Source organism: Nicotiana sylvestris, chromosome 2, assembly GCF_000393655.2.
Source record: "Nicotiana sylvestris chromosome 2, ASM39365v2, whole genome shotgun sequence".
NCBI classification, from domain to species: domain Eukaryota; kingdom Viridiplantae; phylum Streptophyta; class Magnoliopsida; order Solanales; family Solanaceae; genus Nicotiana; species Nicotiana sylvestris.
The window spans coordinates 118,506,141-118,578,229 of NC_091058.1; the positions used below are offsets into that span (position 1 = coordinate 118,506,141).

General features: G+C 36.4%; 3 protein-coding genes across 6 annotated transcripts; 2 read left to right on the forward strand and 1 right to left on the reverse strand.

Annotated features, from left to right (window-relative positions):
• Positions 1 to 20,646: 20,646 nt before the first annotated feature.
• LOC104216664 (uncharacterized) lies at positions 20,647 to 25,888 on the forward strand. Of its 2 annotated transcripts, XM_009766777.2 has the most exons (11): positions 20,647 to 20,835; positions 21,006 to 21,115; positions 21,281 to 21,337; positions 21,409 to 21,471; positions 21,582 to 21,650; positions 21,722 to 21,814; positions 23,187 to 23,291; positions 23,369 to 23,446; positions 23,775 to 23,903; positions 24,559 to 24,664; positions 25,077 to 25,888. In XM_009766777.2, exons 2-11 carry the CDS (start codon positions 21,008 to 21,010, stop codon positions 25,265 to 25,267), a joined length of 999 nt encoding a protein of 332 aa, XP_009765079.1. In that variant the 5' UTR covers positions 20,647 to 20,835; positions 21,006 to 21,007; the 3' UTR covers positions 25,268 to 25,888. The 2 variants fall into 2 exon arrangements, with proteins under 2 accessions (XP_009765079.1, XP_009765080.1); XM_009766778.2 differs by lacking the exon at positions 20,647 to 20,835 and having other exon boundaries at positions 21,025 to 21,115; positions 21,234 to 21,337; positions 25,077 to 25,363.
• A 2,312-nt stretch (positions 25,889 to 28,200) lies between these two features.
• On the forward strand, positions 28,201 to 30,279 carry LOC104216662 (cationic amino acid transporter 5). The gene has a single exon (XM_009766774.2). It carries the CDS (start codon positions 28,343 to 28,345, stop codon positions 30,110 to 30,112), a length of 1,770 nt encoding a protein of 589 aa, XP_009765076.1. The 5' UTR covers positions 28,201 to 28,342; the 3' UTR covers positions 30,113 to 30,279.
• LOC104216663 (pentatricopeptide repeat-containing protein At4g20090) lies at positions 30,063 to 35,076 on the reverse strand. Of its 3 annotated transcripts, XR_011405472.1 has the most exons (3): positions 32,627 to 35,076; positions 30,437 to 30,584; positions 30,063 to 30,166 (listed from the first exon to the last, which is right to left on the reverse strand). XR_011405472.1 is itself a non-coding variant. In XM_070168172.1 (2 exons), the coding sequence occupies exon 1, from the start codon at positions 34,858 to 34,860 to the stop codon at positions 32,635 to 32,637; it is 2,226 nt and encodes a 741-aa protein (XP_070024273.1). In that variant the 5' UTR covers positions 34,861 to 35,076; the 3' UTR covers positions 30,080 to 30,166; positions 32,627 to 32,634. The 3 variants fall into 3 exon arrangements, 2 of the variants coding, with proteins under 2 accessions (XP_070024273.1, XP_070024272.1); XM_070168172.1 differs by lacking the exon at positions 30,437 to 30,584 and having other exon boundaries at positions 30,080 to 30,166; XM_070168171.1 differs by lacking the exons at positions 30,063 to 30,166; positions 30,437 to 30,584 and adding an exon at positions 32,453 to 32,563.
• Positions 35,077 to 72,089: the final 37,013 nt, after the last annotated feature.

The window sequence follows — 72,089 nt, forward strand, 5'->3', positions numbered from 1 at the left end:
GCACGAAAAATTACCATTTGCGTTGTTGGGATATCGCACTACTGTCCGTACTTCGGTAGGTGCAACTCCTTATTTGTTGGTATATGGCACTAAAGCAGTAATACCTGCAGAAGTTGAGACCCTTCGGATTGTCGCTGAGACTGAGATTGATGATGATGAGTGGGTCAAAACCCGTTTGGAGCAGTTGAACTTGACTGATGAAAAAAGATTGGTAGCAGTATGTCATGGCCAGTTATATCAAAAGAGAATAGAAAGAGCATACAACAAAAGGGTGCGTCCCCGAAAGTTTGAAGTGGGTCAGCAAGTGCTGAAACATATCCTTCCACATCAGGCTGAAGAAAAAGGCAAGTTCGCCCCGAATTGGCAAGGGCCATTTATTGTAACTAGAGTATTATCCAATAGTGCTTTATGTTTAACAGATATCAAAGGAAAATGCATAGACATGGCTATAAATTCTGATATAGTCAAGAGATATTATGTATGATTTCTTTGGTATAATTGTTGATTGTTTGTATTTGGCATTATTTCGAAGATTGAAATGACGAAGGCAATTTATTCTTCTATCTAAACACTTTACCCTTTATTCCCCCTTTTGAGCCTTATTTATTTCTTTCATACCCCTCTTTTAGAATCAATAACGAAAAAGAGAGAAAAGAAAGAAGAGGAAAAAGAGAAAAGAAAAGAAGTGAAAAGAGAGAGTATAACAACAAGGAAATTCAGGTGTGAACTACGTTTGACCTGATTCCTGTTAAGGATACGTAGGCAGCCTCACGGCTCGGTCATAGTAAAATAAAATATCAAAAGACCCCCAAGCAAGAAACTGGGGCATAAGTTGTGATTGTAATAAGAAATGTGATTCCAAAAGTTGTAATTCTTACCCGTTTGAAGTTATTTTGAGCCCATTTTATACCTTTTTTTTTCAAACATATCCAAGAACCCACATTGTTGTCCAAAGAAAGACTTCCCAATCAGTCTTCGAAAGATGCCAAGTCAAGCAATGTAAAGAGAATTCATATCAGGGGCAACACTCTGGTTTAAGCAAGAGAAATCAAAAAATGAGAGAGTCTTCTTGGTGAAAACCCTCATGGGCACCATGAGGCGACGAAAGCCAAGAGAAAATAAAAATGAGAGAGTCTTATTGGTGAAAACCTTCATGGGCACCATGAGGCGACAAGGAATTGAGGAATGAACAAATGAGAGAAGTTTGTCGGTGAAAACCCTTCAGGGCACTGCAAGTCAAACAAGGTCTATAAGTTGGCGGAAAGTAAATTGGGTTGTGGAGATATTGGAGCACAAAGTAAAATAATTGAAAAGGAGATTGGTTAAATAGACTGGGCTGATTAATCCAAAATGCATACCATGATCATTGGTGCCAGTGACTCCACTCAGATAAGTTCTTTTTCCAATCTCCAACAGTCATCCAGATTTGGATTTTCTTCTTTATTCTTAATTCTCAAAATCGTTGCATTTCATTGCTGTTAATTCTTACTCCTCTAAATCTCTCCCAAGGTTAGCTTTGTTTTAACAAATAAGAAGGAATGTCAAAGTGTACTACCAAATTCAAAATTGCACAAAGCAACGGCTAGGACACGCTGGAGATAGTATGATGAAAAGTGGGACATAGGGTGTAAGCAAAGGTTAAATCGGTGGAATGGTTCAGTAATGTCATGGGATATATATGGTTACGAATAAAAGGGTCAGAAGTGAAAAACAACAGTTGGGGATCATGCAGTTAAGTATTAGTCGGGAGGTCAAAACAATTCTTGACCAGTTCAAGGCAGTCGGTCGAAGCAAAGCATGGCAAATAGAAAACCATCCCCAGCAAGAAAGCCACAACTAACCACCACATTTTAAACTGACAAGATTTTTCTTTGATTTGAAACAGGGGCAAAGATGACATTTGTTTCAGGAAGCACTCGGCACCCATATGGAGGAACGAGGGAGAACAAGCCAAAGGAAGGTAGATGTTAAAGATAAGAGCGTGACCAAGTACTAGCAATCAGGCATCCACGTGGAGAACAAGGAGTAGCAGTTAAAGATTCAGCAGTCAGGCATCCACCTGGAGAACAAGTAAACGCAGTTAAAGAATCAGCAATCAGGCGTCCACCTGGAGAACAAGGAAGAATAGTTGAAGTATCAGCAGTCAGGCATCCACCTGGAGAACAAGGAAACACAGTTAAAGAATCAGCAATCGGGCGTCCACCTAGAGAACAAGGAACAACAGTTGAAGTATCAGCAATCAGGCGTCTACCTGGAGAACAAGCAAAAGCAATTGAAGATTCAGTAATCAAGCGTCCACCTGGAGAACAAGGAACAACAGTTCAACAGTTCAAGTTTCAGCAATCAGGCGCCCACCTGGAGAACTAGGGAATACATTTCGAGTTTCAGCAATCAACAGCCCACCTGGAGAACAATGGAATACAATTCAAATTTCAAGTAGTCAGGAACCCGCCTAGAGAACGAAGGGAAGAAGCAATTCATGTTCGAGTAATCAGGAACCCGCCTGTATAACAGAGGATAGGCAACAATGGTCAAAGGAAGACATTTAAAGGTTCAGCAATGAGGTGTCCGCCTGGAGGAAATAGAAAGGATAGAAAGTCAACAAGGCAACAACAGTCACAAGACCAAGTTTGAAAATAAATCTTTGTAAAGGATAGATTATAGCTTAGTCTAGATTTTTCATGTTTGTCATGGTGTAATAAGAAGGTCAGTAAGCAGTAGCAGCATCAACAACAACAGTGAAATCACAGCTTTATGGTAGTCCCACTACCGAATTTTTTCAAACTACATTGACCTGATTTCTTTATAGCCAAGGATATGCAGGAAACCTTTGAATCAGAGGTTCGGTCAAATCTTTCAAAAAATGCTTCCCACGGAGTATTCAAACTGGCAAAAAATTGCTCGTATCCGCTCACTTTATCTTTGCACGAAAACTCTTCGTGTTTCCGGGCAAAGAGGGGCAACTGTGAGCACGTGATTTTTGTCTCATACGAATTACTCTAAAAGAATTCCCAAAATTAGGTCTTTTCTTTAATTATGTGTTATTTTTAGGAATTATTGTGCGATTTTCCTGATTGTTTGCATATGTTTGTGTGCATGTTTAATTTTATTAATGCATTAAAAATACAAAAAATATAGCATCTACATTTAGGATTTGATTTTTACATTTTTTGGAATTAATTAATAATTAGGTATTTTACAAAAATGAAAATTCACAAAAATAACATATTTTTTATTTTTAGTCAAATTGTGTAATTTTCTTTTAATTTAGTATTTAATTATTTATGATAATTATTATTTAGAGTTAATTAATATTTTTATAGCTAATTTGGGTTTTTATAATTTAATTAGGGTTTTAGTTTTAATTATTTGAAAAAAAAAAGGAAAGAAAAGAAAAGAAATTGAATTAAATAAAGGAGGGAAATCCAGTTTGGGCCAATCTGGCCAAAAACATTCTAAGCCCAAAGAATATCAGTCCAAACCCACTCCAAATCCAATTAACCCAACCCAATACAAGCCCCTAACCGGTCCGTCTCAACCTAGACCCAAAACGGCGTCGTTTTGTAATGGCTAACCCTGGTCGTTGCTTTGATGATCAAACGGTCCAGAGCTTCGTCCGTTACCGGACCCTAACCCACCCCTGAACTGGTCTGGCCCCATGAAACCGAAACGACCCCATTTTAATTATTGATTCAATCAGAACCGTTGGATTCCAATCATCCAACGATCCTCATTAAATCAATAATTTTAATATGTCAAAACCTATCAGACCCCCTTACCCCCTCAAAACCCGCCTCCTTCGTCTCTCGTCTTTCTTCAGAGACCAATCAACACACCACCGCCTTTCACCCGCTGGAAATCACCCACGGCGGCAGACGGTGGCCAACCAGCCCCAAATTTACATCGTAGAACCCCCTCACTCCCCTCTTCACAAATTCGTAACCTGTTACCTTCGAACATCCCTGGAGCCCTTCGAATATCGATTCGAAGGGATGAACTCTAGTGGCGCCCTAACTTTCTCCGGTGGCAGCGCCACCTCCAATCGACCCCAAACTAACACCCCATAACCTCCACAACCCCTTCATGCCCAAATTATCATTAGTTTCCCTCGAATGTATCCAGAACTCTTCAAATATCGAATCTGAGTTCGAGCCTTAGAACCCTAAAATTCTGATCAGTGCATGAAATATCAAATTTAGCTGGATTTCTGGGCTTATTCAAGCTTGTTTCATCACAGAATAATGACGCTCGTTTGTTCTGCACCAAACAAACGTTTGGTATTATTTTGGGTTGATTTAGAGTGCCAATTCCAAGTTCGAGCCTGTCCGGTGAGTTCTTTCCTAGTTTTTGTTTATTTTCGTTATTATTATTCTATTGTTCGTCTTTCCCCATCTCTTTTTCTTTTCTCTGGTCAATTTCAATTGAAAACTCGACCAATCTTCTGGTATAAACTATCTTTTGATTCGTTGTTTTATTTTTCAGAATGTTTGGTAAATTTGTTTTTGGTTTCATAAGTTCGTGTGGTCAGTTTGTTTAGAATTTGGAAATCGTATGTCGTTTAATCACTTAGTCAGAATAATTAGGATTAGTTCAATAGTTTGGTTTAACTTCTTGTTTAATTATATTGATAAGAACTGATTAATATAAGTATAATTCAAGTGATTATCTACTTAAGAAGCTTCTAATAGTGGTAGGGTTGGGATTGCAATAGCTGTTTAAATTAAGAAAGCACTAAGCTAGTGGGTAGTTAAAAATGAAAAAGTGAATTGATAATGGAGGATACACTAAAATGAATGCTTATTTAAAGGTTGAACTTTAGAGGTGTTAAGGGAGACAGGGTAAAAAAACACAAGAGAGAACAATAGAGTTAAGAGCTGAAAAATACAGAGATAGAGGCGGTTGGAACTTCAAGAGAGAAAATCTAGAAAAATAAAAAATAGCTGAAAACCAGAAAAAAATATGGGAAATGTACTGTTCCATTGAAAATTCTGCTTGAGTCTTGAGATTTTGATCTTAAAAGTTTGATGTTTTAATTCAAGTTGGGAGTATTGTTTCATTGAGTTTTTTTTTCAAGATTTTCTGATTTCTTTTTCTTCTGAAAACAAGAGTCTTTTATTCTAAGATTTGAAATGGAGTGACAGTGATTTCGAAAGTTTTTCTGATCCAAGCTTTGATAAGAATCACTGTTTCGGTGGAATTCTGAGTTGATTTCATCTGTTTTGGGTACCGAATTTGGTTGAGCTCTGTTGCTGTTACTGTTGATATCTCACTCTCTGTTGGTTTTGTTGTTCAATCTCAGGTATACCTTGACATTTATGGATATTACTTGTATGTAAAATGGAGCATGACTATGGAATATGAAATTGCTACTAACTTGCCCTGAATCCTCTGTTTTTTTTTACTTTCATGTTCTGATTTTTGTGTATTGAAGTTTGTCTAAGCTACCCGGCCTCATAGTGGCACATTGGTTGGTGGTGGGTTTACTTGAGAATTATGTAGCCAATTTATTTTCTGTAATGACTCACTCTTCTATTGCCATTTCTATAGTTGAGTGTTTGGTTTTGTAGTACATAGACTTTCATTATAAGTTCTGAATATGGTCTGCTGCATCTGTGAGTATTAAGGAGGCTGAAGTGAGCCTGAGAATTTTCATTTTGCTGCTTGCTAGGCAGATCCTTTGTGGGATTTGGTAATCAGAAGGTGATAGATTATAGTACCCCGTAACATATTCATTAGGTGCTTAATTTTATCATGGTTCTGATTCTCCGTATTGTTGTACTTTGCATTTCATTTTGTGCCAAAACTACTGGCCTGGAATTTAGAGGGGGAAGCATGCTCTTACATTTCCATTTCAAAAGCATTTTCTTGTTAGGCATAAACTGGAAATGAGTGCCTGTAATTTGCATGGCTTTAAACTCGGGATAGAAATCACAAACATTTGTCTACGAATTGTTCTCATCCATCATATGGCGTGTTAGCTTTGTTTGAGAGAAATAGCATTCTGAATCCACTCACGATTACGAGTATTTAAGTCAAAATTGACTTAGCTTTAGTGAAGACAGCCCCTGATTTCAATCACTAATAATGAAGTATTGGACTTGGGCCTCTAACGTTGGCCCATTTCTTGCGTTCGTATCTCTTGGTGTGTGTAGCAGTATGAATCCTATATTGCTCATGTGGGCTCACCCTTGGGCCCAAATGTCTCGAACAGACACTGGCCCCCCTTTCACTCTGTTGCCCAATTCCCTGGTTAACGGGACTTACCAACCAAGCCCCCTTTTACCGTAAGCTGAGTTCTTAACAATAGCCTGAGGTGAGCTGTTATAAGTAGAATAATTTACGGCCCTCATCAATTTAGATTGAATACCCCCCCTTGATTAGAATAATTCGAGGTGCGCCACGCCAAATAAAATGACAAATGCGTGGCCCTCGTATAATTACTTCTTTTAAAATACTTAGAATTCGAGACGAGTCATTTAGCGAATTTTAAGGGCCCTCGCAAAGTTAATAACACATTAGTTGCTTTAGGCACGTATTTTAATAATTTATCTCCCTAAACTTGGGTGCACATTTATGTGACTCAAATCCAAATCTCAACGATGTTAAAATGTGTCAAAGACCACGGGTGCATTTATGTGACGTGGTTCGAGAAGTGTTTTAATAACGTTGCAATTTTCTCTAAAAAGGAACAAAAGCGGTTAAAGTTAAAATTGCACATAAGTTCAAATTGTTCTAAATCACATAATTAAGCCGGATATAACTGTTGAGCGACCGTGCTAGAACTACGGAACTCGGGAATGCCTAACACCTTCTCCCGGGTTAACAGAATTCCTTACCCGAATTTCTGGTTCGCAGACTGTTAAACAGAGTCATTCTTTTCCTCTATTCGGGATTTGAACCGGTGACTTGGGACACCATAAATCTCCCAAGTGACGACTCTGATTTTTAATTAAATAATCCCGTTTCGATTTTCACTTAAATTGAAAAAAAACTCCCTTTATACCCTCCGGGGGGTAAGAAAAAGGAGGTGTGACATGTCTGAATGAACAAAATCATCTTGAAATTTGCTTATACTTAAAAGCAAATAACGATTACAAATCGAATAATTGTGTCTGGATGAACAGGAGACGTCATTTTTATAAGCACCATAAACATAAGGGCCTCTCTTATAAAGCCATCCAGTCAAATGGCTAAAGGTTGGATGCCTTATTTCACACTCACAAAGTTAACCGGATGCATTAAATTTTCGGACTTTATCAAAACCAGAGGTACATCCCCAGTCTCTAAGGCTGTGATATTATAAAAAATTTCGGGTATAACTAAAAACCCAAGAGTCAAAACTCAAAAAAAAAATCGGATACAACTAAAAGTCCAATAGTCAAAACTTAGAGAAAAGTTTTTTGGCACAACTGAAAAATCCAAAAGTCAAAAGTCAAAAAAAAAAGTTTTTGAGCATAACTAAAAACTCAAGAGTCAAAATTAAAAGATTAAAAGTTTCGTGTGGACACTAAAAATTCGAGATCAAATTTTTGTGATGGTGATACTTCTTCAGCGCCAATTAGTCATCAACAAAAGAATAATAAGTGGTGGAGTTATCATCTAAATCCTTAAGTTTTGCACTCTTTTTTTCCTTTGCCCGATTTTTGTCCTGATTGAGTTTTTCCGGCAAGGTTTTTAATTAGGCAGTAACGAGGATGGAAAGGATAATTTTTTTTACTTTCCGGTCACATCACAGTGAGTAACCGAAAAGTGAGGAAACTATTTGTATATGATAAAAACCGATCTCAAGAGTTATTTGACTTGGAAAACGACATGTGTCAAGGATGGCCCCTCGGTAATGACTCAACCATGATGATACCGGATATGAACCTATGATCGGATAAGAAGCAATTCAAGATATGACCTTTATGAAAATGTTATAGAAGACTCCAAGACTCCTCCGGCCTTTATTAGACTTTACTCCCTTTATTATTCTTTATCATCTTTTAATGACCTTTTATTATAATATTAATATTGATAATTAATGGGGCATGATTTGTAATCAAGCACCTCAGCTCTAGTATAAATAGAGGTTGTCATTCTACTGTAAAGGGAGGAGAAGACACGATCAGGAAATACTAATAGCAAAAGACATTATTTTTTCTCTCATTCTCTTAAGCTTTATACAAGCGTGTTCGAGATTTTTCAATTATTATCGATCCCAGTGGGAATATTCTAAAGATCATGCTTGTTTCTTCTTCAATTATCTTTATTTAATCTGCTTGCCCTTTGTTATTTTACTTTATCGGATCAATTTAATTCACGTATTATAAATTACGTTATAAATTCAATTGTACCGTTTTACGGATAAACACCCAACACAACTTCATTTTCACAATTTCAATTTTTTTATAAATATGTATTTTTTTAGCTTCAACTGGAACGCCTACTTAATTCCCTTAAAAATATTTTTCTGAAATTGAGTCTTTTGTCTTTTCTCCGTTATTGTTTCATTTTACTTAAAGTTAGGCCTTTTAATTGAATGGGTATAGAGAAAAATAAAAAGATGAAGAAATTAAAATTTCGTAGTTTTATCCCAAAACACAAAAAAAAAAATTCGATCAAACAGACATGTCAAGTTCAACACTCTCCATAGTTAGATTTCATTACAAATTCCACTAAGACCTGAATTACGATCCAGGACAAATTTTAAAGTAGAACGATTAAAATTTTCTTTCTTTTCTGTTGTCTTATTTAATCTCCAAGTAAAATGAAAGCACCAAATTCATAGCCACTAAAACAATTCAAAATTTAGTTTTTGAAAGAAATTCCTTAACAAAAATAAAACTCCATGTTCTAGAATGGTACGCTAAAGCCAATGGTAATGTCCAATTTAACATATGCACAACACATTACATGTCATAATACAAGTGGCTCCTCCGTCATAATTCAAAAATGAAGAGAAATTCTATTAAAAAAGATTGGTATTACTATTTGGTAAGCGACATTTATTGGTCCGATTAATTTAGATTTAGTTCGTGTAGATCTCATTAAAGGAGAACAATTCTTATAAGGAATTTTTTCATTTTTGGAGCTCGAACAAGAGACCCCTAGTTAAGAATAGAGGAATCCCATATATCTCACCATATTCACTGTAAATTAAATAGGAAATATGAGTTAATCAGGGGTACTAAAATTTTTTGAAATAGGATTTAGGAATTGAGATGAATTAAAGAGCACCTTCAAACTTTACTTTATAGACTAGTGGTCAACATTTGCTGACAACTATTATTAGAATTGTTATGAAATAAAAGCAATTTAGTAAAACATGAACAAGAAATAAAAGCAATTTAGTAAAACATGAACAAGAAATAGAGATAGAGAGAAGGAAGAGATTTTCTTCTTCAATTGTGTGTATTTTCCTATCTATTACAAGGCCTTTATATAGGCATGAAAAGTGAAGAAAATATGTCATGGAATATGTCATTGAACATAGAAAATATGTCATTGAATATGTCATTAACCATTTGAGAGAAAGATCATGGAGGAAGAGTAGACATCCACCATATTTTGATTTTTATCATAACACTCCCCCTTTGGGAAAAAAAATCCTAATGAAGGAAAAAGAGTACACATATTTAGAAATACGCCTTTTGGTTGCCTCGTTAAAAACCTTGCAAGGAAAACCCAATGGGACAAAACCTTGTAAGGGAAAAAGAGTACAACGCGTATTAACTCCCCCTGATGAGATCATCAGTTCACATCGTTGAGCCTTCGTATCCCAATCTTGTACACTAGTTTCTTGAAGGTTGACGCCGGTAGATATTTGGTGAACAAATCAGCCATATTATCACTTGAACGGATCCGTTGCACATTAATATCACCATTCTTTTGAAGATCATGTGTGAACAATAATTTAGGTGAAATGTGCTTTGTCCTAACTCCTTTATGAATCCTCCCTTTAATTGGGCTATGCATGTTGTATTTTCTTCATACAAAACTTTGGGTAGTTTATCACACTTCAAACCACATTTGTCTCGAATAAGATGTATAGTAGACCTCAACCATACACATTCTCGACTTGCTTCATGAATAGCAATTATCTCAGCATGATTAAAAGAAGTAGCCACGATTGATTGCTTAGTCGATCGCCAAGATATGGCAGTGCCACACATGTAAACACATAACATGTTTGAGATCAAGCCTTATGTGTGTCAGATAAATACCCCACATCGACATAACCAATAAGATCGGTATTGCAATCATTGCCATAAAATAAGCTCACACCGGTAATCCCCCTTAGATAACGCAATATGTGCTTGATTTCATTCCAATTTATCCTTGAGCGGAGCTATATCTTGCTAAGACATTAACTGAAAAAGTTATGTCATGCCTTGTAGTGTTAGCAAGATATATTAGCGCACCAATTGCATTAAGATATGGTACTTTAGGACCAAGAAGTTCTTCATTATTTTCATGAGGTCAGAGTGGATCTTTATTTATATCGAGTAATCTCACAACCATCGGAGTACTTAATGGATGTGTTTTATCCACATAGAAGCTTTTTAAAATCTTTTTAGTGTATGCTGATTGAAGGACAAAAATTCTATCTTTCATATATTCAATTTGTAGACCAAGACAAAATTTTGTCTTTCCAAGATCTTTCATTTCAAATTCTTTCTTTAAACAGTCTACTGCTTTAGGAAGCTCTCCGGGAGTTCTAATGATATTTGAATCATCAACATACATGGCGATTATAACAAATTCAAATCCATATCCTTTTATAAGGACACAAGGACAAATTGAATTATTCTTATACCCTTCTTTCAACAAGTATTCTCTCGGGCGATTATAGCACATGGGCTCTGATTGTTTCAATCCGTATAAGGATTTTGAAGCTTTATTTAATAAATTTCTTGGAAACCTTAATATGCTCCAAGACAATTTAAATCTTTCAATGATATCCACTATACGCATATCAAGTTTTTCATATATTGCCAGATTAAAACCTGAAGTGACTATATCCACTATAAGAGAACATGTCTCCATATAATCAATGTGAGGATATTTACTAATTTTCTTGTGCCACAAGTCGTCTTTATGTCTATCGACTTGAACCTTTCGCACAAGAACACATTTATACCTCAATTGACTTTATACTTTCAGGTGTTGGACTATCCGTCCAACTTCACATTTTTCAAGTGAAGTCAATTTCATTGCGTATTTTTTATTTGGCCAATCTTTTATCCGTCCAAATTTCATGACAGATTTGATCTCAAGATCCTCGTCAATATTAATCATATTGAGCGCTACATTATATTAACAATATCGTCGACAATCATTTTATGTCGGTTCCATTATTACCCAATAAAGACATAACTTATTGAGATCTCTTTATTTCATTATTTTCAGGTACCTGAGCCTCTCCCATGAGGTCTTATGAAGTGTTATGTCGTGGTGCTCTTCTAGGGCACTTGCCTCCTTATTATGACCATTTTGAATATTTGCCCCTCTCCTTCTTCAAGGAGTTTTATCTTTGGAACCGATTGGTCTGTTACACTTCATGCGTGCCATAGACTCTGTCCCTCATGGACTTTATTCTATTTGGAGCATTAGCAGCTGAAATATGACATTTAGCTTTGGGTCAGCAAATGCGTCTGGCAATAATTTGTAAATGAATTATCACTTGAACTTCAAGTTTATATTTTCTTGTACGAGGATCTATATGTATTCATAATAATTCATTTCACGTATCACTTTCTCAGCTGCCCATTTTCTCCCCCTAATGTTGGGATCACCAACACATTTCCCAACCATCTTTGGGAACTCATCTTTGTGCATTTTGGTGGCATAATTAAATCATATAGCACATCCATATTTCTATATAGAAATTATTTGGTTCCTGACCCTGAACCGATTGTGATAGGGAGAAATTTTTATAACTTGGCTAGATGCGTACAAGTGCTGCTGTATATTAAATAATAAATCTCATACCAAATTTTGTTTTTGGAAGTTTTGTTCTCATAACCAATGATTTAGCTATAATTGGAGGCATACAATTTCTGCTAAACCAACTTGGATTTAAACCAGTATTATTAAGATAAATCATCATAATTTATATTCTGGAATTGTGCTCTAATAATTTGAGCAAGCAATCTTGCAAAAACCAAACTGCAAGTTGATAACAAATGCACATGTGACCATAAAATAGATGCATCTATTAAAATCATATAATAGTAAACGGTCCACATGGCAGGTGACTGGGCCCATATATATATCACCTTTTATTCCTTCCAGAAATCAAAAGATTCAATCCCAACCTTTAACTGGTATATCATGAGAATAAGCAGCACAAGAGAATTCTTGAAGAATCTTCTATTCTTCAATATGTGTCAATGTAATTCTTAATTAATTTTTCGCATCATAATTGAACCGATATGGTCAACCGGTCATGCCAATTAATATTTATTTTAGTAAATCTCTAGTTTACTTGTGGCATATGATTCCAGCATCATGCTTATATTTGTGTAGTACAAATAGAAAGAAGATCGGGTAACCTTTCATATTTACCCGGTATGATTATAGAAATATGAAGATATTCAATCTTCCTTTCATTTATAGTCTCAATATGCCAATCACTTTGACTTATATATTTGAAACTCAAAAAGTTTCTTTTGAGACTTTACAATATCAATGTCATGAATAAGTTTATTCATCCGGGTAGTAACAAATTAGTTTTTCCGGAGTTCTTAACAACTTTTGTACTACAAGATCTTTTATCATACCATTCATATGGTAAATGTCTCCTTCACGGAGAAAATTATATCATAATAAATTGTCATGGTCAAAATCATCATAAGCAAAATCATTTCTTGCTTTAATTTTGCCTTTAATAACTTTTATAAGGCATGGCAAAATAATATTTGGCATATCACATGTACACGACCAATGACATATTCATGTAACCACACAATAATATTTATTCTCTTTATTTTACTCAAACCTCCTTTAGAGGTGAGTTGTGTGGTATTCATATAATCATGAATTGCATGTCTTTATTCATTGCTTTTATCACATATTGCCACATTCAACTTTAGGAATGAGTTTGCATTCTCAATGTTTATCGTAAGTCACATTCTCTTCAAGGAATGGATCATAATCAGCGACGTGCTTTATTATTTTCATACCAATTTGATGGTAAGCATTGCCTTCACATTTTGAAGGACTATTTTGAGAACCCTTATTGTTCTCCTTTTATAATCATAGTGATGATTATTATTATTTTGATATTTGGAACGCCCACGTTCATTGTTCAACCAATTGTCTTCATTGAAACTTATTATGCATTGTTATCACATTCACTTCAAGAATGGAACAAATCAAGTGGGACAATTTTCATGCCTTTTCATGAAAAATATATTATTTTTCTTTAGTCATCATTATATCATCAATATGGTATATTGGGACTCAAACCGAATGTCTTACCAATATAAAGGCATGTTAGGCCATAATAAATTGGGACTCAAACCCAACTCTTATCATTATGGAGCATCAGGACTTGATCCCCATGTCTTACCCTCAATCAATGGCATAATAGGCTAAACAATATTGAGATTGATTCTCAAGCCTTAATTTCAATCATATGCCAAGAAAGTTATACACAACTAATTTGCAACTTAGCAAATCAAATTTGCTTTCTTAAATAAGTGTACAAATCTCAAATTAGTGTAAATCTTTATTAATTAATTTGTAGCATCTATATGAAATACAACCGTTTGTAGTCAGAATATTTCTTCTAAATTCTATAAGAGTTTAAAAGGATCATAAAATCATTGTCATAATATTTATTGAGTCTCTCTCAAAAATATTATTGTTTTCGGGGTATACCCTACCTATTGGATTTGATTTAACGCCATGACTTTTCTTCACTCAATTCAACAAGCAATTAGTGAATAAATTTATCAAAAGTACACCATATAGGTAACAACACATATATAGTACTAATACATAAATTCAGCATTTATATTACCTGAAAAGTGACATTATAGGTAACAACTTACCAGTTGTAGCTTGTGCATCATTCATATAAAATACTTAAAAATGGTAAGTCAGTAGCAAGCATCAAGTAGGTCATGGATACTCAAAAATACCTCTTCTAGTAATCATACTAATCATTGTTTGCTTTCAAATGATACGACCATAAATTATGAAGTATACTTTCAAATAGCTGGTTTGTTTTCCAAATATCAAAGAAGTACTAATTAATCAACCTAGATAAAGATGTGAAGTATTTCTTGTTTTCTTCAAGATGATTTATGCTTTTAATCAGTATGACCAATTTTATTTTATTTTTTATTCCTTTTTTTGGTACTATATGCAAGTGTAAAAATCCAAAAGGAAAAAAAATATTCATCCAAGTAAAAGAAAATGTTTAAAGCGGCAGGACAGATTGAAGATAGTTAACACATAAATATGCATAGGACAATTTATATAAAATATCCTTGGTTACCATGACATGCATCATATCAACAATTAACTGCTACTATGATTTTCACATATAGAACTTCGAAAATTTTATTCCATTCATGTGATATAAAAGATGTAATATTAATATGTGCTTATGCAATACAGGTGTAGTACGAAGTTGTGTGCATATGAGATTTTAAAGGAATGACAAGTATAAGATAATCATACCTTCTTACATTTCATTACTTACCATATGTAGTTTCTCTTTACATTTAACCATGTGATGATATGTATGGCTTCTAATTGTAATCTTTCCGGATGTAGAAATTTTTTTGTAGATATATATATATATATACAATTAGTTAGAGACTCGTGCTGATAATGTGTTATGAAATAAAAGCAATTTAGTAAAACATGAACAAGAAATAAAAGCAATTTAGTAAAACATGAACAAGAAATAGAGATAGAGAGAATGAAGAGATTTTCTTCTTCAATTGTGTGTATTTTCCTATCTATTACAAGGCCTTTATATAGGCATGAAAAGTGAAGAAAATATGTCATGGAATATGTCATTGAATATAGAAAATATGTCATTGAATATGTTATTAACCATTTGAGAGAAAGATCATGGAGGAAGAGTAGACATCCACCATATTTTGATTTTTATCATAACAAGAATCATAAAATTCCTATCATGACATTGGAGTTTTCATAACAGTGCATTTCCATCATATGTTAGTTGGTGCTTCAAACCGTAAACAAAAATAGGTATTATCACTTTTAGGCCGCGCCAAAAATTATTTATATTCAAAAGGCGAAAAAGTATATATAAAATTTATACGGAAAAGGTTCTGAAATATTCCTCTACTATTAGAAATTATTTAAAATTATCCTCCGTTATACTATTAGTTCTGAAAAACCCTTACCCTATTTACTATTAAGACACATATATCCCTAACTTGATGGACAGGATACGTGGCACTCATCCAAGGTTGTTAGTCCCTGTGATATTAAATTAGATGTGACCCGCCCAATTACCCGTGCCTGACCCACCCTACTATACCCTTCAATTAAGTAAAAAATAGCACGGTATAGCTAGTTTTCGGACTGGTCATTCAAAAATAGTCAGCGTTTACGAAATCAATGAAAAATAGCCACTATTTTGCTGCAATAGAGACCCATCCAGCATAATATACTGAAGTTCGATGCACCTGTGTATGAACTCCAACATATTATGTTGGACCGGTATACTTTGCTGACTCCAGTATAATATACTGGAGACTGGAGCACCGGTGCTCCAAACTCCAGTATATTATACTGGACAATTATACTTGCTGGAATTCCAGTATATTATGCTGGAGTTCCAGCATTCTTATCCTGAAACTCCAATATAATATGCTGGAGTTCAAGCATGCTTATACTGGAACTCCAGTATAATATACTGGCATATTTTTCGGGTTTTGAATAGTGTTTTCGCTCAGATTTATCTTTACATGAAATATGGCTAAATTTTAATTATTTTTGAAACTGAGCTATTTTTGAACGACCGATTGTAAATGTGACTATTTTTGAATCTCTCCCTTCAATTAAAGAAAGATCATATAGAACAAAATACTCACACCCCACCCTATCGTATCCTTCTTCTCCTCACCCCTTCCCCTCATACTCTTGGCTTCTTTCCCGCTCCCCCCTAAAACCCAATTTCTAAATTTTCTTCACTGCTACACCTTCTCCCCCAGTTCTTTTCTATTTCTCCGTCAATTACTTTTTAAGGAGAAACTTATAGGAGAGAGTTTACAAGTAAAAGAGGAAACCGCCATTGTTAATAAAGCTTGGAGTGTTTTTGGGTTTAAATAATTTTCGAAATCTGAAATTATATATTATTTTGGAATCTGAATTTTATGCCTTTGTACCATAGTTAAAGGATGAAAATCCTGGGATCGAACTTTTAAAATTTGTAAATCCCATTTTGTGGGAACAATAGTTGCTCATATCCTTGAGGTAGATCTGAATGGCGGGAAAGAGTAAGCTCTGGAACCTCTTGTGTTTTCCGACTACTTTTCGTTTATATGAAAATAATATTGTCCTTGTTACCTTTTTTTTATGAGGGCAGAAAGTTCTAATATCTTGAATATTTTGTTTTATTAGTTATTGACTAGAGAGTGATACATGTGGCCTTAGTTTGGTGGTGGTGTTGCCGGAACATCCTTGGATGAGTGCCACGTGTCCGTCAAATTAGGAGTATGTGTTTCAAAAATAAGACGACATGAGCTTTTTTGAGCCAATAGTATAATAGAGAGTTATTTTAAACAATCTATATATCTATATAAAACAGGGACACAAAACAGTTACGTGGAACCTTCTATAGTTCAGGATTAATATTTATCTTTTTTCCTTTTTTTTTGCTATTTTTTAAATTTTTGTGATCTGCCTAAACAAATCTGAAGAGTCACATCTCTTAACCACAGAGCCTTATGTTCCTTTTATTAGTAAAATCAATAATGAAATGTTTCGCGATATTAATAATGAAACGTTACGTTCCTTGATAGTAATAGTGGAAGACACAGGAAAAGCCATTGTTGACAACGTTATTCCATTATCTCCCATTCTCAATCCGTATTTGTTTCTACTATTATTTTTTGCCTCCACCAGATACTTATAGGTAGTATTGTCCGATGACCATATTGAATATCGTTGATTTCTTCAAACTTTCTCTGTATTTAATTCGCCTTTGTTGATATTCTTGGTATTAGTTTATCTGATGAATTTGTGGGTCTGTTTGAGAGAATCAGTGAGAATAAAATGTAAATGAAAGTTTCAGCATCAACAAAAATATTTTGTGCTCCAGTATTTTTGTCGTAATCTATATAAAATAGGGACACAAAATATTTACGTGAAACCTTCCATAGTTCAGGATTTGTATTTATCGTTTTTCCTATTTTTGTTGTTGCTATTTTTCTAATTTCTGTGATCTACCTAAACAAATCTGAAGAGTCACATCTCTTAACCAAAGAGCCTTATATTCCTTTTATTAGTAAAATCAATAATGAAATGTTTCATGATATTAATAATGAAACGTTACGTTCCTTGATAGTATTAGTGGAAGACACAGGAAAAGCCATTGTTGACAACGTTATTCCCTTATCTCCCATTCTCAATACGTGTTTGTTTCTACTATTGTTTTCTGCCTCCACCAGATACTTTTAGGTAGTATTGTCCGATGACCACATTGAATACCGTTGATTTCTTCAAACTTTCTCTGTATTTAATTCGTCTTTGTTGATATTCTTGGTGTTAGTTTGTCTGATGAATTTGTGGGTCTGTTTGAGAGAATCAGTGAGAATAAAATGCCAATGAAAGTTTCAGCATCAATAAAAACATTTTGTGCTCCAGTTTTTTTTATCATAATCTATATAAAACAGGGACACAAAACAGTTACGTGGAACCTTCCATAGTTGAGGATTAGTATTTATCTTTTTTTCCTATTTCTTTTGCTATTTTTCTAATTTTTGTGATCTGCCTAAATAAATCTGAAAAGTCACATCTCTTAACCAAAGAGCCTTATGTTCCTTTTATTAGTAAAATCAATAATGAAATGTTTCACGATATTAATAATGAAACGTTACGTTCCTTGATAGTAATAGTGGAAGACACAGGAAAAGCCATTGTTGACAACGTTATTCCCTTATCTCCCATTCTCCATCTGTGTTTGTTTCTTCTATTGTTTTCTGCCTCCACCAGATACTTATCGGTAGTATTGTCCGATGACCACATTGAATACCGTTGATTTCTTCAAACTTTCTCTGTATTTAATTCGTCTTTGTTGATATTCTTGGTGTTAGTTTGTCTGATGAATTTGTGGGTTTGTTTGAGAGAATCAGTGAGAATAATATGCCAATGAAAGTTTCAGCATCAACAAAAATATTTTGTGCTCCAGTTTTTTTGTCATAATCTATATAAAACAGGGACACAAAACAGTTACGTGGAGCCTTCCATAGTTCAGGATTAATATTTATCTTTTTTCCTATTTTTTGCTATTTTTTTTAATTTCTGTGATCTGCCTAAACAAATCTGAAGAGTCACATCTCTTAACCAAAGAGCCTTATGTTCCTTTTATTAGTAAAACCAATAATGAAATGTTTCGCGGTATTAATAATGAAACATTACATTCCTTTATAATAATAATGGAAGACACATGAAAGCCATTGTTGACAACGTTATTCCCTTATCTCCCATTCTCAATCTGTGTTTGTTTCTACTATTGTTTTCTGCCTCCACCAGATACTTATAGGTAGTATTGTCCGATGACTACATTGAATAACGCTGATTTCTTTAAACTTTCTCTGTGTTTAATTCGTCTTTGTTGATATTCTTGATGTTAGTTTGTCTGATGAATTTGTGGGTCTGTTTGAGAGGATCAGTGAGAATAAAATGCCAATGAAAGTTTCAGCATCAACAAAAATATTTTGTGCTCCAATATTTTTGTCGTTGCTAGCGACATGATTTTTATTAGTAATAATGTTGACATTAGTAATATTTTTTCTTTTAAAGACATATTGTCGTGGCAATCTTAAAGAGTTTGCATCTTATTATAGGACCATTAGAAGGAGCACCAGATTAAGGCATCCAAACAGAAGATTGGTTGATAATATATTGGACCCAGGGTAAATAATTCATGTGTTGTGCGTGTAATAGAGCAGGCTATTGATGTTATTGAAGAATTCTGAAATTCACATCCCCTTTTTATTCTATCTATCACTCACCTCCTTCCTTTAGTTACCAGTACTATTTTTATTGTTATCCTTCTGCAATTGTAATTTGACTTTAGTATATTTAAACAAAGTTCAGTTGAATCCCAATTTTCCTTGTGTCCATAAATTCAAAGTGTTCCCTCTTTTAATTTATTTTTAAGAATTTACCATTTTCTTAATGACTGAGTTTTGAGGATAAACCAGATTATGTTTATCTCAAAAGAATTTTCGGTGACCTTTTCATTCTTGAAAGTATAGTTGTTCTTTCTTTTCATCCCTTTCATTTTGTTGCATAGACTTTAAAAGTAGCATAGTGTAAGGAGGACATTTCGGGTGTGTTTGTATAAAGGAAAATGTTTTTCGTGGAAAATATTTTTCAAGAAAATATTTTCTTGGAAAATAAGTAGTAATCTTATTCATTTTTCAGTGTTTGGTACGCAAATTAAGGAAAATGACTTCTCAAGAGTATTCATAAATAATTTAAATATCATAAACATGAAGCCATAAACTTTCAAATCAATAACCTTCTAAGCCCACAAATTTCATAAACTTTTGAACCGCTAAACTTTCAAAACCGCGGAATTTTGAACCAATAAACTTTATAATTTCTAAACCCGTAAACTTCCAAACACATAAACCTCCGAACTCATAATTTTGGAACTTGTAAAATTTTGAACTTTTAAACTGATAAATAAAAAAATTAAAACTGAAAAATATATTTATGAGTTCAAATAATATATTTAAAAAATATATTTTTTCGGGTGTGGGGGTGTGTGTGTGGGGGGGGGGTGAGTGGTGCAGAAAAACGAAAAAATAAAAATTTAAAATTGTAAAAAATATTTTTTTTTGCGGTGGGGGGTAGGGTGGGGTGGAGAGGTAGTAGGGTGGGTGGTAACAGAAAAACTGAATTTTTTTTTTTAAAAAAAAAAACCTTTTTTGGAGAGGGGTGGAGTGGGTTGGTGAGGGTGGGGAAGGTTGAGAAAGAGTGTTGGAAAATGTTTTCCCTTCTCTTGAATTCTGTGCTAGAATTATCTTTTATATGCATGCATGTACATGAAAATTTTATGTCTTCTATTCTGATCAAATTTATGTATAAAACTATTTCTATATTCGCTAACATCTTTTATGTCGCGCGAAGCGCGGGAAAATTCTCTAATTTTTAATAATAGAGGGGTATTTTAGGACCTTTTCCGAAATTTATATAATTTTTGTATATAACATACAAATTATATATATATATATACAAAAAATAATACATTTTCCTGCTTATTATTTTGAAAGCGGTTATACATTGTCATTTTCACAACAAAAAAAAGCATTTATCTTATTTCAACGGTTTATAAGATCAGAGTTAATATCAGGAAAGTGAAGAGGAGAGAAACTTGGTGGGCTATAGTCCAAGACCAGGATAGAATAAGGAGTGCTTCGGCTGAGCCCAACCAAAGTATCAGATATGGGCTTTGACTCATGTTTGACTTGGAGCTGTTGCTTCTTCTTCAATGGCAGACCCAACAACCCACCTCCTCCTTAAACCCTTGAAAAAACCCAGGAAATTTTATTTAATTTTTTTTTTTGAAGATTTACCCAATGGATAGCAGAGCTTGTTAAGGGATTCGAATTTGTACCTCTGCAGTGATCAGTAAGTGGAAAATAGTAAACGACAAAATTCTGTTGAATACTTTATTCAGTCATGCATGCCTCCCAGATGTTTGATGAAATTCCACTGAAAATATTTCAAGATTTTGCTCCTATTATACTGCATGTAACTTATTACATGGTTTATGTTTTTGTTTTGAAATGTTAATGCAGAAATGGCGGGTGAGGATAAAGCTGAGTTAGGGAGTTTGCTTGAAATTCTACCCCCTGTTGAGTTCTGCTGTTTATATGGTTCCAAACTCCATCCCAACAATAAAGATGAGGTTTTTTTATACTTCTTCTTTCTCTGATATCAAAGATGTGATTTTCTTCTTTAAAGTGTTAACCTGATAATGAATGCATCTTTAGTCACTCCACTTATGGTTTTGTTTGATCAAGAAGTTCTGTAGCATGCTGCAATAGTGCATTACTAACAACTTCATTGCTAGACATCTATGATAGATTACATTATTGGAGTAGCTGATCCTAAGCAATGGCATTCTGAGGTAAATTGCTCAATTTTAAGCAATTCTCGACCATCTTTGATGTCAAAATCTAACGTCTTTCTACTATGCAGAATCTAAAATTGAACAAGGATCACTATGCTTCATGGCTCGTTCACCTTGGTGGAGCAAGGATGGTGCTTTTTTGCTTTCTTGAATTTACTTTAATTTCGCTCATTCTTTCACAACTTCATATATATATATATATATTTTGTACTAAAGAACAAGTCACTATGCACTCGATCAGATAACTGATATTGCAAATGACATTGGTGTTGGCGTACACTTCAACCCATTTGTGTCTTGCAACAACAAGGTATTGACCATTTAACGAAGATGCACTTTTTGTTAACACATCAGAAATTTCACATTGAGATATTTTTTCAGATGTTCAAGTACGGAGTTGTTCGAATGCATGACTTGATTCAAGACATATTGGGATGGGAGAGGTTTTATCTCAGTGGTCGTCTGCAGAAACCCGTATGGCTTGTTCTAAAGTGCTATTTAAATAACATATTTGATGGATTTCAATTTCATTATTAGTTCATTGATGAAAGAACGGGATGGATGAACTTAAGTTGGTCAGAATTTTTTGTAATCCTCTTGTGCCTCTTTATCATTATCGTAGTACTGACAAGTCAAGTGAATCTTATTTACTGTTGTAACTGAATTTGATAAAAATGATGGTATTAGGTTAGGTCTTTATCAATGATTGTCACTCCCTTGACTCGCTATAAATACTTGTATTCTTAAAGTAGCAAGGAATCATCATTTAGGAAATGTCAGCTTGTTCTTAGTATAACAAAAGTTAGAAAACTTCGTAATATGTTTTTACTCCTATTTGGCGGTTAAATAAACTTAAGTTGATCAAGGTAATATCCATTAGTTCTTGTGTGCTCTCTTAGCCTTACGATCTCACCTTCAAGTTGCCTAGAGACCAAAAGAATACAAATTTATCATAATGTATTTGTGTTATAATCCTATGTAGAACTTCATCCAAAAAAAATAAATTATAATCCTATTTTGAACCGATGCTAAATTAGTGGATGCTAGGTATTTGCTAAAAGTATATCATGATATCACCGGTTCTGTACGTGAAACTCAAATATCTCAGCCTGCATTTTCATACAAAACAAATTGGCACGTGCTTTTGATTTTTGATGGCACACCATTGCTAGCTTTTAATCTCTCTCTCTGTCCCTGTCTCTGTCTCACTTGTATTGACCTGAAGATGAAAAAGCCATTCAGTCAGGAGAAGTGAAAAGTACAGTGAGTGTGGTTAACTTGTTATACTCTCAGAGATACACCCAACATGAGCTATTCACTCAGCATTTCTTATGAGTGTCAAAAAGAAGAATTTCTGTTGAAAATATTCGATTGAGATGCTTTGTTTTCTTTTGTGTATGTCTGCTCAAAGATTTTAGACTTGAACAAACTTGACATTTGACCGCCAAAGCTCTATATAGCATCATAGTTTGCAACTCATTGCGGAACCTACATCCCCTACCCTGTATGGTTTCTGTTTCCTCCTTAATGATAGTGGCTTGGGAGCTTAGTATCTATTATTTAACTTTTATAGCATTTCTGTGCATTCTAGTTGGGCAGTCAATGCTTAACTAATGTGTGTCCTGAATAGAGAGTCTTAAGTCTACTGTGGATTGAAAATATAGAAAGGCTTTGTCTGATTTCTTTGAATTATATTCTGTGATGCATTCAACAGATATCCTTCAACCTACCTTAGTTTCATACTCAACCATAACATTCTGGATTTATTTGTTGGTTTCCTTTTTGCTTCTAGTGGTGAGCCGGGTGACTGTCTTTCAGTCATAACTTATGTTTACTTCTAACTCAGGTGAACATTCTTGTGGATAACTTGGATGTAGAAAATGTGAACACTGTGAACCTAAAAGCTGCAACTTCTGCCGCTCTTCTCCTTTTGCCATCAAAATTCACAGAGGTTCGTCTCTTTATTCATTTCTCGTCAATTAGTACAGGCACATAACACATGCCACTTGGAATTTGGTGTTTATGCAGGAAGATTTATATGCCAAAATCTGTAGCCTCTCATATATGGGTGACTTGCGTATGCTTTTTGCGGAGGACAAAAATAAGGTAGAGTTGAGACTTGAGTGGAGCCTAAGTTTTAGATTTTTGTGGCCCTAACTGTACCACAGGAAAGCATCACTTTACGTGTAAGTTCCAGATGTAAATGGGTAGTTTCTCAATTTTATAGTTGATATTACTTCCAGCAGATCAATTAATTTATATTGAAAATGTGTATGTTATCTTATCTACAGGGTACCTGTTTTGGACTAGAATTCCAATCCCAACTTTTAGCATAGTATACCATAGTGCATATGCTATTTTCATGCCACATTAAGTGATTGAACTGATTCTTCCATTCTGTGGACATGAAATTCTTCACTGCATATTGATCCAGGTCAACAAAATTGTTCAAGGACAATATCATTTATTTGAGAAAATGTATAAGCCATCTCTGGAAGAATATGCGGCTAAGAACTTGTTGCGATTTTCATCAGCTGGGGATAAGCAAGTAAACATATTTCAGGTCTCTCTCCTTCTAAATCTTTATCTCTTGTTGCTTCCTTGTCATGGTTAATTCTGCTGAATGATGCTGATAAATCTTTTGTAATCTATATGTGTCTTAATATGTGCACGTATCAATATCCGCGATAAAACACGTTTCTACTGAAGCATAAAAAATCATTATTGTGTCAATGGGTAATCAAGAATATACAGCATGAGTCATGCTGACAGGACCCCTATGTTGTTGCCCATTACTTTCCATTTTTAATACTAATTTTCTGGCCTTGAATGGTAACTTCTGTGATCAGATATGTTAGTCTTTCTATTCTAGACGTTTTTCAAATAGCTGCAAAGTCATTTGGTTGCACGACTTGTCAATTAGAGCTTTGGACGTCACTAGTTTCCTTCCATGAAAATTAGTTTGTACTTACATGATTATAACTTGTGCACTTTTCTGGTTATTGAGTCATTCTCGATCCTTGAGTGTTTTCTTGACTTTTTCGTATTGCTTTTAGTAATACATCTGTATGAGATTCTTTGACTACATTAGCGCGTTTTTTCTTTCTGATGGATCTGAGAAGATTGATTTTGGTTATCCTCTGTCGAGAATATGTGAATTGGAAAATCAAGATCAAGTCAATCTCAAAGATTGACATGTTTTAGTGTATCAAAATCAGGATTGTGGATTATCTGCTGCTTCCACCTTAGTTTCTTCTCTTCCTCCATCAATCAGAAGTGAGATGGGCATGAAACTTGGAGAAAAGAGGATTCTCAACGACTCTGGTACGTACTTCAAATGCAAAAAGAATGGATTTCTGGAAAGGAAATTATCTTAAAATATTGCCTGTTCTTTCAGATTTATTTCTCCTTAGTAGTTCCTGTTGAATTGCATCTACTGCCACGTTAGCGAAGGAACACTTTTGTTTAGTTACTTTCCATTTGTAACTCTCACGTGTCAATCCTTTTCTTGGGTCAAGTACGCAAAAATATTTTTTGTTAGTGGGTGATGGTGAGACTCGAGATATCTTTGTCTATCCTAATTGCACGTTGAATTGTGTGTTTGTCTCATCTAAAAATTTGAACTTCTAAAAAAAAGATACTTTTATGCAATTATTTTAGTTCTTATTATAAGCTTTTATAATGTTCCCTCCTCAGCTAAAGCAGATCATTTCATTTATGCCATATTGTCTTGTAGGTAGAGTTAGGCAACAAGTAGTGATTGGTTCAAAAGAACAGGCTGCTGAGTGCATGAAGAGGCTAGTTAGACGTAAGGTTATGGTTTCTAGCACGAGGCAAGCTATTGCAGGTTTATTGACTGCTGGTGCTGTTCATGGAGTCAGATATGTTGCAAACAAGATGCGCAAGGCTTGGAAATCATGGGTATAATGCGTTAACCTTGCATCCTTTCTTTTGGGTGATATCACTGCATGTTAACTGCTTCAGACATGGGGATATACCCACTGCTATAGTACAGCGGATGCCAGGCGGTTCAACCATAGAGTTCAATGACATGGATAGATTTTGCCAACTTTCCTGCTGCTTTTCAAAACCATCGAATAGAATGGAGAGGCAATAGAACCAAACAACCTATTGAAAATGCATTCAATTGTTGTATCTTTTCTTTTACCATTTTGGAGTTGGGAAGAGTTCTTCAGGGAAGGTCAGGCTGTTCTATGATTTAGAACATCCTAATGTACCAAATAAAGATGTTAATTGGGGGGGGGGGGCAAAATGGTTAAAAGAAAACAGTTAACCACCCATATTATCCATTAAAAAAAGGGTTGGATAATGAACTTTTTAGAAACGGGTCAAATATGGATAAGAACCATATTATCCATTTTCAAATGAGTAATCAATGGATAACCAATGGGTCTAACTTTTACATTTGTAAAGCCTCAAATTGGGGGTTCCTCAAGTTAGGGGGAATAAGAATTCTCCCAAAAGTGATCATATACAAGAAGTCATGGATAATATGGGTAACTCATATTATCCGCCGGTTAATCCGTATTAAATATAGGTTGGGTTGGATAATAGATCCATTTTTTCATTACCCGTTTCCGACCCGAACCATATCCGACCTGACTCGTCCGTTTGCCACTCCTAATGTTAATAAATGGTTCTAAAGAAGGAATTGCTATTGTTACTGTGTGTGTGCATGCGTGCGCACGCGCTATTTTTTCCTTCTTTTCGCAGCACTCGTAGAAGTGTCCTCCTACATTGCGGGGACTGATCCTAACAATCCAGAGAAAAAGAAAAGTTGCTTGGACTGATCTCATGCTTCATTAGCTGTGGTTACATTGCTCTGCTATATTTTTCCTTCTATTTCTCTGCTATATTTTTCCTTGGAATTTTACTCCAACCATGATTTTCTATTTAACTTGATTTTTCAAAAGGTAGTAAGTTGAGCAGAAGCTGGTATCATTCAGATTTTATCGCTGTCCCCAAAGGCTGTCATCTTTGTTTCTCCTCCTGCTTTTGGAGATAACAACTGATGGTGTATGACATGATATGCTAAAAAAGCTACCCATCAAAATCTTCAATCTAATTTTCCCTTAACTTATTCAAAGTTTGGCACATCACAAATGTCTACTAACAAAAGTTCTTTTTTTTTTTCCTTTTCTGAAGTATCAAACTGTGCCTTATTAATTACAGATTAAGATCAGTTATTAAGTTAGGACAAAGATATGAACGCTTCACAAAAGATTAAGCAACTAGGATGCTATTCTTGAAGAGAACAAAATCTGCAGTCCAAAAAAAAAAATAAAAAAAAAATAATAATAATAATACAGTATCCGAGTGAGCTCAATAATGAAAAGTAACACTAGTAAATCCTCAGGAGGAGGAAGCAGAGGCGGATCCAGGATTTAAAGGTGGCGGGTGCCAAAATTTCCTTTAATGTACATCTTATAATAACTACTAATATATAGTTTTTTCGGAACGTTTGTCCGGTTCAATTTTTTAGTTTATTCGTGCAATTTAATAAGCACTTTATTTGCAAATATAAAAATTACATCAATTTTTCAGACCCTACTTATGGAATTTCATTGGGTATATATGTTATTATTGTCGTATAAAAATTACATTTCAGGAATTAAGAAGCAAAAATAATTAACATTTTAAAGAAGGAATCACACTTTTATTATTAATAATACAAGTAAAATCAATATTTTCACCAGGGAACTATGTTTTTTTGTATGCTAAAAATAAATTTGCACAAGTAAAATAAAATCTTTAATAAGGGAACTCCACTGATCAGAATAAGGAAAAAAAAATCTTCAACAGATAAATTATACCCCATAAGTAAATGCAGAATTAGATAAACTACGAGATCTCAAAGCTTAAAATCATAAATATAATGCTTGCGAAATATTTATCATAATTTATTACTAAAGAGATATAAATTGTATTTAACAATCATAAAATAACACAAATTTTCATGTTATAATAAAAAAAAAATTATAAATTAATATTGATCTCAATCTAAATATCAAAACCCAAGTTTTTTTTTTTATTTTGAAAGAAGAAAACTAAAAGATTTGAGAATAAGAGAAATGTTTATATTATGAAATTTTAAATTTTGGAGGCTCTTTTTTGAGTGTTCTTGCTAAATATCACAGATAAAGTAATAGAATAAAGGGGGGAAAAAATAAATAATAAACAACAAATAAGAAATTAGGAGGTAGCCAAAAAGGAAAATGACTGGGATAAAAGAAATAAAAAGCGTAATGAAAAAGGAAAGTCAGACAAGGTTCAAGATAAATTCGAACTTGAATTTTACACACAAGAGAAAAGCTTTCAAAAAGGTCTACCAGTCATGGCACCTATGTCTAGTTTGCGGATGGGGGTGGCAGGATCATATATTTAACCTAATTTAAATTTTTTTATACATAAATAGATAATAATTTTACCAACCGAGCGGGTGTCATACCACCCCACCCAGAAGGGTGGATCCGCCCCTGGGAGGAAGTAGATGTCATTCCAATAATATCAGCGAAATCCTGGAGTACTGCAAGTGATATAGGACAAAAAATCCAGCCTGTTACTCCTTCTAGCTGCAGGCTGATGAATTGATAGATTGGCCCTCTCTTTTTACATAAGACGTATTCCACGTTAGGCCAAGGGAGCTTAAAAAGAATGTGGATGTTTTCAAGGAAGATACAAACTATTTCACTCAACTAGTAACTATCATACATCACATGCCCAATTATCCATTGGCTCCATTTTTATAATTGCCAGGACCATATGGCATAAAACAAAAAATAACAAATTTAGCAGAACTTCTTGTTTAGACAGTAACCACTAGGTTCCAATGTCAACCTTATCAATAACAATAATTGAAGATATGGGACCCCCCATCAAGAAAATGAACCTATAAACAGCAGTTTGATGGATATCCCATATGAGCTAGTAATTACTAGCCTTCTATAGCAGTTTAACAAGTCCTAAAGGAATATAACAGTAATGGACTCCGTTGGTGAAATGGAAGATGAGATTCAACCAAGAAGTTACTGGAGATGGAGCAAACACGATTTCTTCCCAGAAGAGTCTTTCCAGAATTGGAGCACATACCGATCAGCACTATCACAGACATTTACCAGATTCAAGGACCGAGTTGCAAGCCGTTCTGAGGACGCTGATGAGATTGAGGAGCTAAGGAAACAAAGTGAAAACGAGATGAAACATTGCCTTAGTTGGTGGGACCTCACCTGGTTTGGCTTTGGCTCGGTTATTGGAGCAGGCATCTTTGTACTCACTGGCCAAGAAGCTCATGAGCATGCTGGACCAGCTATAATTTTATCCTATGTAGCTTCTGGCATTTCAGCAATGCTCTCTGTATTCTGCTATACAGAATTTGCGGTAGAAATTCCTGTAGCAGGAGGGTCATTTGCGTACATCAGAGTAGAACTAGGAGATTTCGCGGCCTTTATCACAGCAGGAAACATAATTCTTGGATCCATTGCTGGAGGCGCAGCAGTAGCAAGAGCCTGGACTTCTTACTTTACAACACTCCTGAACCTTCATCCAAACTCTTTACGTATACATACAAAACTCGCAGATGGGTTCAACTTATTAGATCCAATAGCTGCTGCAGTTCTAGTAATTACATCAATAATTGCAATAAGCAGCACTAGAAGAACTTCATATTTCAACTGGATAGCATCCGCAGTAAATATGATGGTAATTTTATTTGTCATAGTTGCTGGATTTGCTCATGCCGATAGCTCAAACTTGACACCCTTTATGCCACATGGTGCCAAAGGTATCTTTGTTGCAGCAGCAATTGTGTATTTTGCATATGGGGGTTTTGACAACATTGCAACCATGGCAGAGGAAACAAAAAATCCATCAAAAGATATACCACTAGGATTGCTAGGGTCGATGTCAATTATCACCGTGATATATTGCTTGATGGCACTTTCACTGAGTATGATGCAGAAGTATACCGATATAGACCCTAATGCCGCCTACTCTGTTGCATTTCAAAGCGTGGGAATGAAATGGGCAAAATATCTGGTAGCCCTCGGAGCTCTTAAGGGAATGACCACTGTCCTTTTGGTAGGAGCGATTGGGCAGGCACGCTACGCCACTCATATCGCACGAGTTCACATGATCCCGCCATGGTTTGCTCTTGTTCACCCAAAGACAGGAACTCCCATAAATGCAACTCTATTGATCAGACTTGCAAGTGCCTGTATAGCCTTCTTTTCAAGTTTGGATGCCTTGGCAAGTTTGTTATCTGTAAGCAGCCTTCTTATATCGATGATGATGGCTGTTGCTCTGCTTGTGAGGAGATATTATGTCAGAGGTATCACCCCCCGAACGAATCTTTTGAAGCTAACCTTTTTTTTACTGGTCATAATTCTATCTTCCATAGGGACTTCTGCTTACTGGGGACTGAACCCTAATGGTTGGCTTGGCTACACGATAACTGTTCCCCTTTGGTTCCTGGCAACTTTGGCAATATCAGTTCTTTTGCCACAGGAAAGAACACCAAAAGTCTGGGGAGTCCCACTGGTTCCATGGTTCCCATCCCTCTCAATTGTGATAAACTTGTTTCTCATGGGATCATTAGGAGCTCAGGCATTTATAAGGTTTGGCATATGTACGGTTGTAATGCTGATGTATTATATTCTTTTTGGACTCCATGCAACTTATGACATGGCTCATCAACCAAAGAAGGTAATGTCGTCAATGATCTCGGAAGAAGACGTGGAAAAAGCCAGGTCATAAGTTTTTTTACACCTACCAAGAAATCTTGGACTTGAGTCCCAATCGCACTTATTCCTGAAACCATAAGATTTATGTTAGATGAAGTCATTTGCTAAAGAAATAGCAACTCACACAATTCTACCATTATGAATAATAAGAACTGTCAACTACAGCTCATGTTAGAGGTACATTCTCAAGAATCTGAACTACAGTCAAGTCCACAAATAGAGTAAAAGTATAAACGTTACAGGAGGGAAAATATGTAAAGTAAGAAGATAAACATCAGCACATAGGAAACACATTCTAAATCAAGATTAAAGATAAGTTAAAAATTTGAACACTCACTTCAAGGAACTAGTAGTGTTTGTATCATTTTCATATTTTCTTGAACTTTTCTAAAACCCGAGCAATGCTTCTCAGAAGCTTCGGCACCAACTTCCATGCCACATATCCGAGTGCCACTTGACAAAATGTCCCCCAAAAGTTACAATTTCTGCTTAATGATCATTCATAAAAGCCAAAATAAGTTGGATCCATATCATCCCAATGAAAATCATGTAGCTTCATGTCCATAAAAAAAAGAGTGTATTTGATGGATAAATGAACCTAGAAAATGGTAATAAGCTTAAGAATTCAGAAACTGAGAAACATCTGAATTTTGAGAACTTTCAAATGAATATTACTAGACTAACAGTAATGTCACTAGCTGCAACCACCGAAATTTTGTCATCTTCTACTGCGTTTTCATGCTTCAACCACTTGCACATCATGAAAGCACATGTGATGACCCTGTGGAGTTCTCACTACCATTTTCAACTTGAGTTTCAAGCTTCTCATATGCAACCACCACACTCACAATATCTCTTTCACCCACCATTGTCATCCCAAGTTAGTTGCGAAAAATAATAACTCTAATCGTTGTACCACAAGAAAATTAAAATTACATATGCAAGACGCACCAGCAGATACGTTTAGTTCCTTTACCAATCAAAAGAACAGTAGATATTAGTTTGTGCATTCACCTACTAACTTAAACAACTTAAATAATCAGAAAAATTGCAAATCTGGCTTCTAAAGTTAGGGGGGAGGGGTGCTGCTATTACAGGAACAAATATATAAACAACTAGTAAATGCAAATCACACTGAAGCGCAGCATATAGGAAGAGATATTTACTTCACATGAGTACAGAGAGCACTTTTAGTTTGAAGTGGAATGGTTGAGAGAGCAACGCCAGAGGAAAGTGCACAGAAGAGCGACTTGCAGGCCGGTAGTACTATGTTATAAATTCAACAAATTAATACCTAGTAGCTTCAGCTCAGTAGTAGTCGCACTGTAACAACTATTCTTTGTTTTACGATTTCTATCTGATTGTCTTTTGTCCTTAAGATAAATGTTCTGGTGTTCTTTTGTAGCACCATTTCTAGAGGAAATTTGAACATTTTAAAATTAATAAAATGCTGGTTTTAACATCAAAACTGTTCGTATCTCTTGCAATTCCAAATAAGAACTTGTCTACGATAAGCACCAACCTCTATATAAAAGGAATGCTTTCAGAGAAAGCGCACACGCTCAAATATCCTTTTTTAATATCTTAAAGCAGTGTCCTTCTGCTATCATTATCGGTTAAGTACAAATATTACAGCTTATTTTAAGTCCCAAAAAAAAGTTGTTAAGAAAAGAAACTGCGTCGATTTTTTATGCTGACTTCTTTTCAGGAAAACTCCAAAGATTTGGCATCAGCATGTACACTGGAAATTGATAACCCCTGCTATTGCCGCTGTCTCCGACCACAGGGAATATCATATCAAGAAGAAATAAGCAAACAAAAATTTGAACTTATTTTCATAAGCCATATACAACAACAAACTCTCATAATTTAACATTATAATACACAACTTGAAAATAACTTATATGAATCTGAATTAGGATTTAAACAACCATCTTGATAGAAATTGAAACAAAGAGGAAGCAAAAGGTAAGTAAGAAATGTAAACAACTATAAAAGAATAACCTAAAAATGAACTCGTTTTAGACTCACCAAAATGATCAGGCATGACCAGAGGTATTGAAGTGTCGTAAAAACAGACATGTAACAAATTTATAGATTAGAACTTTTAGATTCAAATCTAGCATATCGTAAGAAAGTGAAGAACAAAATATTCAATGACATTTTGCTTTCTTTTTAGTATCCTAACAACTTATCTATCCTAGATTAAGATAATTGCAACGTTCTGTATCCATTTAAGAGCTTTGCCGAAGTAACCGATAAAATATGTCATTTTTTGTTGCTTACATGTTCAACTGACATGCATTCAAACTAAAAGAAAAGCAGAATGTAAAATTATGGATGCAAGTGTCTGTTTGGAAATAAGCAGTTATCCCCTCATTGTATAATTGCTGAAATATACAGAATGGATCTTGTGAAAGAATCTCACGTCTGTGTCCTCTTTTGTCCCCTAGGAGCAATGTGCCTATGGGAAACAAAGTTTCAGGATATTGCATTTTGCAACCAAAAAAAAAAGAAAATATCTAACCTCTAATATCAGATGAAAAGGTCACTCCAACACTTGTTAATAGCTCCTTGAACCTTCTTTGGTTTGCAGAGTTCTCGAATAATCATTTCCCAAGTAGAGGACTTGGGATAAAGAAAATTTTGAAGCATCACTTCTATAATTCTTGAAGCTCCTACAATTCTCTGTCGCCTGTACAGTTTCAGCACCAGCTTATCCAGGAAGTCTTCCCCATCTCGGGATACATTTTCTTTTTCATTTAAAGTTTTCAAGAAAATATTACATGTAACTGCGTCAGGATCACAACCTTGATCCAACATAGTATTCAAAAGATCAATTGCTAGAGAAACTCTATCCACCTTGCATAAAGCATTAAGAATTATGTTATATGCTATTACATCAGGCTGAGACTCAGATCCTCTACATAGCATCTCATTGAAAAGTCTCAATCCCTGATCCACAGACCCAGCATTGCAAAGGCCGTGAATCATTGAACTATAAGCCACGGCATCAGGGACCAATCCTTTGCCTAACATTTGCTTCCACATCATCATAGCCTCTTTGAGCTTCCCGTCTTGACACAGTCCGTGGATGAGTACACTGTAACAGATTTCATTACATGTGATACCACTGGTCGCCATTTCTTTCCATACAAATATAGCCTTGTTGCTGTCACCGGTTTTAAAGTACCCTTTCATTAGAGAGCAGTGAGTGTAAGCATTGGGAGTGCAACCCATTTTAATCATCTCAGAAAGGATCTCCTTAGCTTCGTCAGGTCTGCCTTCTTGACACAAGCCATCTATAAAAGCAGAATAAACAACTGTATTAGGCTTCACTCCCTTTTCTATCATTTCCGTCCATATTTTTAACGCCTCTTCAGGTTTTCCCTCTTTAAACAGCCCACTAACTAGCGCTGAGTAGACATATTCATTTGCCAGATGTCCTTTCTCCTGCATTGCCAACAAGATCTGCACGCCGTCACTTGCTCTTCCTTGCTTAATGAACCCATTGATAATAGTTCCATAGGTTACATCAGTCGGGACATACTTATTTGACACCATTCTATCCAATAAACTAACAGCTTTCTCCAACTTACCTTTGAGGCACAAACCATGTATAAGCGTGTTATAAGTCACTTCATTGGGGACACACCCTTTAAGAAACATGTTATCCAAAAGCTTTGCAGCTCGAGCCAAGTCACCTTTCTTGCAAAGCCCATTAATCAACACATTAAATGTTACTGGAACAGGAAAACATCCCTCTATCTGCATTTCATCCAAAAGAATAACCGCCTCATCAATCCGGTCATCCTTGCACAAGCCATCCATCAAAGTGCAATACGTATAAACATCCGGCTCGCATTTCCAAGAAGGCATTTCTCTGAACACCTCCATAGCTCTATCAACCATCCGAAGCTTGCACATAGTCTTCATAACTAAATTAAAAGAAAGCCCATTCGGCATAATGTTACTATTATTTATAACACGAGCATAAAAATCTAATGCACGACGATATAAGCCTGCCTGAACTATCACATTAAGAACAGAATTAAACGACTTCACGGTTCGTTTACATTGAAACTCATCCACCATTCTATCAAACAATTCGACAGCTTTTTCGGGCAAACGGGCTTTTCCATAAGCTCTAAACACTAAGATAAAACTCTTCTCAATAGAGACTCTTTTTTCGCGCTTCATTCTATCAAAAACCATCTCCAAAGACCCGAAGTCCCCAGAACTAGCATATTTCTCAACAAGGGAATAGAATGTAGAATCACCCATTTTGAAAGAACCTAACTTTGGGGCCTCTTTGAATAACTTATCTGAAATTGGTATTTCCATTTCAGTTTCACAAGAACCCAACATGGGTTTTGGGGCAAATTTAAATGAATTATCAAAAGGGGGCATTTTCATTTCAGTTTCACAAGAACCCAACTTGGGTGTAGGTGCAACTTTAAATGAACTATCAAAAGGGGGCAAATTTATTTCAGTTTCACAAGAGCCCAACTTGAGTTTTGAGGAAAAATTAGATGAATTATCAAAAGGGGGAATTTTTATGTCAGTTTCAGGAGAACCCAACTTGGGATTTGGGGAAAGTTTAAAAGAACTATCAGAAGGGGCAGCTTCTATTTCATGGTCAGTATGAGAGGGGTTGGAAAGAGCTGAAAAGAAGTGGTAAATGGTGAAGTTAGAGAAAGACTTACATGGGATTAGGTTTGAGCTGATGAACTGTTTGGTAGTGAAAGTGTTAAAGGGCATGCCTTTTTTATAAGGATGTTAAAGGGCATGCCTTAGTCAACTCAGATTCTCACGAAGTGGAGAGAACAAAAAAACTTCTGGAAATGATCATTTTGGGTTTAAATTCGAGAATCTTAGGCTAAGGTTCAAGAAAATGAAGAAGGTCTCTGCACCTAGAGAGGCTGAAGAGGAAGAAGAAAACACGAGAGGGGCAAGCGTAGGTAGGGCAGAAGACCGGGGGTGGGGGTGGGGGTCGGGGTGGGGGTAGAGGGTGGGTGGGGTTTGGGGTATGGGGTTTGAACTTTGAAGTGAACTCGGCCCTAAAACCCCTTTGCGGTTGGCTCTTTTAATTTTCTTTTCATCATTCTAGCGAGAGAATTTCGTTCTCAAAAATAAACAACCAAACGTGTTTTCTCTTTCTCTAAAAGGAAAAAAAAATTGTTTTTCAATTTTTGAGCTTCGAAATATTCTTCAAATTAAAAGCCTGTGTTTAAATTTGTAAGAAATTAACAAAAAAGTTAAATTGTTTAGTATCTGTTGAAAAGACATGTATGGTCACATGCAATTATTTTTTGAATCTTTATAATACAAAATTTTTTAATAGTCTCTCGGAGTCTAGGGCAAAGATACTTTCGGCTCGCGCCCAAACTAATTATATTTGGTAGTTATAAAAATGTATAAAATTTGTATATTTTTGGTATAGAACATATAGAAATAGTATATATATATATACTAGTCTTAAGATACGCGAGTTACGCGTGTACCCTATTCAATAAGTATAATATTTTTTTTTTAAAAAACTCATAATATTATATTAAAATTATAATATAAAAGTTTAAGAAAAAGTATAAGTTTTAGAAGATGATGATTGTCGATCCTATTTAGCTAACTCAATAAAAGAAAAAATTATGCCCCGTAGAAATACTCAATCTTTTCAGTAAATATATTGAAGTTAAAATTATTCCAGTTATATAATTTTATAATTTTAATTTCGTAAGTTATCATATTTCAATTTATAAAGCTTCCTTTTAGTCTTCAGACATGTGTTTTGCGTGTGTAACTTATATCAATGAATACACAATGTATTTGGATACAAAAATAAAAATTAAATTAAAAGTATACATTTCTAAAGATATTGAATATTAATCTCATTTAGCTAGTACGAAGGAAGAAATATTTTTATTGTGATTTTTGACGTTGTCACTTATCGAAGTGATGTGATTCCCGTCTTTCTTCCTGTCTCTCTCTATGTTCATCTCTCTTTCTCTTTTATATTCTTAATTATTTATATATTGGCGAGTGTAGTTTATAGGTAGTATACTAACAATTCGATGAAGAGAAGTGTGTTGTTTGTGTACTAAATTAAAATTGTTAAAATATAATAACAAATGAATTATAGTTATGTTATATTATTCAAATGATAAAATAATCTATATAGGAAAAAATCTTAGCTATTTTTAGAATCCACATAGTTGGAATAAGGATTCTTAAATAGACTTATATATAATTTTGTTTTTGGATATGAAAATAATATTTTCCAAAACCATCTATCTTTCAACTTCTTGATTTTGAAGTCCAAAATATTTCGATTTTTATATAATACATACAAAAAGATTTCATAAGCAACATTTTTGTTAATATTAAGTCTTAAATATGAGAAAATAATTACATGAAATTTTGTTCGACGTGAAATTTATTTTACAAAAACACTATTATTATATAGATATAGATAATCCATAACGATCTAGTAGTTGCAGCATAAACTGCATATACATTCCATTCGTGAGAGTTATTCTTCGCCAAAATAATAATAATTATACAATGGCATATAACGAAGTGTAAGGTCCCGTAAAAAATTTTGCTCAAAACCCGAGATCTCGTAGTGCTAAGTTAGGAATATATGTTAAAAATTTGTAAAATTCTTTACGGCGAGCTTGCGAGCCTCGGTTCGGACCCTTTGGATTGATCTATGCATTAAAGAGTTAAGGAATAATATTTTTTAGAAGAACGCATTTTTGCGGCCCATTATGCGGTCGCATAATAGCTATGCAGACCGCATAGTCGTCGCAGAGTGAGGAAGTTTGATGATTAATTTTAAGGTCACTATGCGGCCAATTATGTGATTGCATAATCAATATGCGGGCCGCATAGTCATCACATAATCTCCTTGGAATTTTGCTAGGGGCAGTTTTGCGGTGCATTATGCGATCACAGATCAGGTGTGCAGACCACATTCTTGTCGCATACCCGGACAGTTTGCTCATGTTTTGGGGGAAATTTTGCGGTCCCTTTTGCGGGCCACATGTTAATTATGCGATCGCAGATTGTGTGAGGGCTCCTATTTTTTAACTTTTAAAACCTGACCCCATCCCATTAAAAGCAACCCATTAGACCCATTTTATGCTATTTTACTGCAAATAGAGTGAGAGAGGGAGTCCTAGAGGGAGAAACTAACTCTCACCAAATCACTACAATCCTTGCCCAAATCTTTGAAGACTTTCAAGTAAAATTTGCTAGGCCTTCATCCTAAGAGGTAAGAACTTGTGCCCTAATTTACGATTTCGAAATTTCTATTAAAATAAGTGATTAACAAGTAGGTTCATGGGTATGAGGATTGATTATCTCACATGCATAAATGATAATAAGGTATGGGGAGATTGTGAGTTAAAAAGATAGCAATTGGGGTATAAGATGATAAAAATCTCTCACAAAAGGGTCCTAAAATCACAATGCACACTTAGTACTTGATAATATACTCAAATGAGCTAGAATCTTAATCATGTCTCTAATTCTTGGTTCAATCTGTAATTCTCATAAAAGAGATTGAAGTTGCTAGGAGTTCCAGAATTATTGTAAGAATTTAAGGAAAGCTCTATTGAGGTATGTATGGCTAAAAACCCCTCTTCTTAGAAATTGAGCTCCCATGGTGTCCATATAAATGTTGTAAGTCTGAAAATTTATAGATGTGGTGCTTGTTATTTCAAGTGAATTGGTGTTGCTAGATTATATGTGGAAGGTGTGTTTCAATGTGCACAATATGCTATCCTTGATAAATTGAGAATGTGTGAAAGATGCGAACTATGTGCTAAAATGCCTCGATTCGAAGTCAAGTTTAAATTGAGATTGTTATGCCACACTATGTGAAATTCTCTCCATGCTTACAACTTGAATTGCTCATGTATGTGCCTATGATCTCAAATGGCAAGGTTAATATTGAAAATAGGAATAATGTGAAACGCGAGTTATGAAGTGTGGCCTAGTGCCAAGTATGATGTGGTAACTGTCCCCCCAAGTGCCAACGAACTAATACGTGTGAAGCAAAAATTGAAATAAGATGATTAATGGACAAGGGTAACGTCTTGGTAAGACGGTCTAGCCGATTGGGCCGTGATCGGATGTCATGCTACACACATGGTGGTATTTGTATTGATATTGAAACCAGAAAGTGGGAATGAAATAGTGATTGAGGTATATGTCTCAAATGAGGCAGCTTAGCCGATCGGGCCGTGATCGGACTCCGCACAAGGAAAGCGGTGGTACTATGAATGATGATGCAACAATATGGAATGCCCCAACCTAAAGTTATGAAAAATATGTGAAAGCTATGTGGACCTTTTATTTGATAACGTGGTGATTGTTTGAAGCTTTGTTAGTCCTTATGATTTCTTTACTCTTGTATGGTTGTTCTTTCTAACAAGATGGTGTTTAGTTATACATACTAGTACTATTCCATGGTACTAACGTCCCTTTTGTCGGTGGCGCTACATTTTTGAATGAATGTAGGTGATTCTATAGCAAACAGTGCCGATCGCAGGTAGCAGAGTAACCTCCTCTCAGAAGTCTTGGTGAGCCCCTTTCCTTCAGGGGTTATGTTGTACACGTTTTGTTATAAAATTTTCACTTTTGAGGTATAGCGGGGGCCTTGTTGCCGGCGTTATCATAACTGTCTTTTGCATCCTTAGAGACACCGTAGACGTTTGTGTGGGTTATGTTCGGGTATTGGATGGGTCACTAGACTACGTTATAATTCTAAACTCTTATTTCCTCTAAACTGTAACTGCATAATATTTTGGAAACATAACTATGGTTTAAGGGTAATAGAAAATGAACTAGCGATGTTGTATGAATGATCTTTCTTACTGTTTAGTTTAAATGAAAGCATGGTTTCTTGATCATATTGAGTTGGGTAGAAGGTGTCAAAAAGGCTTGTTCGGTCGGATTCACTCGATGAGCGCCAGTCGCGTCTCCCGAGGTTGGGGCGTGACATGAAGTCATTGTGATTTGTAATATTGTTTGAGTTAAGTGTAAAATGAACGTGGAGTAGATATTTGTTTTTCTCTCTTTTTAATTCTGATAAAAATCGTTAAAAAATGCTAGCTCTTCTTTCACTTTATTATATTGTATAGTATTTCTGAATGATTGAGTTGATATTATTTTGGACAATAACTTTAATAGTAAAATTACATAAAATTTCTTAGCAGAGATGGTGAGAACTTTTACTTCGAAATATAATTTGGTTAGCATAACTTTGACTTTGAAACTAATAGATACTGATTATTTACGTCCAGTATTAAAAATAGAATCATGTTAAACTTTTATAGAAGTGTGAATATGTATTTGTAAATAGCTTGTTTCTGCAATGAACTAAAATTAAAATATAATTGATTTTAACCTCCTAAATATGAGTGAGACTAACGTGAAATATATTATACTTATTCGCACCCAAAAAAGAAATATATTATACTTATGCTATATTGTTCAAATAAGGAAAAGAGTTTATGTAATGTAGAGTTTAATCGATTTTAAATTCCCAAGTATTATGATTTGTACATACTTCAAATAAGGAAAAATTTAACAACCAAAATTTTAGTTGATTTTAAAATCCTAAATATTAGAAAGTAACTAAATTACAATTTTGTCCTATGTGAATTCTATTTTAAAGGGGTAAAAAAGACAAACAACATTTCTCTAAGGGCCTTCGTCCTTTTAATATTATATAGATATAAATAAATATTTCGATTATTATTTTGAGAGCGGATACACAATGTCATTTTCCTGTATTAATTTTAATGAACCAAAAATGATGGAGTCAATTATTCAAGGAATTTTTACATTCCTATGCCATATAGGAAACTATATTACCCTCAATGTTTAAGGTTTGATATAATTATATTTAGTATACTTAATTATCAATTATATACCATTAGTGGTTTTTATATTCCTTCTAATACCCCCCCTCCACGTTTCTCTCTCCAATTCTCACACATTCACCCACGTTTCCCTCCCACACCCATGATTTTTGTATCAAAATCCCATTATTTCTTCCATAGCCAAGGCACTGTCGGCACCTCTGCAATCTTGTCCCAATGTTTTTGTGCCCGGGGAAGATGAGCACAAGCCTGGTCGATTTGATGGTTATAATTTCGGGTTCCTTCAGTAATATAAGAGGGAAGGAAAATAGAGCAGCAATTCCACCATTGACAGCCATTAAAAAGCTTTGAAGCTTTGAATTCAAATTTGGGTTTTTAAAAATCATTATTTATTTGGATTGGGTGTTGTTGTAAATAATTGGGAATATGGTTTGGAGTTTATATCTCAATTTTGAGGGGTTTTATTGAAGATTAGACTTGGTTTTGGCTGAATTTCAGATTGAAACTCAAAGAAGAAGAAGACGTGATGTGAGCACGTAATTTTTGCCCTATGTGAGAATTACTCCCAAAAATTTAAAATAAAATAATTTTCCTTTGTGCGCAATTTTGAGAATTTTCGTGGCATTTTTGGATAATTATTTGTATTTGTCTGTGCATGTTTATTTATTAGATTAATAAAAAATTCAAAATATGTCGCATTTGCATTTAAGATTTAATTCTACAATTAGGAGCAATTAAGTTTGTTTTACAAGAACAAAAATCATAAAAATAATGTACGTCGTAGTTTTAGCATTTAATGTCCAAATTGTGTGATTTTATCGTTAATTGCTATGTAATTGTGTCTTAATTGTTAAGAGTTAATTAGTACTTTTATAAATTAATTTAGTTCTATAGGTTAATTTAAAAAATTTAGAATTTTAGTTTTATTTTAAGAAGAAAAAAAGGCAATGGAAATAAAAGAAGAAGAAAATCGGATTGGGCATTTTCTTCACCAAAGAACCACACCCCACCGGGTGCTCACACCATCACATGAGTTTGCAAGCTTGGAATCTGCAAATTGTTGATGATCGAGAAGGAAGCATGCTACATGTGGAGTTGGCCAGATTTCGAAGAGTCAAATGAGCATTAAATAAATCCCATACTAGTATTAATTTGCACGACTATGATAAAATATGGGAAGGAGGATTGGAGTCCACTGGAAATCGGCTGAATGGTCTGGACAAACAAGGCCCTATTGGAATTTTAAAAAAGCTAACATTGGGTGGAGGAGTTGGTACAATTTTTAATACATGGATCATCTCTCAATCTTGGTATACACAAGCCTCAAAGCATGATCCTTGGAAGAATCACAGCATGCTCCTTGGAGAAAGAATGGGCACATGCAAGAGGAAGGCATGTGCTTTGGGAAGCAAGCCTGAAGTCTTCAAAAGATAACGTCTGCTACAGTGACATGCTACAGTGCCGTATGCTACAGTACCAAGCTACCAAATTGGTGGAGTCGACGTGAAGTTGCTAAAAAGGGGCTATTCACGCAAATCAAATTTAACTCTACAACTGGGATGCTTTGGACTGTAGATACAACGTCGACATGGACTCACTTGGGCTGTTTTGACAACTACAAAGTTTTAGTAGGCATAATGTGATATCAATTTGAGCATTATGCTCAATTTTGATAGTACGATACATTAGAGTGCAATGTCTATTTCCTTTCATTGAAGGAAGACAATGACAATTTTCTAATTATTGTATTTTCTTTTCTATTTTTAATAAAAACTAGCCTTAGGCGCTTGCCTAGCGGATTGAAAAAAAAAACTCACCGGGTCGACACGATCCGGTCCGCCCCATAACCCAAACGAACCCCAAACCCCCCTTTTCTATTTTTCATTTTTTCATCCCCTAACCAAAAGAAAACCCTAAACCACCCGCCCCTCTCTCCTTTCATCTTCTCCAACCCCCCCTTTTCCCTCACCTCCATGGCTGTCTTTTTCTCCGTCTTCGTCCAAACGACCACCCCCCTATGGCAGCCCTCATCGCCTTCACCCACCAAACCAGCGACGCACCCAACCAGCCTCCCGTCGCCATCCTACAGCCCAACGACCCTCCAGGCGCGAGCTCCAGCCAGTCCGCCATGGTTGCTGCTTCTTCTTCTTCGTCAGTCACTGCTCAACACGCACACACACAGTCCGTCGACCACCTGAAACAGCCCCACCCCTCCATTCCCGTCGACGAACCACCATAACCCAACGTCCAGCCCCACCATGAACATGTCCCTCTCCAAACTACCACGCCTGAGCTTTGTCTTCAACACCCTCACGACCAGCAGCTCCGTCACATGCACACACATAGTCCGTTGGCGAACCACCAAGTCGGCGACGAAACCAACTAGCCTCACCATCGTTACCACCCCAGCTCCCCCACGACCTGAAATAGTCGTCTCCCAAGCCGTCTCCAAATACCATCCATCCGAGGTCATGCTCAGTCATACGTCGAGGTAGTACGTCGAGGTTCCGTTCGAGTCCGTGTCTGTTAGTCAAGCGTCGAAACAGTGTTGCGAACGAAGTTGTGTTTCATCGGAAGTTCAACATTGTTCGATGTCGGATCGTTAGCATAAAGGTCAACCATAGTTCGTTCACGGATTTTTGTTGCTTTTTCTTTGGTTTCGTTTTAATATGTGGTTTCATGTTTGATAAAATTTTCGCATGATATTCCTACTGCATATTCGTTGAAATTGTGTATGTGTGCGTTTTGACGACTTTCCTACTATTTTGAGTTCGATTGATGCTCAAGTTTAGTGATTGAAATCTACTCGCTTGTTCCGTTAAGTTTGTTCTGATATGAATCTGACTCTGTTGTTAATTCATGAACGTTGTTTATTAAGAGTTTGTTTGGCGAGTTTGTTTATTTAGAGTTTGATTATTAATTGGATAATTGATTAGATGAATTGGTTATAGCTGATATGGTTTGTAATACAGATCAAAGGGGATGGGGTAGAATGGTAATTTTAGGGGTAATATGGGAAATGAGTCTTAAAAAATGATTAATTTGAGTGTTTCGTCCACTAGACATTAATAATATTAAAATAATACCTAGTGGGAGACAAAACATATGATGGTGGGAATTAATACATTGGTTAATACATAGTGGGGGGACAAGACATATGGTAGTGGGCAATAATGCATTGTTTAATATAGTGGGGGACAAAACATGTAGTAGTGGGGAATAAGGAAATTAAATAAAGAAAAGACATGTAGTAGTGGGGAACAAGTGAATTAAAAAGAGGACAAAACATATAGTTATGGGGAACCAAGCATGTAAGTGTGGGGAGAACATTTTCGGATTAATTTAAGTGTTTCAAGGCAGATAAAGTTAATGGAGTTTTTGGCTATAAATAAGGGGAGCAAAACACAAGAAGAGGGGTGGAAAGGATTGAAGGTTTTGGGATAAATATAGAGATCAGTAGAGACATGAGGGGAGGAGAAAAAAGATTCTGAAAATCTTAAAAGAGTGTTGGAGAGTTTAAAAAGAGGAAAACAAAAAAAAAGAGAAGGTTTTTCATTGCATCTATAGGAGTAACTCGAATTCGTGACAGTGAACCTGATTTCTTTTTGAATGCTTAATTGGTTAAGTGGTCCACGAGTTCAGTTTTGGGTTTAATACACGCGTGGTTGAATCTGTTTGTGGTGATGTTGTTTGTTGCTGTTTAGTCTTTTACAAACTTTTGGGGCTGTTCTATCGAGCTTGTTTGGTTTTCTTCAAATTTTTCTGAGCCTCGAATTTGGTTTGAACTGCTGTTGTTGGGTTGTTGTTGTTTTGTTGTGTTACTACTGTTGTTGACTGCTCCTTCATCTTCTTATATTTCCATTATCCAGATACATGTTCTAAAGCTCTCAAATTTAATGGAAAGGCAGTAAAGAGTTGTTGGAATGAATTTCTGAATGTCTCCTGTTTCTTTGTGTTTAATTTAATGTATAAGCAGTAGTTCACTTGATATCGCATAACATGTATTAGAATGATTTTGGAATGCATAAACTAGACTGTTGAATCTATTTCTACAAACATGTGAATATCAATTGTAATTAATCTTAGTTTGTGATTACTAGTTATGAAATAGTGTAGTTAATTCTTTTTTCAGTAGTCGTGTAATAGTTTCAAATAGGTTATGCTACGAAATAGGTTCAAATAGTTCATGGAAATCAGCATGTTGGTTTAATAGGGTTAGTTCTGAAATTGCGAGTTCGCTTGAGTAAGCAACATCATTTTAAATAGCAATGCGAATAATGATAGTAACTAATATTCTCAAATGTTAGTGATTGATGTTGGCCTGATGTCAGTTTTTAAGCATTGACGCATTTCTTCGACAAGTCGTAAAAAGAGTTAAAAAAATGGCTTTGTATTGCACATAGTTAATTCCAATAGTTCAATTCATCTAATAATGTTAGTTTAAATTAATTAAAGAATAGTTAGTTTGTTTTGATGTTACTGGTGTCAACCTCGTGTTCTATTCATAATCTAAACTTTAGTGTTATTAACTAATAGAATAAGGAACGATACAATCTCCCTTGAGTAAGCTCTGTTGCAATTTTCCGTTTGCATTTGTCTTAATCTAATAAACAATAAGAGGCACGAGCTTATAAACATGTACCTAATTAGGACCTCTTCTCTTTTATTTTAGAGACGAACTTAATAGAAAATGTAGTCACTTTAGGATTGTCTTTTCAAAATAAACGAGATGAGCCTCGCCTAGTAAAACTCACCGATTGCGGGGCCCTCACGATTGTATATATATTAATGACTTAGAACTCGGGATCGGCCGCTTAGCGAATTTCACGGCCTTTTTCCCAAAAGTAATAATGCGTTAGTCACTGTTAGACGCGTACTTTTAATAATTTACTTTCTTAAACTCGGGTACACATTTATGTGACCCAAATCCAAATCTCAACAAAGTTGAAATGTGTCGTTTATCACGGGTACATTGATTGTGACGTGGTTTGAGATACATTTCCATAACGTTGCAAATTCCTTTAAAAAATAATGAATGAGACGAGCCTCGACAAACAAGAGTACACAAACTGCGGGCCCCCTCAACGGACAGGTATTTTAAATGCTTAGATTTCGAGACAGGCCGCATAGCGAACTTTACGGCTTTTCTCAAAATAACAACGCGTTAGTATCTTTAGGCGCGTATTTAATAATGTTATCTTCCTAAACTTGGGTGCACATTTATGTGACCCAAATCCAAATCTCAACGAAGTTGGAACGTATCGAAAATTGCGGGTACATTTATGTGGCACAATTCGAGATGTATTCTCACGACGTTGCAATTCTTTCAATAAATAATAACAAAAGCGATAAACAGTTAAAATTTGCACGTAGGTTCATAATTGTATAAAATCAGATAATCAAGCTGAATATGACAGTTGATCGACCGTGCTAGAACCACGGAACTCGGGAATGCCTAACACCTTCTCCCGGGTTAACAGAATTCCTTATCCGGATTTCTGGTGCGCAAACTGTTAAACAGAGTCATTCTTTTCCTCGATTCGGGATTCAACCGGTGACTTGGGACACCACAAATCTCCCAAGTGGCGACTCTGAATCTTTAAATAAAATCCCGTTTTGATTGTCCCTTAATTGGAAAAACTCCCTTTTACGCCCCTTAGCGGGGGCGCGGGTAAAAAGGAGGTGTGACAGCTCTGGCAACTCTGCTGGGGACCGAACCCAGAATCTCTGGTTCAGGGTTCAAGAATTCGAGCTTAGAATAATTGTTATTATTTGGCTTTATTTATTATCTGATTTTATTACATGTTTTAGCCTAAATGTGCAAAATGTTGCTCTTACCGCTTTGATATTATCTGAACTGTATATATAAACTACTACGAAATCCCTCTCTCCTCTCTCTTGAGGAGTGCACGCTGGTCGTGACTTCTTTCTGTTAGTGTCATATCCCAAAATAGAACGAGGATTCAGAGGAGTTGCAAAACTGGATGATCTTTTGGTTACCGGTACGCAGTTCCCATCCTCGGCTCGAGTTGTCCGCTCGGGTAAGCCAGGTCTAGAACAAACACCCAGGATAAACCTAGTATAACAAAACCTCATGCCGGATCCCTAGTAGGAACGCTTATTTGCATCATGTGCACTTAACTTAGGGGACTCAACACAGGGGTTGGGTCCGTCTAGGACAAGTAACCTGAAATGAAAAGACCATCCTGCTGCATCCTGTTTGTTTTATGCATTTATTTGACGCAGACTTGCATGCTGACCGGCTTTTAAAAATAAAATAAAAAAATAGCGGTGTAGAGAGAGAATTCTGAGTTACCGGCAAACTCTACCAAAATTTTGTGAAAATGAAAAAAAAATGCTTTTTTTTAGTGTAATTTGTTTAAACAAGTCTTGTTGTCAGAATTAGTTTATTGTCGTGGCCCGAACTACGCCGGTTTGATTCTCACAGGATGTGAGATACGTAGGCAGCCCTCATCGGGTCCAACCTCCCTTTTTGAAAAAATAGCCAAAAAATGTCAAATTTTAATTGTCAACATAAATAAGTCAGGTGATGCCGTTTTTTTGGAAGAATAACTGAATGTTCACGAAAGGGATGCCGGAAGGCTGACTTTGCATAAATGGCCACTTTTGATCATCCTTTAGAATTTTGATCGGTTGACCCTCACAACCTTAAAATCTTCATTCCCGATGTGCTGAAAGGTCGTGTTCGGTACCGAATCTTTCTTTTAATCTGTGAAAAATTAAAAAAAAATAGCCAATTGGTTGAGTCAAATAAATTTTATTTTTGCTTAATCACCTTAATAAATGTGCAGGATGAGCACGATGCAAAAGGAACTTTTTTTTAATTAGAATTTATGTCCACCAGATCGTGGAAGATTTTAAGGATCTGCAAAGGGGCCTTGCACCAAAGCCCGCGGCGAGGCCGAATGATGCCCCGCGAGCGCCAAAATTCAAAAACTTTGAGACATTCATAGTTTGAAGTCTGTATTTTCTTTGTCTTCAAAGTCTGTTGGAGTTTGTAATTTCCCTTTGGCATAAAGTTTGTAGTCTGTGTCAAGTCCGCCAGTTTCCTTTCAAAAAGTGCTTTGCCTTGTAATAGATCGTTTTGCTAATAAAGATTGGAAAAATCCAAAAAAATGGTGTCTTTGTTTTTTCGCACTTGTGGTCAGAACTACGCATGGTCTGATTCATGCGGGGACATGATACGTAGGCAATCCACATAAGATTCGACCACCATTAAAAAGAAAAATTAAAAAAAAAGAAAAAAAAGGGAGCACAATTACAAGAAGCCGGAATGACGCACGTGACTAAAGCAAATGCATGATAGAAAGGGTTAATTGCCTAGTTGCATTGCATCCCTAATGTGTGTTTTCTTATCTGTTGAAAACCCTAACGCTAACAGGTTGCTTCCATTTTGTCCTCTTTCAATAATCAGAAAGGTGGTTGGTTGTGATTCTAAAGTAACGCTTCCCTGCAACACAAAGGCAAAAGACAATGGCAAAGAGCAACAGAACTGAGTGGGTTGGTACCGATGCCCAAGAGCAGTTGATTGAACAGGACTACGGGTTGGTAGAAGAGGTAAGAATGTTGAGACAGCATGTGGCAGATATGTATCGGGCATGGATGACTAGGAAAGCACCACCCCCGCCACCGCCTAGCTGCTTGAACTCTGTCCTTACCCAAGCACCTAACCCAATAACGGATGATCCCCCATACTCTCCATACCTACCCACTTATGACAACTTTCCTAGCCACCTGAGTAGCTCCATCACTCGTCATCCAACTATATTCTCCCAACGCTACTCCCCTCCCCAACGCTACTTCTCTCCACGTGACTCCCAAATACATGCTTCACTTTCCCAGTACCCAGCTCCACAAAATGCCTATCCACCCTCACAAGCCTACCGAAAGCCCTCTGGATTAGGTTTTCGGCCCAATCAAGCATTTAAGAATGAGAGGTTGCTGAAAAAAGAAAAGGCTTTCACCCATATTGGAGGATCATATGTCGGTTTGTTCCAAAAGTTGAAGCAATTGGACATGTTGAAGCTGATTCATATAAAAATGCCAAACCCTCTGTCAAAAAAGTTTGATTTTTCTCGAAGGTGCATAATGCTCAGACGCCCCGGGGCATGACATAGAGAAGTGTTGGAAGCTGAAGAAAGCAATTCAGAAGCTTATTGATGCAGGTGACATTGTCATGCAAAATCCAGATGCAACAGACACTAGCCAAAGTCCGTCGCCTATTCGTAATGAGATGCATATATTGAATATGACTTGTTTTGAAAAGGAATATGAGAAGTCTTCTAAGATCCTCGGAGGTCCGCGCGTTGCAGAGTTTTCAGTGGTATCAGAGATTGCTTTTAAGAACGAGCCCGCAAAGGGAACCCAAAAGCAATTTGTCAAGAACAATGAGATGGAAGTTGGTGGAGGTCCCAATAATGTTGATGCCGAATTTAGTGGCTAAGATGTCGAGCTTTGCAATTGGAAAGACGCTCCTTTATTGGTTGGTCAGGGAGGAGTTTTGGTGGTTCATTTTGTTATCATTTCTGTTGTCCTGGTTATTTGCAAGGTTGCAATCCAGACATTGTCTTGTGTCAAACCCTCTTATCCTTCCATTTTGTCATAGTGGTTTGTTTAGTGTTGTCTAGGATTGTTCTAGGTTTGTTCCAAGGTTGTACCCCAGTTGTTTTGCTTGTTTTGTTATACAAACCGTTTCACCACTTGTCTAATGCAAATTCCGGTCTTTTGTTACCTCCAGTCATCTTCTTTGCTTAAATTCTTTTTATTCTTTTGTTTTGTCTTTGTTCAAACGCCGATTCTAGTGACATGACATGCGCGCACAGTTTGGGCCTAATCTTAAGAGTTAATTATAAAGCCATTGGGAGATGATCAGGACACTTAAGGGAAATAAAAACAGCTTGAGATCATTTGAAGCCCGAGCCACGTGAAACTGGGGCAAGTAAAACATAAAGAAAAAAAACCATAAAAGCAAGTTAGCCATATTGACAAGAGGGTCGTTCATGGTAACGAAAGTAAGAGTATTGCCCAACGGTGCTTTAAAAATGACAAATGAAAAGGCGAGTGTGTGGGTATGGTTATCAAGTCCGGCACAATCAGAAGATGTGTCGAATGTTTAATTGTGTTGTTTGTGCTTGGCATGTTTTGAAGATTGGAATGACGAAGACATTTTATTCTTCTATCTAAACACTTTATCCTTTGTTAACCCTTTGAGCCTTATTAGTTTTCTTTCATACCCCTCGTTCGGAATCAGTAGCAAAGATTAGAAAACACAAGCATGAAAGATAAAGAAAAAGGAAAAGAAAACAACAGAAACAACAAAACAACAAAAGAGAAAGGAGAAAAGAGAAATGAGAAAGAGAAAGAAAAGAGAAGAAAATAATAAATAAGTGGAAAGGAAAACAAAAAAGGATTTGGGAACTACGTTTGACCTGATTCCTCAAAGAGGATACATAGGCGCTTCACGGCTCGGTCATAGTGTAAAAAAAATATCAAAAATCCGCAAGCAAGAAACTAGGGCAAAAGTTGTGTTCGATGTAAAGAAATCTGGATTCGAAAGTTGTAAATTTTGAACCCAAATTGATTCGTATTGAGCCGCTAATCCCCTTTCTTTCTAGCCCTATCCAAAACCCCACGTTATGGTCCAAAGAAAGACCTTTTTGACCAGTCTTCAAAAGATGCCAAGTCATGCAAATGGAAGTCGAGAATAACACTCTGATCCCTGGTAGAAAAGTAATAAAATGAGAGAGTCTTATCGGTGAAAACCTTCACGGGCACCTTGAGGCGACTATAAGTTGAGAGAAAAATCAAAATGAGAGAGGCTTGATAGTGAAAACCCTTCGGGCACTACAAGTCGAATAAAGATTAAGAATCATACAGGAAAGCACCAGACGAAGATTGTGAAAGGCGATTAACGATGGAGGATAGGCCACGTGTGCATGTCATGGCCAATAGAGTTGGTATCCACATCTGATAGGTTTTACTTTGTAGTTTTCTTGTTAGGAGTCATCTCTTTCTTTTGCCTTTTACTCTGTTCCTTTTACCTTTGTCATTTCCTCTTCTTGAGTCTCTTTGGTCAGAATAAGCGAGAAATGATTTCAAAATTTGCCATCAGCTTTCCAATTATGCAAGACGAGATCTGATTAGTACATCAAAGTGGCATAAGTCAGGAAAGAACAAGCACAATGAGCTGGTAATAGTCAACGTGCTTTGAGGTTCGCGCAAAATACCCAAGATTGGTCCATATCAATTCAGGGACAGTACAACAAAAGAGGGACAGAGGGATTGAACCGAGGGTATATTCGATGATGAGATTGACAAAAGGATGAACCAGTGTCAATAAGGACATCCCCAATAGAAATCGAGGGTTATAAGGCCAATGCCAGTGGAAAAATCAAGAAAGAACAACATGGAGAGCGAGAGACATAATAGGAGACTCAAAGGTTGGGGAAATGCCAGTTCATGTACAGTACCACAAAAGAAGATATTGGGTCTGCACCGAGAAAAGGTGTTTCAGTAACATAGACAATGGAGGGAGTGGTTAATCAATGAACATGCAAGATCTTAAAGTGAAATCGGCTGTCATAAAAATACATAAGGTCAGATAAGGAGACTGGGAAAATGGTTAAGAGGTTTGTGAATAAGGAATCGTTACGAAGGTCGGAAGGTATCAACCAAGCTTCAAGATGGTCAGACAACGCATAAATGGGAAAATAGTTGATAGCATCCCCAGCATGAGTATCACAACCAACCACCACGTTTTAAACTGACCAAATTTTCTTTGATTTGAAGCAGAGACAGGGAATGTTACTGATGACGAAAAGATGCACCGCAAGAAAGATTGTGAGACTGGGGTAGAAAATTTTCGTTCATTTCGAAAATTTTTGGGAAGTCTAACACAAGTGGGTGAAAAACGGTATCCCCAGCAGTCTTTCAGGAGAATGTAAAACAATTTTTAAAGAAAGCAATGTCAGGAGGAAGATAACACGAGTTTTAAGGAAGGTAGTCTTCGAAGAAGAAAATAGAGAAAAAAAAAGAAGAAAAAAGAGGAAGACCAGTTTTGCAAAAGGAAACGGTTTGCAGAGGAATGAAACATCAGTCTTAAGGGAAGTAGTCTTTGAAGGAGTAAGATAACATATTTTTGAAAAAGTGTTATCCCCAGCATTTCGCATAGAAATGAGACACCAGTTTTGAGGGAAGTAGTTTTGAAGAAGGAAGACAGTACAAGTTTTGAGGAAAGTAGTTTTGAAGAAAGATAATTCAAGTTAGAAGAAAAAGGGTTCAGGAGGTAAAGGAATGACGATTTATTTTTTGAAGTTGTTGTTGAGGTCAGGAGCCCCGCCTGAAGAACGGAATGACAATTTATTTTTCAAAGTTGTTGTTGAGGTCAGAAGCCCCGCCTGAAGAACGGAATGACGATTTATTTTTCGAAGTTGTTGTTGAGGTCAGGAGCCCGCCTGAGGAATGGAGGTGTTATATGTTTTAAGAAATAGTTGAAGTTGGGAGCCCGCCCATATAACAGAGGAATACATTTCAATCTTTTCATTTCAAGTTTTGAAGTTGGGAGCCCGCCCATATAACAAAGGAATACATTTTAGTCTTTACAGTTCAAGTTTTGAAGTTGGGAGCCCGCCCATATAACAGAGGAATACATTTCAGTCTTTACATTTCAAGTTTTAAAGTTGGGAGCCTGCCCATATAACAGAGGAATACATTGAAGTTTGAAGTCAGTAAAGCGGAGTGTTACAACAAAAAACCCCCAGCAGAAATCAGAAGGAAGACCACAAGTCGATCCAGAAGTAAAGAAACGGTAGAGGTGTTATCTTTAAGGAGTTATATCGAAGTCAGGAGCGCGCATGGAGAATAAAGGTTTAAATTTTAAGAAGTAATTGGTGTTGAAGTCAGTAAAGCAGAGGAATACAACCGAAATCCCCAGCGGGAAACAACAAAAATCCCCAGCAGAGGAAGGCAGTCCAAGATTCGATGGAAAAATAATGCGAAGCTCACGAGAAGGAAATAAGCAGTTCGAGATCGGCAGTCAAGGGAGAATACAAGACAAATCAGAAGTAAAGAAAGACCAGAAGAGTCACCGAGACATCAAAGCAACAAGAGACACAAGAGCACGGCTGAAGATCTATATAAGATTTTGTAATTCATAGACTATAGTTTAGTCTAGCTTCTTGTTTTCTTTCAACATGGTGTAATAAGGAGGTCGGCAAGTAGTAATAACAACATGCAATAGCAGTAACATAGTAGTCCCATGGTAGGCCCAACTACTAAAACTTCCCGAACTATATTAACCTGATTCCCTTTTAGCCAGGGATATGTAGGAAACCTTTGAAGTAAAGGTTCGGTTAAATCTTTCAAAAAATTGCTTCACACGGAGTACTCGGATGGGAAAAAATCGCTCGTATCTGCTCACTTTATCTTTGCACGAAAACTCTTTGTATTTTCGGACAAAGAGGGGCAGCTGTGAGCACGTGATTTTTGCCCTATGTGAGAATTACTCCCAAAAATTCAAAATAAAACAATTTTACTTTGTGCGCAATTTTGAGAATTTTCGTGGCATTTTTGGATAATTATTTGTATTTGTCTGTGCATGTTTATTTATTAGATTAATAAAAAATACAAAATATGTCGCATTTGCATTTAGGATTTAATTCTACAATTAGGAGCAATTAAGTTTGTTTTACAAGAACAAAAATCATAAAAATAATGTACGTCGTAGTTTTAGCATTTAATGTCCAAATTGTGTGATTTTATCGTTAATTGCTATGTAATTGTATCTTAATTGTTAAGAGTTAATTAGTACTTTTATAAATTAATGTAGTTCTAAAGGTTAATTTAATTCTTTTAGAATTTTAGTTTTATTTTAAGAAAAAAAGAAGAAGAAGCAATGGAAATAAAAGAAGAAGAAAATCGGATTGGGCCATTTCTTCAATTTTAAACCACAGGCCAAAAGAACCAAACCCCCACCGGGTCGACCCGACCCGGTCCGCCCCATAACGCAAACGAACCCCAAACCCCCTTTTCTATTTTTCATTTTTTCATCCCCTAACCAAAATAAAACCCTAAACCACCCGCCCCCCTCTCCTTTCATCTTCTCCAACCCCTCCTTTTCCCTCACCTCCATGGCTGCCTTTTTCTTCGTCTTCGTCCAAACGACCCCCCCATGGCAGCCCTCATCGCCTTAAGTTTGTTCCGTTAAGTTTGTTCTGATATGAATCTGACTCTATTGTTAATTCATGAACGTTGTCGATTATGAGTTTGTTTGGCGAGTTTGTTTATTCAGAGTTTGATTATTAGTTGGATAATTGATTAGATGAATTGGTTATAGCTGATATGTTTTGTAATACAGATCAAAGAGGATGGGGGTAGAATGGTAATTTCAATAGTTTCAGGGGTAATGTGGGAAATGAGTCTTAAAAAATGATTAATTTGAGTGCTCCGTCCACTAAATATTAATAATATTAAAATAATACCTGGTGGGGGACAAGAGATATGATGGTGGGAATTAATACATTGTTTATTACATAGTGGGGGACATGACATATGGTAGTGGGCAATAATGCATTGTTTAATATAGTGGGGGACAAAGCATGCAGTAGTGGGGAATAAGAGAATTAAATAAAGAAAAGACATGTAGTAGTGGGGAACACGTGAATTAAAAAGAGGACAAAACATATAGTAATGGGGAACCAGGCATGCAAGTGTGGGGAGAACATTTTCGGATTAATTTAAGTGTTTCAAGGCAGATAAAGTTAATGGAGTTTTTGGCTATAAATAAGGGGGGCAAAACACAAGAAGAGGGGTGGAAAGGGTTGAAGGTTTTGGGATAAATATAGAGATCAGTAGAGACATGACGGGAGGAGAAAAAAGATTCTGAAAATCTTAAAAGAGTGCTGGAGAGTTTAAAAAGAGAAAAACAAAAAGAAAGAGAAGGTTTTTCATTGCATCTGTAGGAGTAACTCGAATTCGTGACAGTGAACCTGATTCCTTTTTGAATGCTTAATTGGTTCAGTGGTCCACGAGTTCAGTTTTGGGTTTAATACACGCGTGGTTGAGTCTGGTTGTGGTGATGTTGTTTGTTGCTGTTTAGTCTTTTACAAACTTTTGGGGCTGTTCTATCGAGCTTGTTTGGTTTTCTTCAAATTTTTCTAAGCCTCGAATTTGGTTTGAACTGCTGCTGTTGGGTTGCTGTTGTTTTGCTGTGTTACTACTGTTGCTGACTGCTCCTTCATCTTCTTGTATTTCCATTATCCAGGTGTAAGCACGTAATTTTTGCCCTATGAAAAAATTACTCCCAAAAAATTCAAAATAAAACGATTTTCCTTTGTGTGCAATTTTGAGAATTTTCGCGGCCTTCTAGGATAATTATTTGTATTTGTCCACGCATGTTTATTTGTTAAATTAATAAAAAATACAAAAATATGTCACATTTTCATTTAGGATTTAATTCTACAATTATGAGTAATTAAGTTTTCTTTACAAGAATGAAAATTACAAAAAAATATGCATCACTTGCATTTTTAGCATTCAATGTCAAATTGTACAATTTTGTTTTAATTGGTGTTTAATTATGTATGACAAATGTTGCTAGGAATTAGTTAGTATTTTTGATAATTTAATTTAGTTTATAACTTAATTTAGAATTTTAGTAAAAGAAAAGATAGCAAAAAATAAAGAAAAATCGGAATTGGGCCTCTACCCAAACTAAATAACCCCTTATCCAACCCAAAGACCCACCGGGTCGACCCGACCCGGTCCGCCCCATAACCCCAAATGAACTAACCCCTCCTATCTTCATTTCATTTTTCCTAACCCTAAGACTAAACCCATCCGCCCCCTCTCTTTCTCTCCATCTTATCCAAGCTTCCAAGCCCCCATCCATGGCTGCCCTTGCATCGTTTTCTTCGACACAAGCACACACACACAGAGCTCCAAACCAAAAGCCAAGCGGACTGCTTTCTTCTTCGTCGTCGAGCTCGAGCTCGAGCTCCCAAGGCTGCCTCCCTCGACGAACATCACCCTAGCACCTCGCCTTCTGCTTCATCTTCTTCGTCGACCACCATGAACGATCCCTCTGCTTCATCTTCTTCATCATCCTTACGACCTCCAGCTCGAACACACAAACCACCATCGTCCAGCTCCTCATCTTCTTCACAACCACTGCTCCATCGCCATTGCTGCTCCTGCTACATCCAGCCGTCGATGACGAACAACTCGTCAACCTCCAGCAGACCCAAACGTCTCACCTCTCATGACTGCCTCGTCGAGCATCTACTTCAAAACCAAGCTGCACCCGCTGTGTTGCTACTGCCTTAGCTCCGTCCAGCATCTGCTTCTGCTGCGTTGCTGCTACCTTAGCCCCATCCAGCATCTGCTTCTGCTGCGTTGCTGCTGCCTCGTCGAGCATCTGATTCAAAACCAAACCCCATCGCTACTGCTTCACCTTTGTTTCGTCACCTTCAGTCCAAAACGAGACCTCACCATCTCGTTTGTTCGAGCTTTGGTCGGGGTCGTCGAAACAGTTCATACGCAGTCGAGGTCCGGATTGTTAAAGGTCTTTGAGGTCTGTCTCATCTCCCTTTCTCATTTTATGATCTATATGTGAGTAAGATAAGAGCCGTTAAAATCTGTTTAAATATTATGGGTTTAAGGAATTTGAATCGTTCTTGGATTGAATCTTGGTTGTAAGAAATTCGTTGAATTCGTTTAGTCGAATTTGAGTTCGATTGGTTTGTCATTCATGATTATTAGTTGTAGAATGTATAGTATCTTTGCTAATATTGAGTTGGTTCGGATAATTTTGTTTTGCGTATTGTTTGGTTTCCTGCTCTTTGTTGTTCATCATATGATTTCAGTTTGCATTTCAATTCAGTTAATTGTGATTCATGTTGTTTCAGTTCACTTTTGTTGTTAATATTGTTGTCTCCTTGCTCGTTCATTTTTTGTCTAAGTTAACCAGGATTGGTTCCCAATATGGTTAATTTATTCCCATTAATCTGATGTTGTATGATTCAATCTGTGTTCACTGAATTTGTTTAGGAATTGGTTATATTTGTTGTATTTTGGTTGGAATTGATTAGGTGAATTGGTTATAGCTGATGGGGGTAGATTGGTAAATTGCAGTACTTTCAGGGGTAAAATGGTAATTTCAGTAAGGTCGGAGGGGTATTTTTGGAATTGAATATTTGAACAATTATTTAATCTGAGTGCTCTGTCCACTAGGCATTAACAATATTAAAATAGTACATTGTGGGGGACAAGACATAAGTTAGTGGGGAGGTGATATAATTGTTTAATATAGTGGGGGACAAGACATAATGTAGTGGGGGGAATAATATAATTATTTAAGTTAAGCATGGAGGACAAGATATAATGGAGTGAGGTTGATATATTTGTTTAATGTAGTGGGGGACAAAACATGTAGGCATGGGGGACAAGAGTTTTAAAATAAAGAAGATATAGGGTAATGGGGAACAAAGCATGCAATTAGGGGAATATTTCGGGTTAGTGGTTCAAGACAAGAGTCTTGCTATAAATAAGAGTCATTTTTGACATAGAGAAGGGAGAACATTTTTAGGAGGGAGAACATTTTTAGGAGAGGTATTTTAGAGAGGATTTTTGGAAGAGGAAGACATTCTGAAAATCTCAAGAGTGTTGGAGAGTTGAAAAAAAGAAAACAAAAACAAAGTGAGAAACGAGTTTAGTTTCGGGTTTAATACACGTGTGGGTTGTTGCTGTTTAGTCTTTTTACAAACATTTGGGTCTGTTCTATTGAGCTTGTTTGGTTTTTTTCAAATTTTTCCGGGCCTTGAGTCTGGTTCGAATTGCTACTGTTGCGTTGCTGTGTTGTTACTGTTGCTGACTCCTCCTTCTTTTCTTCTTGTACTGCCATTTCCAGGTACACATTTGTACACTCTCGGCTTGAGGCGAAATGAAGTATTAACCAGGCTTTGTTCCTGTTGAATTCCTCCTGTTTAGATTTGTGCTTGAATAGAATTTTCCTTTCTTTGTATAAAAATGTAGTTGACTGATTAATGAGTAATGGGGTTGCATATGTATAACTTCTTCATCTAATAATGTTAGTTTAAATTAATCAAAGACTAGTTAATTTGTTTTGATATTATGGTGTGTCAATCTCATGTTCTAGTATTATTAAATAATAGAATATAGAACGAAAGCAATCTTTCTTTGTACAAACTTGATTGCAATTTTCCATTCGCATTAGCCGTAAACTAATAACTAATAAGTTACGTCTTTTTTTTAGCATGTAATTAATCGGGAGATTTTCTTTTATTTTAGAGACGAACTTAATAGAAAAAATGTAGTCACTGTAGGTTTATCCTTTTAAATAAAAATGAGACGAGCCTCGCCAAATAAAACGCACAGATTGCGGGGCCCTCACAAAAATGTATGTGTTAATTACTTAGAACTCGGGATAGGCCGCTTAGCGAACTCCACGACCTTACCTAAAATAACAATACGTTAGTTTCTTTAGGACGCGTCTTAATTAATCTTACTTTCATAAACTCGGGTGCACATTTATGTGACCCAAATCCAAATCTCAGCGGAGTCGAAATGTGTCTCTAATCACAGGTACATTGATTGTGACGTGGTTCGAGATGCGTGTCCATGAAGTTGCAAATTCCTTTAAAAAAAATAAGAATGAGATGAGCCTCGCCGAATATAAATACAAAATTACGAGGCCCTCAGTAAATATTTTCTTTAAAATTGCTTAGACTTCGGGATGGACCGTTTAGCAAAATTTCACGGCCCTACCCAAAGTAAATGATACGCTAGTCGTTTTAGGCAAGCCTTTAATAATTTAATTTTCTTAAACTCGGGTGCACATTTGTGTGACCCAAATCCAAATCTCAACGGAGTGGAAATGTGCCAACAACCGCGGGTGCATTGATGTGACGTGGTTCGAGATGTATTTCCATGATGTTGCAATTCTTGATAAAAAATAATAATAATGACAAAGGCGATTAAAAGTTAAAACTTGCACATGAGCTCATAATTGTGTAAAATCAGATAAACAAGCTGAATATGACAGTTGAGCGACCGTGCTAGAACCACGGAACTCGGGAATGCCTAACACCTTCTCCCGGGTTAACAGAATTCCTTATCCGGATTTCTGATTCGCAGACTGTAATACAGAGTCATTCTTTTCCTCGATTCAAGATTAAACTGGTGACTTGGGATACCCTAAATCTCCCAAGTGGCGACTCTGAAATAAATAAACAAATCCCGTTTCGATTGTCCTTTAATTGGAAAAACTCCTTCATTCCTCGCGGGGGCGGAAAAAGGAGGTGTGACAGCTCTGACGACTCTGCTGGGGACGTTAACCCAGAACCACTGGTTCAGGGTTAGAAATTCGAGCTTAGATAAATTGTTATATTTGGTTTTATCTGATTTTGTTACATGTTTGGGCTCAATGTGCTAAATGATGCTTTTACCGCTTTGATATTATCTGAACTGTATATAAATTGTGCCGAAACCCTTCTCTTCTTACCTCCGGGGAGGAGCTCGCTGGTCGAGACTCCCTATTCTGTTAGTGTCAATACCAGAAATAAGAAAGAGGCCGGACAAGTTACAAAGCCGGACGATCCCGCGGGTCCCCGGTACGTAGCCCCCTCCTCGACTCGAGTTGTCCGCTCGGGTACACAGTCTAGAACAAATACCCAGGTTATGAACCTAGAATAACTCAGCTTCATGTCGGATCCCTAGTAGGAACGTTTGTTTGCATCACGTGCATTTGACTTTGGAGGCTCAACACAGGGGTTGGGTCTGTCTAGGACAAGTGTACCAAAAAATGAAAATGACCATCCTGATGCATCTTACTTGCTGCTACTTGTGCATTTATTTGATTTAGACTTGTGTGTTGACCGACTTTTTGAATATCAGGAATATTGTGAAATTGAGGAAAAAAAAAAAAAGAAATAGCGGGTAGGGAGTTAATTGTTTATTTTTGAAAAAACCCAATGCCCAAATACTGTCGAAACTCTACCGAAATTTTGAGAAAAATGGAAAAAATATTTTATTAGTTTGTTTTACTAAAAGCAAAGGAAAAATAAAAAAAAAGTCGTTGTTCTGTCTTCAAAAATAGAAAGGGAAAATAGTTTGTCTTTCCATGAAAAATGAAAATGAAAAAGAGTCTTGTTTTTTTTAAAAAAATAAAAAAAATATATAGGTTGTTTTATTCCCGAACTACGCGGGTTTGATTCTCACTGGGTGTGAGATACGTAGGCAACCCTCATCGGGTTCAACCTCCCCTTTTGCTTAAATAGCCAAAAAACAAATAAATAAAAAAAAATGTCAAAATTTTAATTTTGTCATAAATAAGTCGGGTGATGTCCAACCTCCCCTTTTGCAAAAAATAATAAAAAATATATATGTCAAATTTTAATTTCATCATAAAGAAGTCGGGTGACGCTGTTTTGTCAAAACATAGCCGAATGTTCTCGAAAGGGACGCCGGAAGGCTGACTTTGCATAAACAGCCATTTTTGGGTCATTGTTTTAGATTTGGACCGATTGACCCACGCAGCCTTAAAAATCTACGTCCCCGAGGCGTTGAAAGGCCGTGTTTGCAATATCGGGTCTTCTATTTTGAAAAACAATAAAAAGAGTCATAAATAAGTCGGGTGATGCTGTTTTTGTCAAAAATAGCCGAATGTTCCCGAAAGGGATGCCGGAAGGCTGACTTTGTATAAACAGCCACCTTGGGTCATTTTTTAGGATTTTGGCCGGTTAGCTAACGCAACCTTAAAATCTTTGTCCTCGAGACGCTGAAAGGTTGTGTTTGCATCACCAGGTCTTTTATTTTATTTTATTTTATTTAAAAAAATATAAAAAAACAAAGAGTCAGCGGCCAGGTGAATACTGTTTAGATTTTTAGTCAAAATAAGCCGAGCCATCTTCGGCAGTGTCTTACACCATTCTTGCCGAAATAGCCTCAGAGTGTCTTTCAGTTGTCAAAAGGCTATTTTCGTAAAAGAACGGACAAGTTTGTAAAGTGTCATAAAATAATCCTCCTCGGCCTCAAAATTCATGTGAAATTTGGAAGGGGCCACATTTGCAAAAATAACCGTTTGGTTGCATTTGTCAAACGGAGAAAGGAAGCTGACCGTTTGTTTTTGAGTTTGTAAATCTTTTGATTAGAATATTCGGGTTGTTTGATTTTCGAGTTTGTAGGTCATCTTTAAACCTTTGAAACCCACTTTGTTTTATTATGAAAATTGATAATTCCAAAAAAAAAATGTTTCATTGTTGTTACCCAGTCTATTTGTCCGAACTACGCAAGGTCTGATTCATGCGGTGTCATGATACGTAGGCAATCTCCATAAGATTCGACCACAACAAAAAAAATGAAAAAAATCGGAAAAAAAGAAAGAAAAATGAAAAAAAGGGAAAAAGATGTTGTTAATAATGAGGACCGACTGAGTCCATTCTAACCTGTTTTGTTTTGAATCGCAAGGAAAGTTAAGGTGGTTGGTTTGTGGTAAGCCGGAAACATAAGATCCAGGAAAACCTGATTGTAATCCAAGACAATGACACCGAGAAGATCACGCAGAATCCTTTACCTGCACATCATGATGCACACTTTGTGGGGATGAGACCTGTTGACAGGGAGCACTCTAATCCTATTGGGAACTTGTTGACTGAGGTTGATGATATTAAAGTTGGTAATGGTCTTGGCAATATTGATGCGAAGCTCAGTGGCTAAGATGTCAGGTTTGATAAAGTGGGAGGACGCTCTGTTCCTTGGTTAGCAAGAGAGAAGCTTTTGGTGGCTTATTTTGTTGTCATTTCTGTTGTCCGGATTATTCTTAGGGTTGTAATCCGGATATTGTCTTGTGTCAAACTTTCTTATCTTTCCATTTTTGTCATAGCGGTTTGTTTAGTTTTGTCCAGGTTTGTTTTGGGACTTTATTCTGGTTTGTTTTTGTTTGTTTTGTTATTCAAACCATTTCACCGTTAGTCTAATGCAAAATCCGGTCTTTTATTATTTCCAGTCATATTTTTGTTTAGTTCTTTTATCATTTTGTTCAGCGCCGATTCTAGTGACATGACATGCGCACACAGTTGAGCCTAATCTTAAAAGTTAATCATAAAACCATTGAGAGGTGATCGAAACATTTAAAGGAAATAAGGACGGTTTGAGATTATTCGGAGCTCGAGTCATGTGGAACTGGGGCAAGTAAAACATAAAGAAAACCGTTCAAAGCAAGATTCGCCAAATTGACATGAGGATCGTTCATGATAATGAGAGTGAGAGTGTTGCCAAACGTTGCTTTAGAGAGGACAAATGAAAAAGCAAAAGTGTGAATATAATTGTCAAGTCCAGCACCATCAGAAGAGGCTACAAATCTTTGTTTAATTGTGTTGTTTGCACTTGGCATGTTTTGAAGACTCGAATGACGAAGGCATTTTGTTCTGCTACCTAAACACTTTATCCTTCGTTACCCCTTTTGAGCCTTATTTATTTTTCTTTTCATACCCCTCGTTCAGAATCGGTAACAACAGGTTAGAAACACAAACGTGGAAGAAAGAAAAAGAACAAAAAGGAAAAGAAAGCAACAAAAACAAAAAAAACAAAAAAAAAACAACAACAAAAGAAAAAAAACAACAACAAAAGAAAAAAAAACAAAAACAAAAGAAACTCAGAAGAAAACAAAGGAATTGGGAACTACGTTTGACCTGATTCCTCAAAAAGGATACGTAGGCGCCTCACGGCTCGGTCATAATGTAACAAAAATTAAAAAAAAAATAATAATAATCCCCAAGCAAGAAACTGGGGCAAGGGTTACACTTGCTGTAGACAAATATGGTTCCGAAGGTTGTAATTTTGAACCCCAAATTGTCTTGTTTTTTGAGCCTTTAATACCCTTTCTCTCTAGCCTATCCAAAAACTCACATTACGGTCCAAAGAAAGACCTTTTGATTAGTCTTCAAAAGATGTCAAGTCAGACAAATGAGAGTCTTACCGGTGAACATAACACTCTGATCCACAGCAGAAAGGACTCTAATCCCCAGCAGAAAGAGTCATATCAGCAACACTCCAAATCCCCAGCTGGAAAGTGATACAAATGAGAGAGTCTTATTGGTGAAAATCATCACGGGCACCATAAGGCGATGAAAGCTGAGAGAAAAACCAAAATGAGAGAGGCTTGATAGTGAAAACCCTTTGGGCACTACAAGTCGAATAAGATTGAGAATCAGATGGGGAATCGCCAAATGAAGATCTTGAAAGACGATTGACGGCAGAGGATAGGCCACATGTGGATGTCATGACCATTAGAATCGGTATCTGCGTTTGATAGGTTTTTATTTATAGTTTCTTTTGTTAAGGAGTCATCTTTTTCCTTTGTCTTTTATTCTGTTCCTTTTTATCTTTCTCCTTTCATAGAAAATTCCCCAGTAGAGTCTGTTTGGTCAGAACAAGTGAGAAATGACTTAAAAATATGCCATCAGCTTTCCAATTATGCAAGATAAGATCTGACTAGTACATCCAAGTGGTATAGTCAGCAAGGAACAAGCGCGAGGCCAGTGTCAAGAAAGATATCCCCATCAAAAGGGAATTGACAAAAGGATTGACGAGTGTCAAGAGGGATATCCTTGCCTAAATCAAAGGTTGTAAACCTCAAGGCCAAGTCCCGTGGACAAATCAAGGAGAGCAATGAGCATGATTTGGGAAATTCATACGAGACTAAAAGTCGGGAAAATGCCAGTTTCCGAGCTATACCACAAAAGAAGAGGGATATCCCCAGCAGAAAGGGATCATCCCCAGCAAATAATATCATCCCTAGCAAGTTTTTTGGAACGCAAAGCAGGGAAGGAGAAAGGGAAAAGCCATCCCCAGTAGGAGTATCACAACCAACCACCACAGTCGAATCTTAAAAGGAAATGGCATTGATAGCGGAAAGGCATGCCACAAGGGAGATCATCAAACTGGGGCAGAAAATTTTCCTTTCATTTAGAAAATTTTCTGAAAGTCAGATACCCATTTGGGGAAGAATAAAGATAACACCAGTCTAAAGGGAAGTGGTCTTTGAACCAGTTTTACCCCTATCATAACAAGTTTTAATAAAGGAAGTTGTTCCCCAGCGGACAGAACAAAAGGATGAAACTTGTGCTCGAAGAAGCAAAAGGCCAGTGCCATTCCCAGCAGCCTTCAGAAGAGTGAAGCACTAGTTTTGAAGGAATCAAAATTCCCCAGCAGTGTTATCCTCGACAACGTTATCCCCAGCTGATAACATTTTTATCCCCATCAATGTTGAGAGAAAATAAAAGTTTTGAAGGAAGTAGTTTTGGAAAAAAAGGGGAAGAAAGGAGATTCCCCCAGTAGTATTATTCCCCAACAGGTAAGTGAATAATTCCCCAGCAGTGTTATCCCCAGCAGTTTCGAGGGAAGACAACACAAGTTTTTAAGGAAAGCAGTTCTGTAAGAAGGTAATTCAGGAAGAAGGAAATGGTTCACGCGTAGGAGACGCACTTCTTAAGTTTATTTTTACCCATAGGAGACACACTTCCTAAGTTTATTTTTACCCCTAGGAGACGCACTTCCTAAGTTTAATTTCATGCATAGGAGACACACTTCCTAAATTAAGATTTCGTGCATATGAGACGCACTTCCTAAATTAAGATTTCATTAATAGGAGACACACTTCCTAGTTTAAAATCATTACAGTTTTACCCATAGGAGACGCACTTCCTAAGTTTATTTTAACCCATAGGAGACGCACTTCCTAAGTTTATTTTTACCCCTAGGAGACGCACTTCCTAAGTTTAATTTCATGCATAGGAGACGCACTTCCTAAATTAAGATTTCCTACATAGGAGACACACTTCCTAAATTAAGATTTCCTGCATAGGAGACACACTTCCTAAATTAAGATTTCATTAATAGGAGACGCACTTCCTAGTTTAAAATCATTAAAGTTTTACCCATAGGAGACGCACTTCCTAAGTTTAGTTTTACCCCTAGGAGACGCACTTCCTAAGTTTATTTTACCCCTAGGAGACGCACTTCCTAAGTTTAATTTCATGCATAGGAGACGCACTTCCTAAATTAAGATTTCGTGCATAGGAGACGCACTTCCTAAATTAAGATTTCATTAATAGGAGACGCACTTCCTAGTTTAAAATCATTAAAGTTTTACCCATAGGAGACGCACTTCCTAAGTTTATTTTTACCCATAGGAGACGCACTTCCTAAGTTTATTTTTACCCCTAGGAGACGCACTTCCTAAGTTTAATTTCATGCATAGGAGACACACTTCCTAAATTTAGATTTCTTGCATAGGAGACGCATTTCCTAAATTAATATTTCATTAATAGGAGACACACTTCCTAGTTTAAAATCATTAAAGTTTTACCCATAGGAGACGCACTTCCTAAGTTTAGTTTTACCCCTAAGAGACACACTTCCTAAGTTTATTTTACCCCTAGGAGACGCACTTCCTAAGTTTAATTTCATGCATAGGAGACACACTTCCTAAATTAAGATTTCGTGCATAGGAGACGCACTTCCTAAATTAAGATTTCATTAATAGGAGACGCACTTCCTAGTTTAAAATCATTAAAGTTTTACCCATAGGAGACGCACTTCCTAAGTTTATTTTTACCCATAGGAGATGCACTTTCTAAGTTTATTTTTACCCCTAGGAGACGCACTTCCTAAGTTTAATTTCATGCATAGGAGACGCACTTCCTAAATTAAGATTTCGTGCATAAGAGACGCACTTCCTAAATTAAGATTTCATTAATAGGAGACGCACTTCCTAGTTTAAAATCATTAAAGTTTTACCCATAGGAGACACACTTCCTAAGTTTATTTTTACCCCTAGGACACGCACTTCCTAAGTTTATTTTTACCCCTAGGAGACGCACTTCCTAAGTTTATTTTCATGCATAGGAGACGCACTTCCTAGTTTAAAATCATTAAGTTTTACCCATAGGAGACACACTTCCTAAGTTTATTTTTACCCCTAGGAGACGCACTTCCTAAGTTTATTTTCAGGCATAGGAGACGCACTGCCTAAATTAAGATTTCATGCATAGGAGACGCACTTCCTAGTTTGAATGAAGTTTCACCCCTAGGAGACGCACTTCGTAGTCTGGGTCGTTCAGGTTATATTTTTGCTTTAGGAGACGCACTTCCTAAATCGAGATTTTCTCCTAGGAGACGCACTTCCTAAATCGAGATTTCCTCCTAGGAGACGCACTTCCTAGTTTAAATCATTGAAGTTTCACCCCTAGGAGACGCACTTGCTAGTCTGGGTCTTTCGGGTTATATTTTACTTTAGGAGACGCACTTCCTAAAAATGAGAGTTTACCACTAGGAGACACACTTCCTGATTTTGGTTCATACAAGTTTTACTCGTAGGAGACGCACTTCCTAGTTTGATTCATTCAGGTTTTATCTTTAGCAAACGCATTTGCTCGTCAGAGTTTCAGGTTTTACTCATAGGAGACGCACATCCTGGCCTAGTCGTTAGTTTACTCTCACCATCGCATATAGTATAAGTGGCTTACAATATTGCTAACAATTCACAAATCTTTCTAGTGTAAACTGGGGCAGAAAATTTCCTTTGTTTTGTCTATTTTGTAGCAGTCAGGAGCCCCCCTGAAGAAAGGAATGACATTTTATTTTCAAAGTTGCTGGTTGAAGTTGGGAGACCGCCCATATAATAGAGGAATACATTGCAAGTCAGTAAAGCAGAAGAATCCAACAGGAATCCCCAGCGGGATACAACAAAAATCCCCAGCACCGGAAAGCAGACGGTTGCAACAAGAGATCCCAGCGCAAATTCAAGCGCATGAGTCAAAAGGAAGAAAAGACGCATCTTGAAAGAGGCGGCCTGTGAACATTGAATTATGCCCAGCATATCTGATGAAGGAAGCCATATCCCCAGCGGACTGAACCAGACAGTGAGAATTGGTATTCAGAGAAGCAAGAGGCAAGTGTCATCCCCGTCAGTTCTCGGAAGAAAGAAGCACCGGAACAGACACAAGCCGACAAAAAGCAAGGCATCAACAACAAATGGAAGATAGATGGGATCTTATAATCCGTAGTCTAGCCTAGCTTCTTGATTTTTCTTTAAGCACGGTGTAATAAGGAGATCGGTAAGCAGTAATAACAGCATGCAGCAACAGTAACAGCGAAATTGCAGTCCCATGGTAGTCCAAGCTACCAAAAACTTCCCGAACTACATTAACCTGATTCCCTTCTAGCCAGGGATATGTAGGAAACCTTTGAAGCAAAGGTTTGGTTAAATCTTTTTCAAAAAAAAAATGCTTCACACGTAGTACTCGGATGGGCAAAAATCGCTCACTTTATCTTTGCACGAAAACCCTTCGTGTCTTCGGACAAAGAGGGGCAGCTGTAAGCACGTGATTTTTGCCCTATGAAATAATTACTCCCAAAAAATTCAAAATAAAACGATTTTCCTTTGTGTGCAATTTTGAGAATTTTCGCGGCCTTCTAGGATAATTATTTGTATTTTTCCATGCATGTTTATTTGTTAAATTAATAAAAAATACAAAATTATGTCACATTTGTATTTAGGATTTAATTCTACAATTAGGAGTAATTAAGTTTGCTTTACAAGAATGAAAATTACAAAAAAATATGCATCACTTGCATTTTTAGCATTCAATGTCAAATTGTACAATTTTGTTTTAATTGGTGTTTAATTATGTATGATAAATGTTGCTAGGAATTAGTTAGTATTTTTGATAATTTAATTTAGTTTATAACTTAATTTAGAATTTTATTAAAAGAAAAGAGAGCAAAAAATAAATAAAAATCGGAATTGGGCCTCTACCCAAACTAAATAACCCCTTATCCAACCCAAAGACCCACCGGGTCGACCCGACCCGGTCCGCCCCATAACCCCAAATGAACTAACCCCTCTTATCTTCATTTTATTTTTCCTAACCCTAAGACTAAACCCATCCGCCCCCTCTCTTTATCTCCATCTTCTCCAAGCTTCCAAGCCCCCATCCATGGCTGCCCTTGCATCGTTTTCTTCGACACAAGCACACACACACACACACACACACACACACACAGCTCCAAACCAAAAGCCAAGCGGACTGCTTTCTTCTTCGTCGTCGAGCTCGAGCTCCCATGGTTGCCTCCCTCGACGAACAACACCCTAACACCTCGCCTTCTGCTTCATCTTCTTCGTCGACCACCATGAACGATCCCTCTGCTTCATCTTCTTCATCATCCTCACAACCTCCAGCTCGAACACACAAACCACTATCGTCCAGCTCCTCATCTTCTTCACAAAACAAACCTAGACACCTTAAAACCAAAACCTAGCAGCCTCGGAACAAAAACAGGAGGAAGCTATTTGTCAACTTAAAACCACTGCTCCATCGCCATTGCTGCTCCTGCTACATCCAGCTGTCGACGACGAACAGCTCGTCGACCTCCAGCAGACCCAAACGTCTCACCTCCCACGACTGCCTCGTCGAGCATCTACTTCAAAACCAAGCTGCACCCGCTGCGTTGCTGCTGCCTTAGCTCCGTCCAGCATCTGCTTCTGCTACATTGCTGCTGCCTTAGCCCCGTCCAGCATCTGCTTCTGCTGCGTTGCTGCTGCCTCGTCGAGCATCTGATTCAAAACCAAACCCCATCGCTACTGCTTCACCTTTGTTTCGTCACCTTCAGTCCAAAACGAGACCTCACCATCTCGTTTGTTCGAGCTTTGGTCGGGGTCGTCGAAACAGTTCATACGCAGTCGAGGTCCGGATTGTTAAAGGTTTTTGAGGTCCGTCTCATCTCCCTTTCTCATTTTATGATCTATATGTGAGTAAGATAAGAGCCGTTAAAATCTGTTTAAATATTATGGGTTTAAGGAATTTGAATCGTTCTTGGATTGAATCTTGGTTGTAAGAAATTCGTTGAATTCGTTTAGTCCAATTTGAGTTCGATTGGTTTGTCATTCGTGATTATTAGTTGTAGAATATATAGTATCTTTGCTAATATTGAATTGGTTCGGATAATTTTGTTTTGTGTATTGTTTGGTTTCCTGCTCTTTGTTGTTCATCATATGATTTCAGTTTGCATTTCGGTTCAGTTAATTATGATTCATGTTGTTTCAGTTCACTTTTGTTGTTAATAATGTTGTCTCCTTGCTCATTCATTTTTTGTCTAGGTTAACCAGGATTGGTTCCCAATATGGTTAATTTATTCCCATTAATCTGATGTTGTATGATTCAATCTGTGTTCACTGAATTTGTTTAGGAATTGGTTATATTTGCTGTATTTTGGTTGGAATTGATTAGGTGAATTGGTTATAGCTGATGGGGGTAGATTGGTAAATTGCAGTACTTTCAGGGGTAAAATGGTAATTTCAGTAAGGTCGGAGGGGTATTTTTGGAATTGAATATTTGAACAATTATTTAATCTGAGTGCTCTGTCCACTAGGCATTAACAATATTAAAATAGTACATTGTGGGGGACAAGACATAAGTTAGTGGGGATGTGATATAATTGTTTAATATAGTGGGGGACAAGACATAATGTAGTGGGGGAATAATATAATTATTTAAGTTAAGCATGGGGGACAAGATATAATGGAGTGAGGTTGATATATTTGTTTAATGTAGTGGGGGACAAAACATGTAGGCATGGGGGACAAGGGTTTTAAAATAAAGAAGACATAGGGTAATGGGGAACAAAACATGCAATTAGGGGAATATTTCGGGTTTGTGGTTCAAGACAAGAGTCTTGCTATAAATAAGAGTCATTTTTGACATAGAGAAGGGAGAACATTTTTAGGAGGGAGAACATTTTTAGGAGAGGTTTTTTAGAGAGGATTTTTGGAAGAGGAAGACATTCTGAAAATCTCAAGAGTGTTGGAGAGTTGAAAAAGAGAAAACAAAAACAAAGTGAGAAACGAGTTTAGTTTCGGGTTTAATACACGCGTGGGTTGTTGCTGTTTAGTCTTTTTACAAACTTTTGGGTCTGTTCTATTGAGCTTGTTTGGTTTTTTTCAAATTTTTCCGGGCCTTGAATCTGGTTCGAATTGCTGCTGTTGGGTTGCTGTTGTGTTGCTGTGTTGTTACTGCTGCTGACTCCTCCTTCTTTTCTTCTTGTATTGCCATTTTCAGGTACACATTTGTATACTCTCGGCTTGAGGCGAAATGAAGTATTAACCAGGCTTTGTTCCTGTTGAATTCCTCCTGTTTAGATTTGTGCTTGAATAGAATTTTCCTTTCTTTGTATAAAAATGTAGTTGACTGATTAATGAGTAATGGGGTTGCATATGTATAACTTCTTCATCTAATAATGTTAGTTTAAATTAATCAAAGACTAGTTAATTTGTTTTGATATTATGGTGTGTCAATCTCATGTTCTAGTATTATTAAATAATAGAATATAGAACGAAAGCAATCTTTCTTTGTACAAACTCGATTGCAATTTTCCATTCGCATTAGCCGTAAACTAATAACTAATAAGTTACGTCTTTTTTTAGCATGTAATTAATCGGGAGATTTTCTTTTATTTTAGAGACGAACTTAATAGAAAAAATGTAGTCACTGTAGGTTTATCCTTTTAAATAAAAATGAGACGAGCCTCGCCAAATAAAACGCACAGATTGCGGGGCCCTCACAAAAATGTATGTGTTAATTACTTAGAACTCGGGATAGGCCGCTTAGCGAACTCCACGGCCTTACCCAAAATAACAATACGTTAGTTTCTTTAGGACGCGTCTTAATTAATCTTACTTTCTTAAACTCGGGTGCACATTTATGTGACCCAAATCCAAATCTCAGCGGAGTCGAAATGTGTCTCTAATCACAGGTACATTGATTGTGACGTGGTTCGAGATGCGTGTCCATGACGTTGCAAATTCCTTTAAAAAAAATAAGAATGAGATGAGCCTCGCCGAATAAAAATACAAAATTGCGAGGCCCTCAGTAAATATTTGCTTTAAAATTGCTTAGACTTCGGGATGAACCGTTTAGCAAAATTTCACGGCCCTACCCAAAGTAAATGATACGCTAGTCGCTTTAGGCGCGCCTTTAATAATTTAATTTTCTTAAACTCGGGTGCACATTTATGTGACCCAAATCCAAATCTCAACGGAGTGGAAATGTGCCAACAACCACGGGTGCATTGATGTGACGTGGTTCGAGATGTATTTCCATGATGTTGCAATTCTTGATAAAAAATAATAATAATGACGAAAGCGGTTAAAAGTTAAAACTTGCACATTAGCTCATAATTGTATAAAATCAGATAAACAAGCCGAATATGACAGTTGAGCGACCGTGCTAGAACCACGGAACTCGGGAATGCCTAACACCTTCTCCCGGGTTAACAGAATTCCTTATCCGGATTTCTGGTTCGCGGACTGTAATACAGAGTCATTCTTTTCCTCGATTCGGTATTAAATTGGTGACTTGGGACACCCTAAATCTCCCAAGTGGCGACTCTGAAATAAATAAACAAATCTCGTTTCGATTGTCCTTTAATTGTAAAAACTTCTTCACCCCCCGCGGGGGCGGAAAAAGGAGGTGTGACACCAGGTACATGTTCTAAAGCTCTCAAATTTAATGGAAAGACAGTAAAGAGTTGTTGGAATGGATTTCTGAATGTCTCCTGTTTCTTTATGCTTAATTTAATGTATAAGCAGTAGTTCACTTGATATCGCATAACATGTATTAGAATGATTTTGGAATGCATAAACTGGACTGTTGAATCTATTTTTACAAACATGTGAATATCAATTGTAATTAATCTTAGTTTGTGATTACTAGTTATGAAATATAATGTAGTTCATTCTTTTTTCAGTAGTCGTGTAATAGTTTCAAATAGGTTATGCCACGAAACAGGTTCAAATAGTTCATGGAAATAAGCATGTTGGTTTAAAATTGCGAGTTCGCTTGAGTGAGCAACATCATTTTAAATAGCAATGTGAATAATGTTAGTAACTAATATTCTCAAATGTTAGTGATTGATGTTGGCCTGATGTCAGTTTTTAAGCATTGACGCATTTCTTCGACAAGTCGTAAAAAGAGTTAAAAAAAATGGCTTTGTATTGCACATAGTTAATTCCAATAGTTCAATTCATCTAATAATGTTAGTTTAAATTAATTAAAGAATAGTTAGTTTGTTTTGATGTTACTGGGTGTCAACCTCGTGTTCTATTCATAATCTCAAATTTAGTGTTATTAACTAATAGAATAAGGAACGATACAATCTCTCTTGAGTAAACTCTGTTGCAATTTTCCGTTTGCATTTGTCTTAATCTAATAAACAATAAGAGGCACGAGCTTATAAACATGTACCTAATTAGGACCTCTTCTCTTTTATTTTAGAGACGAACTTAATAGAAAATGTAGTCACTTTAGGATTGTCTTTTCAAAATAAACGAGATGAGCCTCGCCTAGTAAAACTCACCGATTGCGGGGCCCTCACGATTGTATATATATTAATGACTTAGAACTCGGGATCGGCCGCTTAGCGAATTTCACGGCCTTTTTCCCAAAAGTAATAACGCGTTAGTCACTGTTAGGCGCGTACTTTTAATAATTTACTTTCTTTAACTTGGGTGCACATTTATGTGACCCAAATCCAAATCTCAACAAAGTCGAAATGTGTTGTTAATCACGGGTACATTGATTGTGACGTGGTTTGAGATGCATTTCCATGACGTTGCAAATTCCTTTAAAAAATAATGAATGAGACGAGCCTCGACAAACAAGAGTACACAAACTGCGGGCCCCCTCAACGGACAGGTATTTTAAATGCTTAGATTTCGAGACAGGCCGCATAGCGAACTTTACGGCTTTTCTCAAAATAACAACGCGTTAGTATCTTTAGGCGCGTATTTAATAATGTTATCTTCCTAAACTTGGGTGCATATTTATGTGACCCAAATCCAAATCTCAACGAAGTTGGAACGTATCAAAAATTGCGGGTACATTTATGTGGCGCAATTCGAGATGCATTCTCACGACGTTGCAATTCTTTGAATAAATAATAACAAAAGCAGTAAACAGTTAAAATTTGCACGTAGGTTCATAATTGTATAAAATCAGATAATCAAGC

Bases quoted from the DNA above. Each gene is read 5' to 3' on its own strand.
- LOC104216664 (XM_009766777.2), top strand. From the start codon at position 21,008: ATGGCGGGTGAGGATAAAGCTGAGTTAGGGAGTTTGCTTGAAATTCTA. The intron at 21,338-21,408 runs GTAAATTGCTCA...TCTACTATGCAG, and splicing joins CTAAGCAATGGCATTCTGAG to AATCTAAAATTGAACAAGGA. The intron at 23,447-23,774 runs GTAGAGTTGAGA...ATATTGATCCAG, and splicing joins TTGCGGAGGACAAAAATAAG to GTCAACAAAATTGTTCAAGG.
- LOC104216662 (XM_009766774.2), top strand. From the start codon at position 28,343: ATGGACTCCGTTGGTGAAATGGAAGATGAGATTCAACCAAGAAGTTAC.
- LOC104216663 (XM_070168172.1), bottom strand. From the start codon at position 34,860: ATGCCCTTTAACACTTTCACTACCAAACAGTTCATCAGCTCAAACCTA.